The 71786-nt window shown below is 45.7% G+C and overlaps 3 protein-coding genes, 1 long non-coding RNA gene and 1 pseudogene across 5 annotated transcripts; 1 reads left to right on the plus strand and 4 right to left on the minus strand.

Moving 5' to 3' along the window:
* Nucleotides 1–7330: 7330 nt before the first annotated feature.
* On the minus strand, nt 7331–8278 carry LOC140185018 (probable G-protein coupled receptor 139). The gene has a single exon (XM_072238244.1). The coding sequence runs from the start codon at nt 8276–8278 to the stop codon at nt 7331–7333; it is 948 nt and encodes a 315-aa protein (XP_072094345.1).
* An 8260-nt stretch (nt 8279–16538) lies between these two features.
* Nucleotides 16539–21380, minus strand: LOC140185266 (uncharacterized). Its single transcript, XM_072238657.1, has 2 exons — nt 21364–21380; nt 16539–20294 (listed from the first exon to the last, which is right to left on the minus strand). Exon 2 carries the CDS (start codon nt 19747–19749, stop codon nt 18064–18066), a length of 1686 nt encoding a protein of 561 aa, XP_072094758.1. The 5' UTR covers nt 19750–20294; nt 21364–21380; the 3' UTR covers nt 16539–18063.
* An 853-nt stretch (nt 21381–22233) lies between these two features.
* Nucleotides 22234–35193, minus strand: LOC140185258 (uncharacterized). Of its 2 annotated transcripts, none has more exons than XR_011882542.1 (2): nt 35166–35193; nt 22234–22450 (listed from the first exon to the last, which is right to left on the minus strand). XR_011882542.1 is itself a non-coding variant. In XM_072238649.1 (2 exons), the coding sequence occupies exon 2, from the start codon at nt 31564–31566 to the stop codon at nt 29665–29667; it is 1902 nt and encodes a 633-aa protein (XP_072094750.1). In that variant the 5' UTR covers nt 31567–32313; nt 35166–35190; the 3' UTR covers nt 25596–29664. The 2 variants fall into 2 exon arrangements, 1 of the variants encoding a protein (XP_072094750.1); XM_072238649.1 differs by lacking the exon at nt 22234–22450 and adding an exon at nt 25596–32313 and having other exon boundaries at nt 35166–35190.
* A 20882-nt stretch (nt 35194–56075) lies between these two features.
* On the plus strand, nt 56076–69575 carry LOC140185288 (zinc-binding protein A33-like; annotated as a pseudogene).
* LOC140185424 (uncharacterized) lies at nt 57796–67839 on the minus strand. The gene is made up of 3 exons (XR_011882629.1): nt 67802–67839; nt 64669–64762; nt 57796–58148 (listed from the first exon to the last, which is right to left on the minus strand). It is a non-coding gene; the product is annotated as an uncharacterized lncRNA (long non-coding RNA).
* Nucleotides 69576–71786: the final 2211 nt, after the last annotated feature.

Below are 71786 nucleotides of genomic sequence, written 5' to 3' on the forward strand. Positions count from 1 at the left end.
TGGCCCTGCCAAACGAGGGAGACTGAGTTGCGAGTCCACCGCGAAACTCTCCTGTTTGTATGGATGCTGCGTAGTTTGTTCCCCTGCTACAAATCAATACCACGAAATAACAGACAGTGCACCACACACAATTAAACGATTTAGCTTCATAATTCCTAATTTCACTACAGTTTTAGTGAAGCGAAAGCAAAACAAAGAAAACGACCTTTCAATGGGACAGTCTAATTTGCACAAGTTAGAGCTCCCTGGTTCCCCATTGTTGATCCTCCATCGATCTCCACTGCCTTTGTAGGACTCCTGTCTGGCGTCTTCTCTCTTCATCTCCCGCCGATCAAAAGACACAGATCACTCTAGTGTCATGAAACGGCACGAAAAATACCCTCCCGTCCTTGTACGGCTCACATTCCAAAGCACCCGTTATCACTAACTATAACCCAAACACTGCTTCTACAGAAACACCATCACATTAGCAGTGAAACTTTCCCCAGGGCGTTACAGTCTTACCCCATCACATTTAGTCATGTCCTCATGACATTGAGATAATTTGCCAAACTTTCATACAAAGCACAAAGTCCAAAGCAGTGTCATAGCTACGAAAGGCGATGGGTGTGTTACATGCTCAAGGAGATCTGTTTTTTTTTGTGAGAATGATGTAATGGTCTTTTGGAAGTCACCTGATGTGATTTTCCCGCCGTTGTGAGGTCACGTGATGACATGTGCCCCCGTGACTATATAAGGGTCGACTCAGGTGACGCGGTAGGTTTTTGAGTTTGTAGATTTCCGGGTAGAACGTGTTGTGTCTCCGTTTCTGTTGCGTGTTTGTTTTTGTGACGCAGTTTTATTTTTAAAACGGAAGGAGCGTTCTCTTACAAGGTGTTGTATTTGGACTGGGAATTTGTGGCTGGAAGTGCCAATTTACTCAATTCCGACAGTTTTAAAGGGAGAGTGAAGAATTCATCGAAGTGAGGGATCGAGAGAAGTCAGCATCGTTTGGCAGTTTAATAAAGAATCGGCCTTATTGAGTCTTCGTTGGAGAAAACCTGCATCGAGATAACTTTTGCAAAAGCGCAATGAGTTCATGCAAAAAGGTGCTCTCTCTCTAAAAGGAATTTCAGATCAGTCGATGTAAACTGTTTATTTTCGGCATCGGGAATCCTGTGGACAGAACTGGCAGTAAAGGTGCGTCTGTGAAGGAATTCCTTCTCCAGAGAAGTCTCTCCCAATTGAATGTGTAAAACTGTTGGACTTTCGAAGTTATCGTTTTAAGAACTATATCTGACTGTATCGCTTTAAGAACTGTTTTCGCATTTAACGCTTTAAGAACCAGAACCGAGTGGCGAGTTGGTGAACAGCTGCGTACCTGTTAACCTCCGGTTAAAGTTTTCCTTTGTCGTCGTCCCCCCCTTATCGTTTATACGTGTTTAATAAATGTTTGGTTGTTTTTATATAACCCGTCTCGATCAATATTCATTGTTGCCGGTTATGTAACATAATTTTGTGAGCGCTCGTGGGATATGTTCCGATTTTGAGTTTAAGTGCTGGTAATTGCCATTTTCATTTGGTAAAAGGGAATATCCGATTTTTTTTTTGGTTTGATTGGTGTGTGTGTTGTATTCGGCAAAAATGGATATTGACGAGTTTTTGAAGACGCCTTACTCGCGATTTTTAGAGACTGCGAGAAAACCTGTGGTATTGGAGATTACTAAGAAGTTGGATATTAAAGGAATTACGAGAAATTCTACCAAGGCTTTCATACAAAGGAAAATTGCTGAACATTATATTAATTTGGAATATTTTGAGGAGGCGGTGTTAGAGAAGTTTCTAATGAGTAATCTGGAAATGCAGTTGTATCTTGAACAGTTAAAGTTTGAAAGATTTATAGTGAAAATGAGAGAAAGAGAAGATGAAAACCAGAGGAAATTTGAGCTAGAGACGGAGAAAATAAGGTCTGGGAATCAGTCTTCTGGTTCTACGAAACAACTTATTGCTAGTCGTGAGGTTGTTTTGGCTCCTCCATTTAATGAAGCTGATGTGGATGCATATCTCCAACATTTCGAAACAGTTGCTCTGAGTTTAAAGTGGCCGAAGGACCAATGGCCAGTGATGTTACAAAGTGTAATTAAAGGCAAGGCACAACAAGTTTATACAGCTGTAAATGCTGAGTAAGCACTGGATTATGATATTGTTAAAGAGAACATATTAAAACCATACGAGATGGTTCCGGAAGCGTATAGAGAAAGATTTAGAAGTTTAAAGAAATCGGTGGAAAAAAAACTTATGTGGAATTTGCCTATGAGAAATCTGTGTGTTTTGAGAGATGGGTTTTCTCTAAAAATGTGAATGGGGAGTATAATAAATTGAAAGAGCTGATTTTGCAGGAGGAATTTAAAAGAAGCATTCTTGTTGAAGTGAGAACGTACTTAAATGAACGGGACACTGCTACATTGCAGGAGATTGCTAAACTGGCTGATGAGTATGTTTTACTTCACAAGAATAAATTTTCTCCAGGTAATTTTTTTAAAGGGAAAACTAACACAGAGAGTCAAGGTAAATCAGACATTAAATCTAAAGTTAGTGAGAAAAGTAAGGATGAAGGGAGACATGTGAAGGAAAGACATTTTAGTATTATTTATAATTATTGTAAGAAACCTGGACATGTAGTAGCTGACTGCTTCCGATTCAAACGGAAAGAGAAAGAAGTGGCCCCAGATGCTCGTGTGCAGCATATTGGAAAACCTGTAAAACCACAGGGTTTAGAAAATATTAATGAAGATATGTCAGAGTCTGACCAAGTTAAGAAGGGATATGAGGCTTTTATAACAGAAGGATTTGTATCCTTGAAAGAAGGATCCAATGCAGTACCGATAAGGATACTTAGAGATACTGGAGCTTCGCAGTCACTAATATTAGACAGTGTGCTAAGGTTTAGTGATGAGTCTGACACTGCTGAGGTAAATTATATAAGGGGAGTTGGGAGTGCCCTCATGCCAGTACATTTACATATAGTAAATTTACGGTCAGGATTAGTTACAGGGGTTGTTAAAGTAGGACTACAATCCAGTTTACCTGTGAATGATGTTTCTCTTTTGTTAGGGAATGATTTAGCAGGTGGACAAGTTTTTCCTGAAGTGCATTTGACAATAAATTCAAATTCTGAGGAACCACAGAGGGATTCTAACACAGATTCTTCCTGTGCTGTAACAAGAGCTATGGCTAAAAAGACTGATATAAAGGTTGTGGTTGTTACCCATGACAATTCAAATCAAGATTCGAATTTTGAGGTTGTATCAGAAACTTTCTTACCTACCTCATTTGATCAGGATTTTGATGGTAAATCTGATCAGGAAGATATGTCTTTATCTCGGAAGGAGATGATAGCAGAGTAGGGTAGGGATCCTAAGATAGTTAAGTTAAAAGAACAAGTTCTTCCAGATAGTGAAATTGTAAAAGTACCAGTTGGATATTATTTTGAAAAGGGGGTATTAATGAGAAAGTGGAGATCGCCTACAATTCCTGCCAGTGAGGAATGGGAAGTTAATCATCAGGTAGTTGTTCCTAAAATTTACCGAAATGAGGTTTTGATTATGGCTCATAGTATTCCTTTGGGTGGTCATTTAGGGGTAAAGAAAACTATGAACAAAATTTCTAAACATTTTTATTGGCCTAGTTTAAGACAAGATGTGGCAACATGTCAAATTGTTGGTAAACCTAATCAGGTTACTCCAGTGGCTCCACTGCAACCATTTCCTGTATTTGGTGAGTCGTTTTATGAAAGAGAAGTTGCTACTCTGACTGTTGTGATTAATACTGAGTCTGATCTTGATGAAAACTTACTAGAGGATTTACCTGAAACTCATTTTAAACCCAACATTATTTCAGCCAGGTTGCCAAATTCAAAACTTCTGGAAAACATTGATGAAAAGTTAGCTCGTTTACAACCGGAACAGAGAGAGCAGATGAAATAGTTAATTTTTAGATATAGAGATTTATTTCCAGACGTCCCTAGAAGAACCACCGTAGCTACACACGATGTAGATGTGGGAGATGCAAAACCCATAAAACAACATCCGTATCGAATGAACAGGGAAAAATGTGAACTTGTTGAACAGGAAATTAATTACATGTTAGAGAATGATATTATTAGACATTCTAATTCCAATTGGAGATCGTCGTGTGTTATGGTCCCTAAAGCAGACAATAGTATTCGGTTTTGTACGGATTACAGGAAGGTGAATGCTGTGACAAAGACCGATGCACATCCAATCGCCAGGGTAGATGATTGTGTGGATAAAGTTGGACAGGACAAATCCCTTACAAAAATTGATTTGTTAAAAGGTTATTGGTGTGTTCCATTGACGGATAGAGGTAGAGAGATTTCAGCGTTTGTAACCCCATCTGGGTTCTATGAATATAATGTTCTTCCATTTGGGATGAAGAATGCACCAGGTGCTTTTCAGAGGATGATTAATAGTGTGATTCAGGGATTAAAAGATACAGGTGCCTGTATTGATGATCTGGTTACAGGGAATAATACGTGGAAAGCACATATTGCAGCGGTGGAGAAATTATTTGAGAGACTTTCAAAAGCTAACTTAACTGTTAACTTAGCTAAAAGTGAATTTGGTCATTCCGCAGTGACTTACCTTAGTTATGTTGTGGTTCAGGGGAAATTAGCACCTGTTCAAACAAAAGTTCAGGCAATTTTGGAAGTATCCACTCCCACTGGTAGAAAAACCCTCGGAAGATTCTTGGGTATGGTGGGATATTACAGAAAATTTTGTAAGGATTTTGCAAACATTGCACTTCCATTAACTAATCTCTTGAGAAAAAATGAAAAGTTTGGTTGGACAGAGTCTTGTCAGGAGGCATTTGATAAATTGAAAACTATAATATGTAGTCAACCTGTACTAAAATCTCCTGACTTTGAAAAAACATTTTTGTTAGCTGTAGATGTTCGTGATGAAGCTGCAGGAGCAGTGTTGCTTCAAAAAGATGATGATGAAGTTGATCGTCCGGTAGCTTATTTTTCTAAGAAATTTAATGCCCATCAAAGAAATTATTCAACAATAGAAAAAGAATTGTTATCTCTTGTTTTAAACTTTCCAACATTTTGAAGTGTATGTTGGTTCTACGCATAAACCACTCACAGTTTATGCTGATCACAATCCATTAGTGTTTTTAAGTAAGATGGAAAACAAAAATAGAAGATTATTAAATTGGAGTTTAATGTTACAGGAGTACAATATTTTGATCACTCATATGAAGGGTAAAGATAATGTGTTCTCTGACTGTTTGTCTAGATGTTAAATGTACAGTGAAAATTTGTTTTTTTTTGGAGTGATATTTTATCATTTGTAACACTCCTACTGTACATTAGTTTGTAAAGGGCTGAAAGATAAGATTGTATATATTGTGTATATTGTAAATTTTATACCTTTGTATTTGTCTTTGTACAAATTGTAAAATATTTGTTCTTCAAGAGACCATTTTTTTTGGAGATCTGTTTTTTTGTGAGAATGTTGTAATGGTCTTTTGGAGGTCACATGATGTGATTTTCCCGCCGATGTGAGGTCACGTGATGACATGTGCCCCGTGACTATATATGGGTCGACTCAGGTGACGCAGGGGGATTTTGAGTTTGTCGATTTCCAGGTGAACGTGTTGTCCCTCCGTTTCTGTTGCGTGTTTGTTTTTGTGACGCAGTTTCATTTTTAAAACGGAAGGTACGTTCTCTTACAATATATTGCATTCGAACTGGGAATTTGTGGCTGGAAGTGCCAATTTACTCAATTCCGACAGTTTGAAGGGAGAGTGAAGAATTCATCGAAGTGAAGGATCGAGAGAAGTCGGCATCGGTTGGCAGTTTAATAAAGGATCGACCTTATTGAGTCTTCGCTGAAGAGAACCTGCATTGAGATCACTCTTGCAAAAGCGCAAAGAGTTCATGCACAAAGGCTCTCTCTCTCGAAAAGGAATTGAAGGTCCGTCGATTTAAACTGTTTATTTTCGGCATCGGGAATCCTGTGGACAGAACCGGCAGTAAAGGTGCGTCGGTGAAGAAATCGTTCTCCAGAGAAGTTTCCCCCAATTAAATGTGTAAAACTGTTGGACTTTTGAAGTTATCACTTTAAGAACTGTTTCTGACTGTATCGCTTTAAGAACTGGTTCCGCATTTAACGCTTTAAGAACCAGAGCCGAGTGGAGTTGATGAACGGCTGCGCACCTGTTAACCTCTGGTTAAAGTTTTCCTTTGTTTTTTGTTTCTCCTTATCGTTTATCCGTGTTTAATAAATGTTTGGTTGTTTTCATAAAACCTGTCTTGATTAATATTCATTGTTGCCGGTTACGTAACAACTATAAGAGCTGGATTGTTATGATGAGGTTGTATCATCACTGATGAGGCCGAATCTGTAGTATTGTGTTCAGTTTTGGTCACCAAATTACAGGAAGGATATTAATAAGGTTGAAAAAGTGTAGAGAAGGTTTACAAGGATGTTGCCGAGACTTGAAAAACTCAGTTACAGAGAAAAGTTGAATAGGTTAGGACTTTATTCCCTGGAGCATAAAAGAATTAGGGGAGATTTGATAGAGGTATATAAAATTATGATGGGTATAGATAGAGTGAATGCAAGCAGGCTTTTTCCACTGAGGCAAGGGGAGAAAAACACCAGAAGACATGGGTTAAGGGTGAGGGGGAAAAGTTTAAAGGGAACATTAAGGGGGCTTCTTCACACAGAGAGTGGTGGGAGTATGGAATGAGCTGCCAGACGGCGTGGTAAATGCGGGTTCTTTTTTAACATTTAAGAATAAATTGGACAGATACATGGATGGGAGGTGTATGGAGGGATATGGTCCGTGTGCAGGTCAGTGGGACTAGGCAGAAAATGGTTCGGCACAGCCAAGAAGGGCCAAAAGGCCTGTTTCTGTGCTGTAGTTTCTATGGTTTTCTTTTGTACAGGTACTACATTTTTTTTTCTGTATTGAGGTTGTTCCGGGTCAAATTTGACCCGTATCTATTGAAATGGATTTTAGATCTCTGAAACATTAATTAAGGATTAATCACACATTTATTAATGTCAGACAGGCTATTTATACACTACGAATAGATCTGTGGTCCAAAACTTGGGACAGACACTTGTTATGAGGGGATTCATGGGCCCGGTCAAATTTGACCAATACCATACTGTGAAGGTATAGAATATGAACAGGTTGCCTGGGCTAATGTCCCGGAGCTGCCGGTCGATGGGGCAATCTGCCCGGGAATAAGACCTGGGAGATTAGGCGGTTAATGTGAGGAACTGGAGACAACGCGGCCGCCTTTGTCTTGTGCTCAGGACGCGGCTTTGTTAATGAACCGTAGCACCGAGGTGACCGGATATTTCACCACGCTGATCATCTGCTCCCTGAATTTCGACTGAGTCACCGCGTAAATAAATGTGTTCGTGCAGCAGCTGAAATTCCTCAGCAAATAGCCGACAAGATAGAAGATCCATTCCGAATCATTGAAATCGTATCCTTTTCCTGAGATCTGATAATATATGAAATTTACAACCAGTGTCATCCACAGGAGGATGAAGTTGCCGGAGAGGGTGAAGAGTAAAACCACAGACCTCCTCCTGCTCTCCATCTCCGGGTCACTGCGGTTCTCTCCCTTGCTCTGACCCTTCAGCCCCTTACGGACCCGACTGGCCACTAAAATGTGTCTGACTGTCAGAGCGTTGAGCAACAGGATCGCAGCGAAAGGGAGGAACGAAGTTAAAACCGTATCGAACCAATCGTATACTACCCACCCGGGGTCAGTGAAATACTTGTCCATGAGTTTACAGAACCACGGTACATTGTCGATGATCACGCTGGGTTCCTGCGTGAAGTATCGGGGAACATGTCTCTGACAGGACAGTACTCCGGTTAGTGTTAGAACCACAGCCGCAGTTTTCCCGGTGCAATATTTTGTCTTCAGCTTCTGGCGGCAAATGGCGACAAAACGATCAAAAGTGAAAGTGACGGTGAACCAGACAGAACAGTCAGTGGCGGAGAACGTCAGTACTTCGATAACACTGCACACCGGGGTGATGCCCAGAAAACTCCACGGGAAATAATACAATCTGATTCGATACAAAATGACCTCGGTGACAATGGTTAGTAGATCTGCCGCTGCCATGGCCACCAGGTAGCGAGTGGTGCAGGTAGAGAGGCCGCACTTTCCCCGGGACAGGATCACAATCGCCACTAAATTCGCTGGTGAAAGGGAACAGAGTTTGGGAATTACTGAACCCATTCTGCGGGAATTAACACGGGATCGGGTTTCAGCTAATGATCAGGAGTGCTGGAGTCTGTGAATGCTAATGTAACACCAGACACGGCTCACACCCTCTCTGACCTGCTGTCCTCAGAAAACTCAGCATCAGGTGCAGCCAAAAATGAATACAGAAGTGAGGAACACACACAAAATACTGGAGGAACTCGGCATGTCAGGCACCAGACATGGAATTGAACAAACTCCAGTTTCGGGTGGGATCCTTCATCAGGCCGAAGTTGTCCCCCAATTTATGACGGGTCGTAGAGGGAAAGTAGAAATAACTCTGTAATCAGAGGCTGACGGGCTCCATTAATGGATTGATTCTACAGCACAGATGAATTCGATAACACTAGTGAGCAGATGCGTAGCCACTGGTTCTGTGATAAGACCCGATTGTTGACCAATAGACAGTGAAACCCGACTCTGAGAGATTCTAGGGGGAGACGTAAAACACGGGACCAGGTTTTCTCTTTGATCAATAACTCAGAAACAGTGAGCTCTACGATGTAACCCCCCCCCCCCACCCTCTAATCTCACCTTCAGCAGAGCTGCCCGTCGCCAAAACAGGGCCAACTCTAGACAAGCTGTCATTAAAGGCAAGACTAACATTCGAGTCGATACCCTGAGTTTGAGGAGAGACAGAGGTTTAGTTCCGCTTGTTATTAAATGTGAAAATCTGAATGTTGAACTGACAGGATCGATATTTCTGACGGATATTTGTGCAATTATCATCAAGTTAGAAGCTCGTCAAATGATCATAAACAGATTCAAATGGTTAACACACAGAAATACCAAACAGGAATTGCTCTGTCACTCACCAGGAACTCCAATGACGGCAATGAACACGTACAATATTTTCTCCACACTCTCGTACCTAACTAACATTGCAGACATTTACTCTGTCCAGTGTCTGAGCCCCTATGCTGCTAGCGATTTCGCGGAATAAAGTGTTGTGGCACAATATTCCTGGGGTTTTTAATACCATTCAGCTACTCCACAGGGACAGATTTCAACAGATTTAAAAATAAGCATGTTTAAAGTACTTACAAACTGATTACATCAGGCAGGTGCAATCCCCGCGGTGACAGATTGCGATTAATTTAAGCAATCATGTTTAGATCATTTGTGAGAGTTAGTTTGCCCCAAGAAATGTGGCTGAACCTTCCGAAGTGTCTCATCAGTTAAACGTGTTTCCCCTGTAAATATGTACTTCAAAGGAACCATTTGTCATACACACAATATTGCAGTAAATTATGTCATTGTAGCTTATGAAATGTATTGAATCACCCACTATTACTCTTGATATAGATTGTGTTTTAGGAATTCTACCGAGAGGTTCCCCATGAAACTGCCTGTGGGGTTCGTCTGGCACCAAACTCTCACCCTTATACATGGCCAGCAAACTCAGCAGTCTAGTGTGGACGGGAGATTATGTTTTAATCTTATCACCCCGCATATGTCAGAGAACATGGCGGAGGGCTGGAGAGGCGGTTAAGAAAATGTAGTTGTGTGTGTGTGTGTGTGCGTGCGTGTGTGTGTGTGTGTGTGTGTGTGTGTGTGTTTGTTCTGGTGTGTGTGGGGTGCGGTTTGTGTGCGTGTGTGCTTGTATGTCTCTGTGCGTGTGCGTGTGTGTCTGTGTGTGTTTGTCTGTCTTTTTGTCTGTCTATGTGTGTCAGAGTGTTTCTGTGTCTGTGTGTGTGTAGACTCATTGTCTCTGCCTGACCCTGCCTGACTGTACACCTGTCCGTATACTTCGAATTCAGTTTATCCCCCTTCGTTCATTCCCTTCCCATTTGCCTCTGCAAACTGCAGATGCTCTCGAACTCTCATTTCAAACATTTCACAAAATGATTGCCTGAACCATAAAACATTAAGAACAGATTTCAAACTTCAAACTGTATTTACTATTAATGTCTGTACAAATGAAAAAACCCGGAGATTCGTCACAGCTCCAAATCAGCAGACACTCCGGGATGCACACTGGATTATCCCAGAACAAGAATCATGTCGAATAGTTCACAAAACAGCTGCCTCCACCTGGGAAAAGGGCAAGAGCAAATTTCAAAGTCCAAACTCCATTGACTATTGAAGTATCTCTTCATAAAATAACTTTTAGAGTCGTCATACATCTAAACCGTGAGAAACCTGAAATAGATGTGCACCCCCAAATCCATGAGCATGCTCCAAAACCACCGATTCCCCAAAATCCGTGTGCACCCTCAAAGCCGCCATCATTCCCAAATTTCTGCAAACAGTCACAGGAACACCCAAATACGTATGCACCCTGAAATCGGTGAGCACATCCATTTTCAGTGTGCCCCCACATCCGCCGCCACCCTCAAAACCGCATACACCGCAATATTCGCTGACAAACACCCATTTCTGAGCTAAATCCATGTGCTCCCTCATATTCTCCAAATCAGCAGAATCGTCAAATCCGTCTGCACCACCAAACCCGTCTTAGAAACTTACAGGTCAACTTTACAATACACTGACAGTCATAGTCATACATTATCGATCCCGGGGGAAATTGGTTTTCGTTACAGTTGCACCATAAATAATAAATAGTAATAAAACTATAAATAGTTAAATAGTAATATGTAAATTATGCCAGTAAATTATGAAATAAGTCCAGGGCCAGCCTATTGGCTCAAGGTGTCTGACCCTCCAAGGGAGGAGTTGTAAAGTTTGATGGCCACAGGCAGGAATGACTTCCTATGACGCTCTGTGTTGTATCTCGGTGGAATGAGTCTCTGGCTGAATGTACTCCTGTGCCCACCCAGTACATTATGTAGTGGATGGGAGACATTGACCGAGATGGCATGCAACTTGGACAGCATGCTCTTTTCAGCATTCTCTGGTTGCAGCGGAGTTGACTGAGTCTGTTCGAAAGGGGTCGGGGGCCTTGCTGCCTGTTCAGTAGGTCATGGAGAGGATTTGACAGATTGTTCATAATCGATAACAGTTTGTTTAGTGACCTCCACTCCACCACTCACTCGAAAGAGTCAGGCTTCTGGCCAAGGATGGATCCAGCCTTTTTGATCAGATTATTTCGTCTTTTTACATCACCAACACCGATGCTGCTCCCCAACAGAAAACAGCAAAGAAGACTGCACTGGCTACAACAGATTGGTAAAATATCTGCACCAACCTTCCTCACACATTCAAGGATCTCGACTTCCTTAGAAAATAGAGTCTGCTCGTCCCCTTCTTTTAAACAGTCTTTGTGTTGGTTTTCCAGTCGTGTCTTTTGCTGAGGTGAACCCCTAAGTAACTGTACACCTCCGCCACAGTAACCTCTTCCTCCAGAACGTATACAGGACTCGTCACAGACCTCTTCCTCCTAAAATCAATAACCATTTCCCTGGTTTTGGTCTCAGATTGTAATGGTGCTGCAAAATCCCAGACAGCAGGATCATACAGGTCTTCAGTACCCTGGGGCTGATACCGGCAGGGTCAGCAGATGTAGTCTCTCCCCCTGTCTCCTACCCTGACCTACAGTCACTGTCAGACGGGACAGCAGATGTAGTCTCTCCCCCTGTCTCCTACCCTGACCTACAGTCACTGTCAGACGGGTCAGCAGATGTAGTCTCTCCCTCTGTCTCCTACCCTGACCTGCAGTCACTGTCAGACGGGTCAGCAGATGTAGTAGATGAGGTATTCCTCCTCCTACCAGTGTTGAACCTTGCATTTACAGTCTGATACCAGAGATCACCATTAAGACTAAAATCATTTCAGCTGTCTTCCATCCATTGACATTTGCAGAATTTTGACCGTGCGGAAAAGGGAAAGGGTCTGTGTGGGAATATCAAACACAACAGTACATCAGTTCTGCTGTGTCTGTCACTTCACCAGGAATTGAATGTCTTCAGTCCTCGAATGTGGAGCAGGAGATGCTGGAGAAGACAGCACACAGTTGTGACAAGGAAACCCGAATATGTGTACACGTCCGTGATCTGAGCAGATGAACGGCCAGTCAGTTGGTAGTGGTGGGATGTCATTCACGGGCTCTCATTTTGGAAGGGATGCACGAGGACGTTGTACCTGCAGATACACCAGCAAGTTCACACTGGGGAGAGGCCGTTCACCTCCGGGTGTGGGAAAGGATTCATACAAACATCCGATCAGCAGAAATACCGGAGCGGTCACTCGGGGGAGAGCCCATTCACTAGCGGCGAGTGTGGGAAGGGTTCAATCAGTTAATTCAGCGACTGAAGCTCCAGCCATTTCACGCAGGGGGAAGCAGCTGTACACCTGTTCGGAGCGTGGGAAAAGTTTCATTCAGGTAACCCACCTTGAGAGGCTCCAGCGAGTTAACAATCAGTAGAGGCCATACTTCTGTACTGAGTGAGGAAAGAGATTTAATCAGTCATCCCATCTGCTGAAACTCCAGCAACTTCACACCAGGGAGGAAGTTCAGGTCAGCTGTCTGTTAACTGTTTATACACGATGGTGACTAAATCCAGTTGCGAGTTGACGAGAGATAATTGTCAGATTCTGCAGATATTGCAGCAGTTCCTCACACTGAACCCTGGTCACTCAGCATTGCAGGGCTCTGTTAGACCAGAACTCCACACGATATAGGAGCACAATCAGGCCATTTGGCCCATCGAGTGTGCTCTGAGATTTCATCAGCACTCAGTTCCAGTTCATCGCTCAACACCCAATCCAGAATAGCTGATCCCCAGTGTGTTCAACCAGCAGCTGCTCGAAACAGACATCTCGTAGGCATTCTACAAATCTCCCACTCTTGGTAACCAACACTAACCTGATTTTTCTAATTGATATACCCCCATGACTATCGTAACATAGCCCTTTTGACATGCATTTTGTCTCCTGTTGTCATTTATAGACCGCATCCTTACCACGGTTGGAGGTCTGCATATAGATTTTCTCAGGGTCTTGTTACACTTAATGTTTCTTCACTCTACCCACAGAGATTCTACATCTTCCGATCCTGTACCGCCTCTTTTTTGTAATGATTTGATTTCATATTTACCAGCAGAGCCACCCGCCCCTTTGCCTACCTACCTGTCCTTCCGATACAACGTGTCTGCTTGGACGTTAGCTCCGGGTTATAATCTTCTTTCAGCCACGATACGGAGATGTAAACAAATCACACTGTGCTAAAAGTTCACCTCTCTTATTCTGTACACTGTGCATATTCAAACATAACACCCCCAGTCCTGCATTCATCCCCCTTATCGATGTTATCCCACTTTAATGCTGCAACTCATCTCGTTGACTGCAGTTTTGCCCTGACATCAGCCTCTGCTTGCTAGTACTGTCACTGCACACTATCTCTGTTGCCAACCAACTACCTCATCCCCAGCACTCACACTCCGGTTCCCATCCCCCTGACAAGTTATTTTAAACACAAGCTCTAACAAGCCTGCCCACGAGCAAACTGGACCCCGCCAGGTTCAGATACAACCCGTCCTGTTGTACAGATCATTCCATCCCCAGGAGAGATCCCAATGACCCAGAGATCTGATGCAATGCCCCTGCACCAGTTCCTCAGCCACACATTCATCTGCCGCATCATCCTATTCTTACCCAATTTAAAAATGTTGCCTCACCTGGAAGGACTGTTTCTGAGCCAGAATGGAGCTGAGGGAGGAAGTAAATGGGAGCGTGTGGAACTTCCCTCGCTGGCAAGGATATGTTCCAGGAGGGAGATCAGTGGGGGGAGCGGGGTAAGGTAAAGATAGGAAGGTAGGAAGCGGTTTAGACAAGATAACCATGCAAATCGGTCGGGTTATAAAAAATGTCAGCTGGTGTGAGTGTGTTTTGTGAGCCCTGCTACCTGCCACGGTCGGTGTCCTTCTCAGGTCAGCTGTCAGCTATTGCGCCAGTGTGGATGGTGGAGGCTTTACAGGGATGGTAAATGGTGTAGGGGTCAGGCGGGGTTACAAAATGACGATGGGTGTAGGGTAAGAAGGGTTTTCACAGATGGTGAGCACCACGAGGATCGGGGGTGTGCACAGAAATGGGGAGTGACGTAAGGGTTTTCACAGAGGGTGAGGTGTGAAGAATCGGAGGTGTGAACAGAAATGGGGAGTGATGTAAGGGTTTTCACAGAGGGTGAGGTGTGAACAGAAATGGGGAGTGACGTAAGGGTTTTCACAGAGGGTGAGGTGTGAAGGATCGGGGGTGTGAACAGAAATGGGGAGTGATGTAAGGGTTTTCACAGATGGTGAGCACCACAAGGATCGGAGGTGTGAACAGAAATGGGGAGTGACGTAAGGGTTTTCACAGAGGGTGAGGTGTGAAGGATCGGAGGTGTTAACAGAAATGGGGAGTGATGTAAGGGTTTTCACAGAGGGTGAGGTGTGAAGGATCGGGGGTGTGAACAGAAATGGGGAGTGGTGTAAGGGTTTTCACAGAGGGTGAGGTGTGAAGGATCGGAGGTGTGAACAGAAATGGGGAGTGACGTAAGGGTTTTCACAGAGGGTGAGGTGTGAAGGATCGGGGGTGTGCACAGAAATGGGGAGTGACGTAAGGGTTTTCACAGAGGGTGAGGTGTGAAGGATCGGAGGTGTGAACAGAAATGGGGAGTGACGTAAGTGTTTTCACAGAGGGTGAGGTGTGAAGGATCGGGGGTGTTAACAGAAATGGGGAGTGATGTAAGGGTTTTCACAGAGGGTGAGGTGTGAACAGAAATGGGGAGTGACGTAAGGGTTTTCACAGAGGGTGAGGTGTGAAGGATCGGGGGTGTGAACAGAAATGGGGAGTGATGTAAGGGTTTTCACAGATGGTGAGGTGTGAAGGATCGGGGGTGTGAACAGAAATGGGGAGTGATGTAAGGGTTTTCACAGAGGGTGAGGTGCGAAGGATCGGGGGTGTGAACAGAAATGGGGAGTGATGTAAGGGTTTTCACAGAGGGTGAGGTGTGAAGGATCGGGGGTGTTAACAGAAATGGGGAGTGACGTAAGGGTTTTCACAGAGGGCCGCAAGGTTCGGAGGTGTGAACAGAAATGGGGAGTGATGCAAGGGTTTTCACAGAGGGCGAGGTGTAAAGGAATGCTTCTCCACCACTGGGGAAACGTACTTCACTTGTCGGACCAAAATGGCATTTCTTTCTGTAACAAAATGGAACCTGTATTGCATCAGAGTGCTTTGCTAATAATCTTGGTGCAACATGATGCTGATGGTACCTGAGCACTTGATTGCAGAACCTCAGCTGTGTGACTGGAAGAATGCCAAACATTGTTTCAGCAGACAACAGAATGCACCCTGTCCTTCAACTTGTGTCCAAAGGGGTGATGGTATTGTTTCTTTTTGATAAAGCTATTACCAGCATTTGGGCAGTGCTAGTCTTCCCTTGCTGCAAGGAAACATAAAGGCACTTATGACTGATCCACTCTGAGTTAATTGTTATTGGTTACCAGACGCGGTGAAAAGGTGCTTAACGTCATCTGCTACCTGGACACTCACTCTTACCTGCACCCGCACCTTACTCCCCACCGCTTCGCCATCTCAACACTATACAACAATTCAGTAGAAACTGAAATACCCATTCCGTCCATTGAGTCTTCTCCACCATGCGATCACGGCTATTGGATGTTCCCTCTGAACCCCACGCTGCTGCCTTCTAGCGGTCACCTTTGACACCCTTATTAATCAACAATCCACCATTTACTTACGTGAAGTCCATTACGCCACTGGTGTTTGGGGCAGCAATGAGGAGATTGCAGAAGAGGTTCACCAGGATGTTGTGTGGATTGGAATCATGAGCTACTGTGTGAGGAGAGTTTGGACAAACTTGGGCTGTTTTCTCTGGAGAGGAGGAGGCTTAGGGTGACCTGATAGAACTTGATAAGATTACGAAAGATCTCGACAGAGTAGATAGCTGACATTATTAACCTTCTGTGCCACAATGTCTAATACCAGAGATCATGCATTTAGAGAGGAGGGACCCGTGGAATTCATTACCATGGACGGCTCAGAGGCCAAGTCATCCTGTTTAGTTAAAGCATATATTGACCGGTGCTTGATTAGTAAAGGCATCAAAGGTTATGGGGAGAAGGCAGGAGAATGATGTTGTGAAGGAAAATAAAAGACACTGGGATAGCGACGGAAAGAGGAAACTTTAGAGGGAGGCGCGTCAAGCACAGACAGACGGGACAGACTCAGATAGAGGTTCTTGTCTGGCACGGAGGAATGGGGCTGAACACCGGTTCATTTTCCACTCCTGGACCTTCACTGAGACCATTTTTCATCAGTACATGTTTCTCAAACAATACATTTCAATGTACAAGTTCAACATAAATTTATTATCAAACTGTGTTAACCAGCTGCTTTCGAACACTTCACAAAATGTTTGCAAGGTAACTCAATGCCCACCCCCAGCCTGGGGTCAGGAATGGGACCAATTCCAGAGGGAGAGGGCTGGGTGAGTCTGGGACTTTGTGAAGGAGCCCTAACTCCAAACTCCTCATTTCCCTTCCTCTTCTCACTCCCCTCCCTCACACTCCACTGCATGTGTTTGTGAGATAGAGAGAGACCTGCCTGCCCACTCACCCTCCAACAACGATGCCCCCTCTCCCCAACGCACTCACACTCCTGTGCACACTGCAATCCCTGTGGGCTGAATTGATCCAAAAATGTTATGTCCTCCCTCTTGCTCCAACTCCTTAGCCACGTGTTAAACTGTTTCTCCTTCCTACTCCTGGCACATGGCATGGATGGCAGTCCTGAGATCACAGCCCTGGATGAGTTGTCTCTTTACTTAGCACCTCACTAACTGAACTTCCTTTGCAGAACCTTGTTAGTCTACCCCTCTTCCCATCTGAGCCTTAGAACCATACCAAGTGCCAGAGACCCTACAGCTGTGACTTCCCTTTGTGAGGTCATCCCCCCATCCCAACAGCATCTAAGGTGATATATGTGTTGTTCAGGGGGATGGCCACAGGGGTGCACTGCACTCACTGTTTTACCCCTTTCTCCTCCCTGACTGTCACCCAGTTTCTTGTGCTGTCACCTTGGGTGCAACTGCCTCTCTATATGTCCTACCTATCACCCCTTCAGCCTCCCGAATGGTCTGGGGTTCATCCAGTTCCAGCTCCAACTCCTCAATGTGGATCATTCGGAGCTGAAGCCGGATGCCCTTCTCACAGGTGTAGTTACCAGGGACACAGGAGGGTCCCCTGCCTTCCCACATCCTGCCAGAGGAGCTTTCCACTATCCTGCCTGGCATCTCGACTGTTCTCACTGAGCAAATGTAAAGAAGGGGGCAAAAAAAAGTTCCACCTCCAGCATAATTTTGCCTTCTCTGATTGAAGGCTCTCCTCACTGAAACCTCAAAGTCTCCGCTCCAACTTTGTCCACTCTAACATGGGCCACTCCTCTTGCTCCTGCCTAACATTAAGTTATTTTTGATAATAAATCCTGTACACTGATTGGCCACTGCTCAAAGCTTTAATAAATACCGTCCTGAGCCACTGCCATTAATACTCAATTGTCAAACCTGAGTGAATCACATCCTCTCAAGCTTCTGATCTCTCCGATTAACGATGGGTCAAAGCCCGGCAGGGTGACACAAGGATGAATGACTGATTGAAACCCATCCCACATTCAGAGCAGGTGACCACCCTCACCACAGTGTGAACCCGCCACTGTCTCTGCAGTGTGGATGAGTGTGTGAATGCCTTCCCACAGTCTGAGCAGGTCAACGTCCTCTCACTGCTGAAACAGTCTGGTGTGTCGTTAGGTGAGATGTCTGAGTGAATCTCTTCCGACAATCTGAGGAAGGTGAACAGTTTCTACCCACTGTGAACTCGCTGATGTTTTTTCAATTGAGATGACTGAGTGAATGCCTTCCCACAGTCAGAGCAGGTGAACGGCCTCTCCCCAGTGTGAATGAACTGGTGTGTCAGTAATTGAGTGGAACTAGTGAATGCCTTCCCACATTCAGAGCAGGTGAATGGCCTCTCCCCAGTGTGAACTCGTTGATGTTCATTCAGTTGAGATGACCGACTGAATTCCTTCCCACAGTCTGAGCAGTTGAAAGGTTTCTCCCCAGTGTGAATTCGCTGATGTTCCTTCAATTGCGAAGACCGAGTGAATCCTTTCCCACATTCAGAGCAGGTGAACGGTTTCTCCCCAGTGTGAACTCGCTGATGCACTTTGAAGTCAGATGACCGAATGAATTCCTTCCCACAGACTGAGCGGGTGAATGGTTTCTCCCCAGTGTGAACTAATTGGTGTGTCAGTAGGTGAGAAGATCGAGTGAATCTCTTCCCACATTCGGCGCAGGTGAATAGCTTCTCCCCGGTATGAAGTCGTTGATGCACTTTCAGGTCCGATGACCGTGCAAATTCTTTTCCACAATCTGAACAGGTGAATGGTTTCTCTCCAGTGTGAACTCGTTGATGTACTTTTAAGTCAGATGACCGTTTGAATTCTTTCCCACAATCTGAGCAGGTGTATGGCTTCTGCCCAGTGTGAATTCGCTGGTGAATTTTCAAGTCAGATGACCGTGTGAATCCCTTCCCACAAACTGAGCAGATGAATGGTTTCTCCCCAGTGTGAACAAACTGATGTTTCTTTAGTTGAACTGACCGAGTGAATCCCTTCCCACAGTCTGAGCAGGTGAATGGCTTCTCCCCAGTGTGAATTCGATAGTGCTTCACAAGTGTGGATGACTGAGTGAATCTCTTCCCACATTCAGAGCAGCAGAATGGTTTCTCTCCGGTGTGAACTCGCTGATGTACCTTCGGTTGAAATGACCGAGCAAATCCTTTCCTACATTCAGAGCAGATGAACGGCCTATCCCCAGTGTGAACAAACTGATGTTCCTTCAGCTGAGATAACCGAGTGAATCTCTTCCCACATTCAGAGCATGTGAAAGGCCTCTGCCCAGTGTGAACTAACTGGTGTCTCAGTAGGTGAGATGGTCGAGTGAACCCCCTCCCACAGTCTGAGCAAGTGAATGGCCACTCTTCAGTGTGAACTAACTGATGTTCCTTTAGTTGAGCTGAATGAGTGAATCCCTTCCCACAGTCTGAGCAGGTGAACGGCCTCTCACCAGTGTGAACTCTGAAGTGCTTCACAAGGGTGGATGACTGAGTGAATCCCTTCCCACATTCAGAACAGCTGAACGGCCACTCCCCCGTGTGAACTAACTGGTGAGTCAGTAGGTGATTTGACCGAGTGAATCCCTTTCCACATTCAGAACACGTGAATGGTCTGTCCCAGGTGTGAACTAACTGGTGTGTCAGTAGGTGAGATGACTGAGTGAATCCTTTCCCACAGTCTGAGCAGGTGAATGGCCTCTCCCCAGTGTGAACTCGCTGGTGCCTCTGAAGTGTGGATGAGTGAGTGAATCCCTTCCCGCAGTCTGTGCAGGTGAACGGCATCTTCTCAGTGTGAACCCGCTGGTGTTCGTTCAGTGGAGATGACTGAGTGAATCCTTTCCCACATTCAGAGCTGGTAAATGACTTTTCCATGCTGTAAACTTGCTGGTGTCACTGTGGTGTGTTTAAGTGTGTAAATGCCTTCCCACACTCGCAGCAGGTCAATATCTTCTGAGCGCTGAATTTTTGGATATATCTTTCACATCAATGACAGAATGAATTACTTCCCACAGTCAGAACAGGTGGAGCATCTCACTATGGTGTGAAATTGCTCATCTATCTTCAGGCTGGATGACTGAGCAGTTCCCCTCCTACACACAGAACAGGTGAAAGTCAGATATTTGAATCGCTTGTAGAATCAATGCAGTTGAACTGATCTCCAGTGAACAAATGCTGGTGTGTTCTCAGCTCCCGGTTCCAGTGAATAACACTGAGTTACAACAGAAAACTTCATTTCAGACACAAAATACATTTCCAGTTTGGATGAGATACTTCTTCATCTCCAAGGATCGACAACAGATGTGTTGTTGTTGCAAAGACAATATTTGCTCACTCCTTAAATATCCATTCAGAGACAGCAAAACTGACGTGCTGCTGTGTTTGAGATCCCCGTGCACAAGTGTTCTGGCATTTTAAACCTGTAAAAATATTTGCAAAAGATATCAGTGGATGAAGGACAATATTTCAAGTGAGATTTTAGTCTGTCATGAGCTCCAGCATCACAATGTTAGAAAGTTCACCTCAAGTTGGAGCCAAAGGGTTAGTAATGTACTGTAGATTTCTATGTTTATCTATGAACTCCTCATCTTCTAACTGGGCTAGGATCAGGCATCCTAACTGACCAGAAAATTCTCTGATTGTATTCCTGTCTGGATGAGAATGGGCTATTTCTGCCCTCAATTAACCTGTGACTTGGCTCAATTTGTCTCTGTCCTTTGGTATTATTTCAAGTTCTGGTCATGTTCCACAACATTACAAAGAGCCTTTGTTACTACGTGTCTGATCCTGGAGATTTTCTAATTCCTCGGATCCCCTCTCCCGAGCTGATTGACAGAGATGAACCCATCGATGGCAATGCCAATTAATATGAAGGGGAGGGCAGCAGTTTTTCGAGTGTGGCACTTTTGTGATGTGAAAGTCAGAAGTCACTTGTCATCGAAGACAAACATGTTTCGTGTCCTTATTTACCCGGAGAAAACAAAAGCTGACGGAATGTGTCCCCCACCCCCCCCCCACAATTCAGCACTAAATGACATTTTCACTGACCGGAAGGTAGACTATTCATCCGAGATTAACTTGAACTATATTTTTGTTCCGAGTTCTTAATCCTCGGATTGAAATAGCTGGAGCTTGGCAGTAGTTGGGAGATACATCCACCCACAGCATTTCCTCCGCCTGTACCGCGACAAGGCTGGCAATTTCACCCATGGCTGCCTCTTTACCCAGAATGCCGGAGGAACCAGAAACCTGTCTACTCGCTGTGCAATGATCCAGCGATGCGCATGCGCCGCAGGGCTGGCTGCGGCTACAGCGCTCATCAGACGAAAGGTCCCTGGGGCTCGAGTACAGATTGTGGGGCTGAGAAAGAGGGAAAGCATCGGGGCTGCTGCGGAGTGTAGAACCAGTATGGCCGGAGCTCAAAGTAATTGTACTTCAGTCGTGGTTCGAACACCGGTGATTAATTTCCCACCCGGATCATCCTCCTACCTGCGGCCGATCCTCCTGAGCCTCTCGTCTACTGAGCGCATGCGCGATATCCGGGATTAGCTCAGACCTCTACGCATGCGCATTTGATCCCGAGTGGAAACTTCGTGACGGAAGCGTCATTTAAAAACTCACCTGGAAGTGCGCAGACTTTGCGAAAAATAAAACGTAGAACTATAATAATAGAAACATAGAAACCCTACAGCATAATACAGGCCCTTCGCCCACAAAGTTGTGCCGAAAATGTCCCTACATTAGAAATTACGAGGCTTACCTAGAGCCCTCTATTTTTCTAAACTCCATGTTCCTATCCAAAAGTCTCTTAAAAGACCCTGTCGTATCCACCTCTACCACCGTTGCCGGCAGCCCATTCCACGCACTCACCACTCTCTGCGTAAAAAATTACCCCTGACATCTCCTCTGTACCTACTCCCCAGCACCTTAAACCTGAGTCCTGATTAGATAGATATACTTTATTAATCCCGAGGGAAATTTGGTTTCGTTGCAGCTGCACCAACCAAGAATAGAGCGTAAATATAGCAATACAAAAACCATAAACAATCAAACAACAAAATGCAAACTATGCCAGATGGAAAATAAGTCCAGGACCAGTCTATTGGCTCAGGGTGTCTGACCCTCCACGGGAGGAGCTGCACGCTCGATGGCCAAAAGCAGGAACGATCTCCCGCGCCGCCCAGTGTTGTATCACGGTGGAATGTGGCAAAAGTCCAACAGTAAAAAGTTCAATATCCAGTCTGCAAACACGTTCCTCGATCGTAATATGCCCCGGATTGCACCACCTGTTGTTAACCAGATCAGTAAGCTCCCTACTCCTTAATGCTTACCGCTGTCAGAGCACTTCCGGTCAGCCGGAGCAGTATTACCCACGAACTCCTCTTTTCCAAAAGTCTCTGTTGTCTCGACCCGGTCCTCTTTCCTCGACTTTGTGATCCCCCTCTGCATCCTCTGCGTGTTTTCCTCCGGATTTCCGCCGCTCTGCTCGGTAAACCCGCCGGCATTAGCTGGTCCCTGGAATACACAATGCGACCTTGCTTCTGTCCCGCGTGTCGGGGTGTGACCATCTCCAGCGCTTAAAAAAAACAAATAAAACTCTCTCTACCAGCATGTTAGAGAGGGTGCAGCTTCGACGTGTTACCGTGAGAAAAAGAATACAAAAAATAACATAAATTAAAAAGCAAGAAGAAGAAAGTAAGAATAGATCGGAACGGCTGTACCACGCTGCATGCACGACCGGCGCATGCGCACTCTTGTGGCAACCATTTCAGCCCTGGGAAAAGCCTCTGACTATCCACATGATCAATGCCTCCAATCATCTTATATACCTCTATCAGGTCACCTCTCATCTTCCGTCGCTCCAAGGTGAAAAGGCCGAATTCACTCAACCTATTCTCATTAGGTATGCTCTCCAATCCAGGCAAATCTTTGTAAATCTCCTCTGCACCCTTTCTATGGCTTCTGCATCCTTCCTGTTGGGAGGCGACCAGAACTGAGCACAGTACTCCAAATGGGGTCTGACCAGGGTCCTATATAGCTGCAACATTACCTCTCGGATCCTAAATTCAATCCCACAATTGATGAAGGCCAATACACTGTACGCCTTCTTAACCAGAGAGTCAACCTGCACAGCTGCTTTGGGCGTCCTATGGACTCGGATCCCAAGATCCCTCTCATCCTCCACACTGCCAAGAGTCTTACCATTAATACTATATTCTGCCATCATATTTGACCTATCAAAATCAACCACTTCACACGTATCTGGGTTGAACTCCATCTGCCATTTCTCAGCCCAGTTTTGCATCCTATCAATGTCCCGCTGTAACCTCTGACAGCCCTCCACACTATCCACAACACCTCCAACCTTTGTGTCATCAACAGACTTTCTAACCCATCCCTCCACATCCTCATTAGGTCATTTATAAAAATCACGAAGAGTAAGGGTCTCAGAACAGATCCCTGAGGCACACCACTCGTGACCAAGCTCCATGCAGATTATGACCCGTCTACAGCCACTTTTTGCCTTCTGTGGGCAAGCCAGTTCTGGATCCACAAAGCAATGTCCCCTTGGATCCATTATCTCCTTACTTTCTCAATAAGCCTTGCATGGGGTACCTTATCAAATGCCTTGCTGAAATCCATATACACGACATCTACTGCTCTTCCTTCATCAATGCGATCAGTCACATCCTCAAAAAATTCAATCAGGCTCGTAAGGCACGACCTGCCCTTGACAAAACCATGCTGACTATTCCTAATAATATTATACCTCTCCAAATGTTCATAAATCCTGCCTCTTAGGATCTTCTCCATCAACTTACCAACCACTAAGGTAAGACTCACTGGTCTGTAATTTCCTGGGCTATCTCTACTCCCTTTCTTGAATAAAGGAACAACATCTGCAACCCTCCAATCCTCCTGAACCTCTCCCGTCCCCATTGATGATGCAAAGATCATCGCCAGAGGCTCAGCAATCTCCTCCCTCGCCTCCCACAGTAGCCTGGGGTACATCTCATCCGGTCCCGGCGACTTATCCAACTTGATGCTTTCCAAAAGCTCCAGCACATCCTCTTTCTTAATATCTACATGCTCAAGCTTTTCAGTCTGCTGAAAGTCATCAATACAGTCACCAAGATCCTTTTCCATAGTGAATACTGAAGTAAAATATTCATTAAGTACCTCTGCTATTTCCTCTGGTTCTATACACACTTTCCCACTGTCACACATGATAGGTCCTAATCTTTAACATCTTATCCTCTTGCTCTTCACATACTTGGGGTACCTTGGGGTTTTCCATAATCCTGCCCGCCAAGGCCTTCTCATGGTCCCTTCTGGCTCTCCTAATTTCCTTCTTAAACTCCTTCCTATTAGCCTTATAATCTTCTCGATCTCTAACATTACCTAGCTCTCTGAACCTTTTGTAAGCTTTTTTCTTTCTTCTTGACTAGATTTATTACAGCCTCTGTACACCACGGTTCCTGTACCCTATCATAACTTCTTGTCTCATTGGAACGTTCCCATGCAGAATCCCACACAAATATCCCCTGAACATTTGCCACATTTCTTCCATACTTTTCCCTAAGAACATCAGTTTCCAATTTCCTGCCTAATAGCCTCATAATTCTCCTTACTCCAATTAAACGCTTTCTAACTTCTCTGTTCCTATCTCTCTCCAATGCTATTCTAAAGGAGATAGAATTATCATCAGTGTTAACTAGGGGGCCGTGCACAATCCTGATCTGATGGAGACAGACGTGAAGGAGCACGGAGGAACACCCGGAGAAACTTCTGAAATGCCCGCTTCACAGCCGCTGCTACTGTGTGATCGAGAATCTCCGGAGGGAAAGGCCCCACATCCTCGGCTTTGCCTATTGCCTGTTGCTGGGGCCGGGGTCAAAGCGCTCGGCAGAGATGGTGCTCGGTGTCGGAGAGCTGGTCGGAGGCTCGGAATTTTCGTACGGACTCGGAGTCAGACTGTGGTCAGATGCTTCCAGGATGCTGCATCGGCAAGTTTGCGGCACTGGAGGTTCACCGTCCGCGTGAGATGATGGGACTTTGAGATTTTTTACCGTGCCCATGGTCTGTTCTTATCAAATTACGATATTGTTTTGCACTGTTGTAACTATATGTTACAATTATATGTTTTTTGTCAGTTTTTCAGTCGGTTTGTCATGTGTTTCTGTGATATCATTCTGGAAAAACATTGTATCACTTCTTAATGCATGCATTACTAAATGACAATGAAAGAGGACTGCATGTCCCCATAATCGAAATCTAAAATCACTATCTGCAAAATGCTCTCCCACTGAGATCTGACAGCTGACCAGGTTCTTTTGCCAATACCAAATCAAGTACAGCCTCTCCTCTTGTAGGCTTATCTACAAATTGAGTTAAGAAACCTTCCTGCTCAGACCTAACACCCCATCTAAACCCCTTGCTCTAGGGAGATGCCAATCGATATTTGGGAAATTAAAATCTCCCATCATGACAACTCTGTTATTATTACACCTTGCTAGGATCTGTTTCCCTATCTGCCCCTCGATATCCCTGTTACTATTGGGCGGCTTATAAAAAATACCCAGTGAAGTTATTGACCCTTTCGTGTTGCTAACCTCCCCCCACAGACACTGTACCAATAATGTACCAGTTCAGACCTTCACTGAGACCATTTCTCATAAGTACATGTTTTACACACAAAACATTGAAAAGTTCAACGTAAATTTATTATCAAAATGTGTTAACCAGATGCTATCAAACAATTCATTTTCTTGTTGGTAAGGCAAATCAATGCCCACCCCCAGCCTGGGGTAGGGCATGGGACCAATTCCAGAGGGGGACGGTTGGGTGAGTCTGAGACTTTGTGAATGAGCCCTAACACCATCTTCCTCATTCCCCTTATCCCTCCTCAGTCCCCTCCCTCACACTCCACTGCATATGTTTGTGTGTGTGTGTGTGAGAGAGAGAGAGAGAGAGAGAGAGAGAGAGAGAGAGAGAGAGAGAGAGAGAGAGAGAGAGAGAGAGACCTGTCTGCCCACTTCACCCTCCAGCAACGATGTCCCCTCTTCCGCCAACGCACTCAAACTCCTGTACATACAGTAATCCTTGCGGGCTCAAATGATCCAATAACATTATGCCCTCCCTCCTGCACCAAATCCTTAGACACATGTTAAATTGTAAAATCTTCCTATTCTTGGCATGTGGCACAGATGACAGACCTTTGGTCACAGCCCTGGACGAGCTGCCCTTTAACTTAGCACCTCACTCCCTGAACTCCCTTTGCAGAACCTTGTTACTCTACCAGCCCATATCATTGGTACCCACATAGATCACGACCTTCACTGTTCACCCTCCTGAGCAAAGCTGAGTGCTCGGCCGGAGATAACCCAGACCTGGAGCACACAGGAAGCTACATACCATCCTGGAATCTCATTCTTACCCACGGAACATTCAGTAAGTTCCCTTAGCTAATGATTCACCAATGACCACAGCTCACCTCTTCTCCACCCTTCCCTTCTCAGTTTCAGGGCCAGACTAAGTGTCAGAGACCCTCCTGCTGTGACCTTCCTTTGCCAGGTCATCCCACTGTCTCTAACTGTGACCAAAGTGATATATGTGTTGTTCAGCGGGATGGACACAGGGGTACACTGCACTTGCTGTTCCCCCACCCCCCTTTCTGCTTTGCGACTGTCACTCAGTTTCCTGTGGCGTACAGCCAGGTTACAACTACCTCTCTATATGTCCGACCTATCATCCCTCCAGCCTCCCGAGTGATCTGGAGTTCATCCAGTTCCAGCTCCCACTCCTTAATGTGGATTGTTCGGAGCTGAAGCTGGATGCCCTTCTCACAGGTGTAGTTATCAGGGACACAGGAGGGTCTCCTGCCTTCCCACATCCCGCAAGAGGAGCTTTCCACTATCCTGCCTGGCACCTTGACTGTTCTCACTGAGCAAATGTGAGGAAGGGGGCAAAAAAACTTCCACCTCCAGTATAATGTTGCCTTCTCTGTGCGAAGGCTGTCCTGACTGAACCCTCAAAGAGGTAAAGCCTCAAAGTCTCCACTCCAACTCTGCCCAGTCCAGCATCGGCCACTCCATTTGCTGCTGCCTAACGTTGGCATCTTCTTGTTAATCAATCCTGACTGTTGACTGGCCCCTGGTGAAAGCTCAAAAATAACCTGCCCTGAAACCACTGCCTTTAATGCTCAATTGTCGAACTTGAGTGAATTGTGTCCTCTCAAACTTCGATTAACAATGGGTCAAAGCCCGGCAGGGTGACACAAGGATGAGTGACTGATTGAAACCCATCCCACATTCAGATCAGGTGACCACCCTCACCACAGTGTGAACCCGCCACTGTCTCTGCAGTGTGGATGAGTGTGTGAATGCCTTCCCACAGTCTGAGCAGGTCAACGTCCTCTCACTGCTGAAAACAGTCTGGTGTGTAGTCAGGCGAGTTGAAAGTGTGAATTAATTCCCAGTTGGAACAGGTGAACGGCTTCTACCCAGTGTGAACTCGCTGATGTTCATTCAGTTGAGATGACTGAGTGAATTCCTTCCCGCAGTCTGAGCAGTTGTACAGTTTCTCCCCTGTGTATACGTGCAGAGTTCATTCAATACCGGATGACGGGCGAGACCTCTGTCAGAAAGGGGAATCCTTGGTCGCTCCAATAGTGTTGTAAGTAATCCTGGAGTAACAAACATCAGCCTCATCGGTCCAAAATGCATTTTCATGTCCCAGCATCTTCTCAGTTAAGTTTAATTTCCATTCCTCAGACCTTCCGGCAAGTTCAGGGGTTCCTGTCCTCCAAAACGCAGCAAGACAGGTTTGGAGAGGGTGCACCACACAGAGCTGTATTTGAGTGCTCGCAGCATAAGAAATAAAGTGGATGGTCTTGAAATTCAGCTAGATTAGCAATATGACGTTGTGGCCAAACCTGAAACTTGGCTAAAGGATGGCTGCCACTGGGTAAAATAGAGTTGAGAATAGATATACGACCAATAGAAAATGACACGGGAGATATTGTGATGGGAGATAGGGATGGCAGAGGAACTGAATGCGTATTTTGCATGATTCTTCACGGTGGAAGACATCTGCAGTACTGAATATCGGACATTCAAGAGTGTCAGGAGAGTGAAGCACATGCAGTGAAAGTTACAGCTGAGAAGGTGCTCAGGAAGGTTAAAGGTCTGAGGGTGGATAAATCTCCTGGATCTGAGGGTGGATAAATCTCCTGGACCTGATGGAATGCACCTTCAGGTTCTGAAGGAAATAGCTGGAGAGATTTTGTAGGCATTACTAAAGATCTTTCAAGAATCGATAGATTCTGGCATAGTATCTGATGACTGGAAAATTACAAATGTTACTCCGCTATTTAAGAAGGGTGGGGGCAGCAGAAAAGAAACTACAGACCTGAAAGCCTGACTTCAGTGGTTGGGAAGTTGCTGGAATCGATTGTTATGGATGAGATTACGGAGTACCGGGAGGCACATGACAAGATAGGCCAAAGCCTGCGTGGTTTCCTGAAAGGAAAATCCTGCCTTACTAACCTACTGCAATTCTTTGAGGAAATTACAAGTTGGGTAGACAAAGGGGATGTAGTAGATGTGGTATACTTGGATTTTCAGGGGCCTTTGAAAGGTGCTGCACATGTGGCTGCTTAGCAAGATAAATCCCATGGAGTTAGAGGGAATTTACTACCATGGTTGGAGCATTGGCTGATCAACAGAAAACAGAGTGGGAATAAAGGGATCCTATTCTGGCTGGCTGCCGGTTACCACTGGAGTTCCACTGTGGTCGATGTTGAGACCACTGCTTTTTACGATGTATGTCAATGACTCGGACTGTTGGATTAATGGATTTGTGGAAAAATTTGCCGATGATACAAAGGTAGGTGGACGAGCAGGTAGTGCTGAGGAAACAGAGTGCTGGCAGAGAGATTTAGATAGTTTCAGGGAATGGACCAAATACAATGTTGGAAAGTGTATGGTCATGCATATTGGTGAAAGAAATAAACAGGCAGACAATTACTTAGATTGGGAGAGAATTGAAAATGCAGAGCTGGAAAGAAACTTGGAAGTCCTTGTGCAGGATACCCTAAAGGTTAACCTCCAGGCTGAGTCGGTGGTGAAGAAGGTGAATGCAATGGTGGCATTCATTTCTCGAGGTACAGAATATAAGAGCAGGGATGTGATGTTGAGGCTCTATAAGGCACTCGTGAGACCACACTTGGAGTATTGTGAGCAGTTTTGGGTTCCTTATTTTAGAATGGATATACTGACATTGCAGGGGGTTCAGAGAAGATTCATAAGAATGATTCCAGGAATGAAAGAGTTACCATACGAGAAGCATCTGTCTTCTCTTGGGCTGTATTCCCCGGAGTTCAGGAGAACAGTGGTCAGAAGGGGAATCTCATTGAAACATTCTGAATGTTAAAAGCTCTGAACAGATTAGATATGGGAAAGTTATTCTCCATGGGAGGGGAGTCTATGACAAGAGGGCACAACTTCAGGATTGGAGGACATCCATTTAGAACGGAGATGAGGAGAACTTACTTTTCTCAGACGGTGGTATATTTGTGGAATTTGTTGCCACAATCAACTGTGGAGGCCAAGTCATTTGGCGCATATAAGGCAGAGAGAGATAGGTTCTTGATTAGCCAGGGCATCAAAGGGTATGGGGAGAAGGCAGGGGAGTGGGGATGACTGGAAAGAATTGGATCAGCCCATGACTGAATGGTGGAGCAGCCTTGAAAGGCCGAATGGCCTACTTCTGCTCCTATATCTTATAGTCTTAATTGAGTTGTCTAAGTGAATCCTTTCCCACATTCAGAACAGGTGAGTGGCACCCCCCAGTGTGAATTCGCTGATGTATTTTAAACTCAGACGACCGAGTGAATTCCTTCCCACAATCTGAGCAGGTGAGGAGTTTCTCCCTCGTGTGAATTCGGTAGTGGCTCACAAGTTTGGATGACAGAGTGAATCCCTTCCCACATTCAGAGCAGCTGAATGGTCTCTCCCCAGTGTGTTCTCGCTGATGTACCTTCAGTTGAAATGACCGAGCAAAACCCTTCCCACATTCAGAGCATCTGAATGGCCTCTCCTGAGTGTGAACAAACTGATGTTTCTTGAGTTGAGATGACTCAATGAATCCCTTCCCACATTCAGAACACGTGAATGGCCTCTCCCCAGTGTGAACTCGCTGATGTACCTTCAGTCGAGATGACCCAGTGAATCTTTTCCCACATTCAGAGCAGCTGAATGGTTTCTCCCCAGTGTGAACTCGCTGATGTAGCTTCAGTTGACATGACCGAGTGAATCCCTTACCACATTCAGAGCAGCTGAAAGGTTTCTCCCCAGTGTGGAATCGCTGATGCACCTTCAGTTGAGATGACCGAGTGAATCCCTTCCCACAAACTGAGCAAGTGAATGGCCATTCCCCAGTGTGGAGTCGCTGATGTTCCTTCAGTTGAGCTGAATGGGTGAATCCCATCCCACATTCAGAGCAGATGAATGGTTTCTCCCCAGTGTGATCTAACTGGTGTGTCAGTAGTTGAGAATGCCGAATGAATCCTTTCCCACAGTCTGAGCAGGTGAACGGCCTCTCCGCAGTGTGAACAAACTGATGTTCTTTCAGCTGACTTGAATAGGTGAATCCCTTCCCACATTGTGAGCAGATGAATGGTTTCTCCCCAGTGTGAATTCGCTGGTGTTTCAAGAGCTGAGATGAAGAAATGAATCCTTTCCCACATTCAGAGCAGCTGAACGGCCTCTCCCCAGTGTGAACTCGCTGATGTATCTTCAGTTGAGATGACTGAGAAAATACCTTTCTACATTCAGAGCAAGTGAATGGCTTCTCCCCAGTGTGGACTTGCTGATGTTCCTTCAGTTGACATTGCCAAGTGAATCCCTTCCCACATTCAGAGCATGTGAATGGTTTCTCCCCAGTGTGATCTAACTGGTGTGTCAGCAGATGAGAATGCCAAATGAATCCTTTCCCACAATCTGAGCAGGTGAACGGTCTCTCCGCAGTGTGAACAAACTGATGTTCTTTCAGATGAGCTGAATCGGTGAATCCCTTCCCACATTCAGAGCAGATGAATGGTTTCACCCCAGTGTGAATTTGCTGGTGTTTCAAGAGCTGAGATGAATGAATGAATCCTTTCCCACATTCAGAGCAGCTGAATGGCTTCTCCCCAGTGTGAACTCGCTGATGTACCTTCAGTTCAGATGACCGAGCAAATCCCTTCCCACATTCAGAGCAAGTGAACGGCTTTTCCCCAGTGTGAACTCGCTGGTGTCTCTGTCGATTGGACGAGTGAGTGAATCCCTTCCCACAGTCTGAGCAGGTGAATAGCCTCTCCTTAGTGTGAACTCGCCGATGACTCTGTAGTGCAGAAAAGCGAATGAATCCCTTCCCACAGTCTGAGCAGATGAATGGCCTCTCCCCAGTGTGAAGTCGCTGGTGTGTCTGGAGTTGAGAACGCTGATTGAATCCCTTCCCACAGACTGAGCAGGTGAATGGTCTCTCCCCAGTGTGAACTAACTGATGTTGTAGCAGGTCGTTTGACTGAATGAATCCCTTCCCACAGTCTGAGCAGGTGAATGGCCTCTTCCCAGTGTGAACTCGCTGGTGCCTATGTAGTGTGGACGATTGAGTGAATCCCTTCCCACAGTCTGAGCAGGTGAACGGCATCTTTTCTGTGTGAACGAGCTGGTGTTCATTCAGTTGAGATGATTGAGTGAATCCTTCCCCACATTCAGAGCAGGCGAATGGCTTCTCCTCGGTGTGAACTCGCTGGTGTCACTGTGTTGTGGTTGAGTGTGTGAATGCCTTCCCACCGTCCGAGCAGGTCAATGTCCTCTCACTGGTGAATTTTCTGATATACCTTTAGCATCAATAACAGAATGGCTTCCCGCTTGCAGAACAGGTGGAGCATCTCACTATGGTGTGAACTTGCTGACGTATCTTCAGACTGGATGACTGAGTGGTTCCCCTCCCTCACACAGAGCGGGTGAATGGCCTCTCTCCACTGTGAACTCACTGGCGTGTCTGCGGGTAGCCTGTGAGTGAATCTCTTTCCACACTGAGAGAAGGAGAATGATATCTACTGCGAACAATTCTCTGGCAATTCAGAAAGTCAGATGTTTGAATGCCTTGTACGATTGATGCAGTTGAAGAACTGATCTCCAGTGAACATATGCTGGAGTGTTCTCAGCTCCCGGTTCCAGTGAATTTCACAGAGTAAAAACAGAAAACTTCATCTCAGAGACAGAATACATTACCAGGTGGGATGAGATATTTCTTCACCTCCAAGAATCAACACCAGATGTGCTGGTGTTGCAAAGAATAAATTTGGTCGCTCCTTAAATATCCAGACAGCAAAACTGATTTGTTGTTGTGTTTGAGATTTCCGTACACAAGTGTTCTGCCATTTCAAACCTGTGAAAATATTTGCAAAAGACATCAATGGGTGAAGGACAATATTTCAGGAGAGATTTCAGTCTGCGGTGAGAACATAAGAAATAGGAGCAGGAGTTGGCCATCTGGCCCTTTGAGCCTGATCTGCCATTGAATAAGATCATGGCTGATCTGGCCATGGACTCATCTCCACTGACCTGCCTTTTCCCCATAACCCTTAATTCCCCAACTACGCAAAAATCTATCCAATCTTGTCTTAAATATATTTACTGAGGTAGCCTCCACTCCTTCATTAGGCAGAGAAATCTGCAGATTCACCACTCTCTGGGAAAAGCAGTTCCTCCTCATCTCCATCCCAACTTCCCCCAAATCTTGAGGCAATGTCCTCTAGTTCTAGTCTCATCTACCAGTGGGAACAACTTTCCTGCCTCTGTCTTATCTATTCCTTCCATAATTTTACATGTTTCTATATGATATCCTGGCATCACAATTTTACCAACTTCAACACAAGTTGGGGGTACTCAACCCCAGGATACTGTGGGAAGTGAGGGAGGAAATTGCTGCGCCTCTGGCGATGATCTTTGCACATCAATAGGGAGAGGAAAAGTACCAGAGGATTAGAAGACATTCTTCCCTTTTCAAAAAAGGGAGTAGAGACAAGCCAGGAAATTACAGACCAGTGGTTCTTACTTCAGTGGAGGGCAAGTTGTTGGAGAAGCTCCTGAGAGGCAGGATTTATGAGCATTTGTAGAAGCATAATCTGACGTGGGATAGTCAGCATGGCTCTGTCTAGGGCAGATCATGCCTTACAAACCTGACTGAATTCTTTGAGGATGTAACAAAACACACTGATGAAGGTAGAGCATTGGATGTAGTGTACATGGCTTTCAGTAAGACTTTTGATAAGATTCCTCATGCGAGGCTCATTCAGAAAGTAATGAGGCAAGGATCCAAGTAGACCTTGCTTTGTGGATCCAGAATTGGCTTGCCCACAGAAGCCAAAGGTGACTGTAGATGGTTTGTATCCTGCATGGAGGATGGTGACCAGTGGTGTTCTGCAGGAATGTATTCTGAGACTCCTTCTCTTTGTGATGTTTATAAATGATCTTGATGAGGAAGGAGAAGGGTGCTGATGACACAAAAGTTGAGGGTGTTGTGAAGAGTCTGGACAGTTCTCCAGAGGTCACAGCAGGATGCAGATAGGATGCAGAACTGGCAGATGGAGTTCAACCCAGATAAGGGTGCTGTGGTTTATTTTGGTACATCACATTTGAAGACAGAATACAATATTATGTTGGGACTATTGACAATGTGGTGGATCAGTGACATCTTGTGGTCCATGTCAGTTTTACACTCAAAGCTGCAGTGCTGATTGACATTGTTGTGAAGAAGGCCTTCATCAACCATGGAACTGAGTTCAAGATCGGTAAGGTAATGTTACAGCTATATAAGACTTTCTTAAAGCCCACACAGTACAGTTACCTCATTACAGGACGGATGTGGATACTATGGAAAGACTGCAGAGGAGATTTACAAGGATGTTACATGGAATGGAGAACATGTCTTATGAGAATAGGTTGAGTGAACTTTGGAGCGACGGAAGATGAGAGGTGACCTGACAGATGTGTATAAGATGATAAAAGGCATTGATCGTGTGGATAGCCAGAGACATTTTTCCTAAGGCTGAATTGGCAAACACGAGGGGCATAGTTTTAAGGTGTTGGAAGTAGGGTCAAAGGGGATGTCAGAGGTAGGTTTTTCACACAGAGAGTAGTAGGTGCATGGGATGCACTGCCAGCGATGATGGTAGAGGCAGATACCATAGAGTCTTTTGAGAGATATGTACATGGAGCTCAGAAAATCAGAGTGCAACGTGGTTGGGAAATCCAAAGCAGTTTCTAGAATAGGTTACATGGATGACACAACATTGTGGGCCGAAGGGCCTGTAATATATTGTAGATTTCTATTTCTATACGCAATCATCTTCTAACAAGGCACAGATCAGACATTCTGACTGACCATCAAATTCTCTGACTGTATTCCTGTCTGTGTGAGAATGGGCTATTTCTGACTTCAGTCAACCTAAAACTTGGCTCAATATGTCTCGGTCATTTGGTATTATTTCAAGTTCTGGTCATGCTCCACAACACTACAAAGAGCACTTGTTTCCACATGTATGATCTTGGAGATTTACTAATTATTTGGATCGCCTCCCACCAGCTGATTGACAGTGAGGAACCCATCGATGGCAATGCCAATTAATATAAAGTGGAGGGCAGTGGCTATTCTCATTGGACTGCGGCACTTTTGTGATATAAAAGCCACAAGTCACTTGTCATCGAGGCAAAGGTGTTTCATATCGTTATTTACTCGGAGAGAACTAAATCTGACGGAAGGTTTTATTTCCATACAGCTCTAATTGACATTCTCACTGACTGGAAGGTAAACTCTTCAACCGAGATTAACTGGGAACTATATTTTTGTTCCGAGTTACTAATCCTCGGATTTACATAGCTGAAACACGGCAGTGTTTGGGAGATACATTCGCTCCCATTTCCTTCGACTGTACGGGAACAACGCTTGGTAGTATCATCCATGGCTGCCTCTTTACCCAGAAGGCCCCACGATCGAGAAACCTAACTGTCAGCCACCGAACAATAAAGCGATGCGCATGCGCTACAGAAACGGCGGCGGCCCAGCGCTCATCAGCCGAAAGCCTGGCGGCACTGGGTACGGATCGTGGGGCTGAGAAAGAGGGAACGGACCGGGTCTGTGCTGGGGTGCAGGACCAGTGCGCCAGGAGCTCACAGTAATAGCCAGTCAATCACGTTTCAGACGCCGCTGATTAATTCCCCACCGGAGACCCCTCCTACCTGCGGCCGGTCTTTGTGAGCCTCTCGACCACGGAGCGCATGCGCGATATTTGGGCTTACCTCATACCTCTGCGCATGCGCGTGTGAGCAAACGGAAGAAAATCTGCAGATGCCGAAATCCAGAACAACAGACGGAAAATGCTGGAGGAAAGTCAAGGAGGCAGACAGCAACTATGCAGAGAAGTGAACAGTCGGCCTTTCAGACCCAGACCCTTCTTCAGCACTGGAAAGGAAGGGAGGGAGTCAGAATGTGGGGCAGGTGAGGTGATAGGGTAAACCGGGAGAGGGGGAGGAGTGAAGTAAAGAGCTGGGAAGTTGATTGTTGAGAGATAAAGGGCTGGAGAATAATAATAATAATAAATACTCTATTGATTCCGAGTGGGAAATTCATTCATTTCTGCAGCAACATCTAAAAGCACAGCAAGCAGCGGGCTGACTTTACTGAAAATAAAGTACAGAATAATAATATACACAATAACACTGTATCAGTGCGCAATAACAATGTTTGAAACAACAATGCAGGGACTATTGAACTATGATGTGTGTTCACCTGTCGCAGAAGATTTTTGTTACGATCCTTGTGAGGGCGGAGCTGAGTGAGTTTGTTCAAAAGGGGTCGGGGGCTTTGCTGCCTATTCAGTAGGTCATGGAGAGGATGTTCCGGTTGTCCATAATCGATAACAGTTTGATCAGTGACATCCACTCCAACATTCACTCGAAAGAGTCGGGGTTGTGGCCAAGGATGGATCCAACCTTTCTGATGAGTTTATTTAGTCTTTCCCAACGTAAAGCAGCGAAGAAGACTGCACTCACTACAACAGACTGGTAAAAGATCTGCGAAATCCTGCCTCACGTGTTCAAGGATCTGGGCTTCATTAGAAAATAGAGTCTGCTCATCCCCTTCTTTTAAACAGCCTTGGTGTTGGTTTTCCAGTCATGTCTCTAGCCGAGGCGAACACCCAGGTCGTTGTCCTCCTCCGCCATCGCAACTTCTTCTCCCAGAATGTACCCAGGACTCATCACAGTCCTCTTCCTCCTAAAATCTATCACCATTTCCCTGGTTTTGACCACGTTCAGGAGCAGTTGATTCTTCCCTCACTATTCCACAATCCTGTTAAACCAGCCCTCTGTACCCCGAGTCCTGCCCATCTCTGATGCACCCAACTACGGCAGAGCCATCAGAGAACATCTTTAAGTGGCCAGACTCAGAGTTGCACTGAAAGTCTGAGGTGTTCAGTGTGAACAGAAACGGAGACGGGACAGTCCCTTGTGGTGCTCCAGTGCCACTCACCACAGAACCACCCAGCGGTACAAACTGGGGTCTATCAGTCAGGAAGGCAGTAATCCAGGAGATAGTGAATTTGTCTACGCCCATCCTTGCTCAGACAACGTGGCTGGATTGTATTGAAGGCATTAAAGAAATCAAAAACAGTGACTCTCACAATCCCACCAGCATCATCCCGGTGGGAGTGAGCTCGCTGCAACAGGGAGATGATGGTATCATCTGCTCCCTCATGAGGTTGGTAGGGAAAATGTAGAGGGTCCGAGGAAGTCTGGACCAGCCTCTGCATCACCTTCATCATATGAGATGTGAGGGCAATTGGTCTGTAGTGATTGTCCTCATTAAGTTCAGATAATTACCATACTGGGTAAGGGACCAAGGCAGGAATTATTCCACATCTTTTCCTGACTCGGTCTCAGATTGTCAGGGTGCACCAAAATACCAGACAGCAGGCTCATACAGGCTTTCAGTACCCTGGGGATGATACTGTCGGTGTCAGCAAATGTAGTCTCTCCAGCTGTCTCCTACCCTGACCTACATTCACTGTCCGTCTCCCTGATGGCCTCATCTACACGGGGTACACCGAGATACAGCTCCTTAGAGACCGTGTTAGGGATCTGGAGCTGCGGCTCGATGACCTACAGCTGATTGGAGAGAGTGAACAGGGGATGGAGCGGAGCTACAGGGAGTCAGTCACCCCGAGGCTGCAGGAGTTAGATAAGAGGGTGACGGTCAGGAGAGCGAAGGAGAGAGCTCAGGTAGTGGAGGTGTCCCCTGTGGCCTTACCCCTCCGTAATATTTTTCTCGTTATGAATACGATTGAGGGGATGACCTGACAGGACGAACATGGCGATCGGGTCTCTGGCACTGAGCCTGGTTCCGTGGTGCAGAAGAGAAAGAGGAAGATGTGAAATGCGGTTGTCAATAGGAGATCCCATAGTGAGGGGAACAGACAGGAGGTTCTGGCAGCCTCATAGAGATACCCGCATGGTGTGTTCCATCCCAGGTGCCAGGGTACAGGATGTCTCGGATCGAGTGCAGAGTATTCTGAAGGGAGAGGGTGAACAGCCAGAAGTCTTGGTACCAATGGCACGGGTAGAAAAAGCGAAGAGGTCCTGAAGAGAGAATTCAGGGAGTTAGGTAGGAAGCTCAAATGCAGGACCTCTGGTGTAGTAATCTCAGGATTGCTGCCTGTGCCGCCTGCTAGCGAGCGCAAGAATAGGTCTCGGCCTACGCCGATGACGTACTCCTCATGATGACAGACCCCTGTGACCTGCGGAGGATGCGCGAGTGCCAAGATGTTTTCTCGGCGGCATCCTCCACTAGGATCAACTGGGCGAAATGTTCCGGACTCTTAGTAGGCCAGTGGCAGGTGGACTCCCTGCCGGAGGAGATGAGAGTTTTTGAGTGGAGCACCAGACGTCTTCTCTATCTGGGAGTCTACCTGAGTCCTTCTGGGGAGACCTGGCTGGCGAACTGGCAGGACCTGGAGACAAAGGTCATGGCCCGGCTAGGGCGCTGGTCAGGCCTTCTCAGGGTGCTTTCCTATCGAGGCAGGGTGGTGGTCATAAACCAGCTGATGGCCTCCATGTTGTGGTACCGGATGGTCACCTTGGCCCCCCCCCCTGCCCCTTTTGTCGCAAGAATGCAGAGGAAGCTAGTGGACTTCTTCTGGGGAAACAGGAAGCACTGGGTCTCTGCAGCGGTTCTGAGTCTCCCAGAAGGAGAGGGCGGACAGTCGCTGGTGTGTGTACGCACACGACTGGCGGCTCTCCGCCTCAGGACGCTGCAGAGATTCCTGTACGCCGAGCACCCTCCCAGGTGGCACGTGTTGGCGACTTTCTTCCTCCGGAGGGGCTGCTGTCTTGCCGAAGATATGCAGCTACCACCGGCGGGCGTCAGCCGTGCTGCTTTGCAGAGGCTGCCCGGCTTCTATCAGGACCTACTGAGAGTCTGGAACATGGTTGCCTCAGGCCGGGAATCCCCTCCTCTGGCAGAGGGCGGGGTCCTGGCCGACCCTTGCCCTGTCTCAACGGATGTCAGTGCGGCTCAGGTGTGTGGAACGACTCGGGCTGAGCTGCTCGTCTGGCCCAGGCCCCGCAGCCTTACCCGAGAGACGAATCCACACAACTTGAGCCGTCTTTCATCAACACCCACAATCCCATTCAGGTATGCAGGCAGGAGGTACCTTTCTGGGCTGCTGCTCCACACCCTCCACTTCCTAGCATTTGTCCACCGTCCCGACACGCCATGGCGGTCGGTCTTTCCACCTGGAGGTGAGGGGGGTCCCCAGTGGAAGTCCCTCTACAAGGGAGTCCTTCCCATGCACCTTGGGGATCTCGGCTGGAGGGTGCTGCATAAAGCGGTGCCCTGCAATAAGTTCTTTAGTTTGTACACGGATCTCCCAGCCGCGTGTCACTTCTGCGGGCTGGAGGAGACCGTGTACCATATGTACGTGGAGTGTGTGAGGCTGCAGCCCCTTTTCGCGTATTTGCGTGGGCTGCTTCTCGCCTTCTGGTTGCATTTCAGTCCCACCCTATTCATATATGGTCATCCAGTAAGGAGGGGGGCACAGAGGGATGAGGATGTCCTTGTCAACTTGCTCCTGGGGCTGGCGAAAATTGCCATCCGTGGCTCCTGGAAAAGGGTGGCAGGAGGTTCTCCCCGGGCGGACTGCCTGGCTATGTTTAGGGGGTATGTTCGAGCCCGGGTGAACATTGAAAAGGAATACGCACAGTCCACGGCGACCGTCGAGATGTTCCGGGACCGTTGGGCTCCGCGGGGTGTAAATGCCATCATTGATGAGGATGGCAATATACTGGTTTAACATGTATTGTCTGTTTGTAGTGTAGTAAATGTGTTATTCACTGGGTTTGTAAATATTGTATAGCACCGACATTTGTAATAAAGAATTTTGAAATTAAAAAAAAAAAAAAAAGAATAGGATGATCAGGCGTATTAATGTGTGGCTGAGAGACTGGTGTAGGGGGCAGGGCTTCAGATTCCTGGATCATTGGGGCCTCTTCTGGGGGAGATCCGACCTGTACAAAAAGAACGGGTTACACCTGAACCCAAAGAGGTCCAATGTCCATGTGGGCAACCTTTAATAGGCTGTTAGAGAAGGTTCAAACTAATGTTGTAGGGGTGTGGGAACAGAGCGATAGGGGAAAACAGAAATAAATCAAAGATAGCGTGCAACAGAGATAATCGAAAGAATGGGCAGGAGATGAGGCATAACCACAGGGTAGATGAGTTGAAGGGCAATAATGACATGGTGCAGTTAAAACAGAAAGCAACAAATACTGGACTGAAAGTGTAATATTTGTCTAGCCCCCGGCAAGCCTCAGGGTCGCTCAGCTCGCTGTCGTCCAGGGAAACAGCCCTCGGCCGCCAAACTGGGTAATTAGTTTGTGTGGATACTGTGTGATGTACCCCACCCCACCCAAATAACAGACAATACACCAGATACAATTAAATGAATTACAGTTTATAGATATTATTGGAATTATATAATTAATAGAGAATAAAATATAAAAGGAAAATAAAAGGCGCCACACGTATCAAAGTGCTATCTCTTCGTGCACAAACAGTTGGAGCTCAGGACCCTCCTTCTTCACCCCGTGATCCCCTCGGACCACCTCGACCTGCCGCCTGGGATCAACAACGGTGGTCGACCAGACGCTCCACACGAGTCCGTCTCCATCTCCTCTCCTCTCCTCGCCGAACACCACGGATGTCGGACTCCTGATCGGGGTCCGACACCGTTAGCCGACTCACAGCACCTTGTCCATCCTCGCTCTCTCTCTCGCGCCTTCTGCCCAAAAACCCGCGCATCACAATAACTTACAGACACACAGAAAGAATAACATCTATCCCAATTGGTTCGTAACATCCTCTTATCAATAACATTATCCAACCAAACTGCTAGCGGGTGGACTTTCGCAGCAGATAATATAACAAAGAAGCCACTTCAATTATAACATAAAAAAGAATCATTGTTATTAGCCTACTCAGTAACATAAAAGAAGAAACCCCTTACATATGAAAGCACGGAGCATAAAAATAAAATGGACGATCTTGAAATTCAGCTACAAATTGGCAAATATGTGGCCATCTCTGAAACCTTCAGATTAGGTGAACAGCCTTTCCCCAGTGTGATCTGACTGGTGTGTCAGTAGGTGGGATGATTGAATGAATGCCTCCCGACAGATAGAACAGGTGTATGGCCTCTCTCCAGTGCAAACTCGCTGATGTTTCCTTTGACTGGATGAGGGTCTGAATCCCTTCCCTCAGTCTGAACAGGTGAACAGCTTCTCCCCAGTGCAAACTCACTGATGTTTCCTCAGACTGAATAAGTGTCTGAACCCCTTCCCACGGTCTGAGCAGCTGAACTGGGTTTCTCTCCAGTGTGAAATCGCTGATGTTCTTTCAGACAAAATGAAAGAACAATGTCCACCCAGGAAAAAATTGGGGCAGTCAAACTCAGTGATAAGCAAGGCATGAGTTAAGGTTTGAGCAAAAAAAAACTCATTGCAAAGGGCAAAATAACCTTTCTTAGCAACGAGGTGACATCTATTCTGAAATGTTAATTGTGTTCCCAGTGTTTAAGTATACCTTGGTTTTATCGGAGACTATTACAAAGAGAAGGATGCAATCCAGGGGACATGGTAATGTAGCAGTTAACTTCACACTTCACAGCCCCAGCAATCGGAAGACTGGGGTTCAATTCCTGCCGCTGTTCTCCCCGTGAGGACCTGCGTTTCCTCTGGATACTCCGGTTTCCTCCCACATTCCGAAAGACAAACGGGTCCGGGTTAGTAAGTTGTGGGCATGTTATGTTGGCACTGGAAACATGGCAACACTTGTTCGGTGCCCACAGCACATCTTCGGGCTGTGTTGGTCATTGACACAAACAGCGCGATTCATTGTCATTCAATACTCCGATGTACTTGTGACAAATAAAGCTCATCTTTCTTTCATCTTCCCCGTGTACTGCATTTTTATCCTTTTATTAGAAGTAGTTCAGAGTAGGTTTACTGGGATATTGAATGGAACAGACAGATTGTCTTATGGGGAATGCCGGACAATCTAGTTTTGTTTCTCTTGGATTCAGAAGAGCAAGAGGAGATGGCAGAGTAAATGTGGAAATGACATTACATTCCATCACCCCAGTTACTGTATGAGGACTGTTCATTTCAAACAGATTAGACAATAATTTTTTTTCTCTCTCAGAGGGTTATTAGTCCTTGGGACTTTTTTCCTTCAAGGATCTTCGAAGCAGTCTTTGAGTAAATTTAAGCCAAAATTAGATCCTCCACAAGCAAGAAAGCCATGGAGAATGGAAAATTGAGGTCACATCTGGATCACCATTAATGTTAATAACTGGCAGAGAAGATCCAAGTATCTCATTCCTGCTTCTCATTTGTATTTGTGCTTGCATGTTGTCAGGCAGTGGGGAACTAAGCAGGAACCAAAGTCAATTGCTGTTTATTAAACTGAAAACAATGCAGTCAGATAAAAATGCATCTCGTCACAAAGTAATTAAAAGTTAGCAAATAGATCTGAAAACATCAAGTCAAAGCTATAAATTATAAAAGAAGTTCAATCTTTGAAGCCTTTAAAAACTATGACCATGTAATTTTATTGGGATAAAAAGAGACAAAGTGTAGTGAGGCTCCTGGCGAGGAGAGGCTGATGACAGGGCAACATTGCAGTCAACAGGAGGAGTTGCCACTGTAAAAGGTGGACAGAATAGAAAAAGGTGACTACAGGACTGAAGGTGTTATATTTGAATATGTGCAGTACACAGAGGAAGGCCGATGAACTTGTAGCACAGTTACAGATTGGCAGGTATCACTGAATCATGGCTGAAAGCAGATTATAGCTGGTTCTGTCCAAGGACACTCATTGCATTGAAAGGACAGGCAGCAAGCCAGAGAGGGTGGTATGGCTCTGCTGGTAAACAAGGAAATTCAATCAGTAGAAAGAGGTGACAATGGCTCGGAAGGTGTTGAATCATTGTGGAGAGAGCTGAGGCTTTGCAAGGGTAAAAATACCCTAATGGGGGGTATGTACAGACCACCAAACAGTAGTACGGACGTGGTCTACAAATTCCAGTGCGAGTAGAAAATGCATCATGCCAAAAGGGCAAAGTTACAACAGTCATGGCGGATTTCAATATGCAGGCAGACTGGGGAAATTAGGTTGCTGCCAGTTTCAAATAGGGGGAATTTCTAGAATGCCCTCGAGATGGTTCATTGTGGCTGAGCCCACGAGAGGTATTCTGCAATGAATCCTGGAATTGATTAGAGAGCTTAAGGTAAAAAAAAAATCCTTAGGGTAAAATGTGATTGAATTCACCCTGAAATTTGAGGAGGAGAAGGTAAAATCAGATGTATCAGTATTACAGTGGTGTAAGAGGAATTACAGAGGCATGAGAGAGGAGTTGGCCTGAACTGATTGGAAAAGAACACTGGCAGGGAGGACGGCAGAGCAGCAATGGCTGGAACCTCTGGAAGCAATTGGGAAGGCACAGGACATATACACACCAAAGAAGAAGTATTCTAAAGGCTAGCTGACACACCCATGTCTGTCAAGAGAATTCAAAGCCAATATAAAAGCCAAAGAGAGGGTATACAATAGAGGGTAATTAGTGAGTTGGGAAGTTGTTGAACACCAGCTGACGAAGGAAACTAAAAAAATCATTGAAGAGGTAAAGATGGAATATGAAAGTAAACTAGCCAATAATATTCAAGAGGATACCAAAGATTCATAAAGTGCAAAAGAGAACTGAGAGGGGATACCAGCCCGCTGGAGAATAATGCTGGAGAGTTAGTAATTGGGAACAAGGAAATGGCTAATGAACTGAAAAAGTATTTTGCATCAGCCTTCACCGTGGAAGACACTAACAGAATGGTGGAAGTTGCTGGTGTCAAGGATCATGAAGTGTGTAAAATAACCATCAGCAGGGAGAAGGTTCTTGGAAAACTGAGGGTAGATGTAACCTGGACCAGATGGTGTACGCACCAGGATTCTGAAAGAGGTGGCTGAAGACTGTGGAGACATTTGTAATGATCTTTCAAGAATCGCTAGATTCTGGAATAGTTCCTGAAGACTTGAAAATTGCAAATGTCACTCCACTCTTCAAGAAGGGATAAAGGCAAAAGAAAGGAAATTTAATAGGCCATTTAATCTGACCTCGGTCGTTGGGAAGACATTGGAGTCAATTGCTGAGGATGTGGTGTCAGGGTACTTGTAGACAAATGATAAAATATGACATAGTAAACATGGTTTCCTCAAGATAAAATCTTGTCTGCCAAATCTGCTGGAATGCATTGAAGAAATAATAAGCACAATAGACAAAGGAGAATCGGTTAATGTGTTGACAAGGTGCAACACACAAGGCTGCTTAACAAGGTACGAGACCATGGTATTACAGAAAGATTCTAGCATGGAAAGAGCAGAGGCTGACTGGTGGAAGGCAGAGTGGGAATACAGGGAGCCTTTTCTGGTCAGCTGCCGGAGACTAGTGGTGTTCCACGGGGGTCTCTGTTGGGCCAATTCTTTTCACGTTACATGTCAATGATTTGGATGATAGAATTGACGGCTTTGCAGCAAAGTTTGCAGACGATATGAAGACAGGTGGTGGGGCAGGAAGTTCTGAGAAAACAGAAGGGCTACAGAAGGACTTAAGACAGATCAGGAGAATGAGCAGTGAAGTGGCAGATGGCATACAGTGTTGGCAAGTGTATGGTCATGCACTGTGGTTTCAGAAATAAAAGGGTTGACTAAAAGGGAAAGAGACAGAAGGAGAGACCGGTAGTGATAGGGGATTCGACAGTGAGGGGAACAGGCAGGAGATTCTGTGGATGTGAGCAGGACACCCCGATGGTAAATTGCCTCCCAGGTGCCAGGGTCAGGGACGTCTCAGATCACATCCACAACACTGTGGAGAGGGAGGGGGAGCAGCCAGATGTCTGGACACATATTGGTACCAATGACATAGGAAGGAAAAGCAATGAGGTCCTGAAAAGAGAATTTAGGGAGCTGGTAGATTGCTGAGAAACAGGAACTCCCGGGTAGTAATTTCTGGATTGCTGCCTGTGCCACGTGCCAGTGATGGCAGAAACACGATGATTTGACAGATAAATTGTCAAATTTGACAGATGATTCGAAGAAGGAGTCTGAGAGTCTGAGTGGGAGTGCCGAGAAAGACATTTTTGAAATTTTCGTTATTTTTTTTCTCCAACGGCGTTCTGAGAGGCGGGACTGCGCAGGCGTGTGACGTCGGGCAGTGCAGCGCGGCAGATTTAAAAGGAACAGAGCCTCATAGAGCGGGCAGCGGAGTTTGCGGGCTGCGGAGTGAGCCGGGAGCAGAGTGAAGACTTAAGGGCTTCGGCTCAACGGGTTTAGGCGGAAACAGGCGAGGCGAGGGAGGTTTGGCATTCATTTTCTGTTGTTATTTGAGGAGAGGGGCAGTATGAGTGTGAGGGCAGTTTGCTGTTCTCGGTGCCGGATGTGGGAGGCCCTGGAGTCTACAAGCCTCCCGGACGTCTACATCTGCACCAAGTGCATCGAGATGCAGCTCCTTAGGGACCGCGTTACGGAACTGGAGCTGCAGCTCGATGACCTTCGTCTGGTCAGGGAGAGTGAGGAGGTGATAGAGAGGAGCTGCAGGCAGGTGGTCACGCCAGGGCCACAGGAGGCAGACAAGTGGGTCATGGTTAGGAGGGGGAAGGGGAAAGGTCAGGTAATAGGGAGTACCCCGGTGGCTGTGCCCCTTAACAACAGGTACTCCTGTTTGAGTACTGTTGGGGGGGACAGCTTACCCGGGGGGGACAGCTTACCCCGGGGGAAGCGACAGTGGCCGTGCCTCTGGCACAGAGGCCGGCCCTGTAGCTCAGAAGGGTAGGGCAAGGAAGAGGAGGGCAGTTGTGATAGGGGACTCGATAGTAAGGGGGTCAGATAGGCGATTCTGTGGACGCAGTCCAGAGACCCGGATGGTAGTTTGCCTCCCTGGTGCCAGGGTCCGGGATATTTCTGATCGTGTCCAAGATATCCTGAAGTGGGAGGGTGAGGAGCCAGAGGTCGTGGTACATATAGGTACCAATGACATAGGTAGGAAAAGGGATGAGGTCCTGAAAGGAGAATATAGGGAGCTAGGAAGGGAGTTGAGAAAAAGGACCGCAAAGGTAGTAATCTCGGGATTACTGCCTGTGCCACGCGACAGTGAGAGTAGGAATGCGAGGAGGTGGAGGATAAATGCGTGGCTGAGGGACTGGAGCAGGGGGCAGGGATTCAAGTTTTTGGATCACTGGGACCTCTTTTGGCGCAGGCGTGACCTGTACAAAAAGGACGGGTTGCACTTGAATCCTAGGGGGACCAATATCCTGGCAGGGAGATTAGCGGGGGCTGCTGAGGTGACTTTAAACTAGAATGGTTGGGGGGGTGGGAATCAAATTAAAGAGGCTAGGCGTGAGGAGGTTAGTTCACTACAGGGGGATGGGAACCAGTGCAGAGTGGCAGAGGGGTGTAAAGTGAGGGTAGAAACAAAAAGTACTATGGAGAAAAGTAAAAGTGGCAGGCCGACAAATCCAGGGCAAGCATTAAAAAGGGCCACTTTTCAGCATAATTGTATAAGGGCTAAGAGAGTTGTAAAAGAGCGCCTGAAGGCTTTGTGTGTCAATGCAAGGAGCATTCGTAATAAGGTGGATGAATTGAAAGTGCAGATTGTTATTAATGATTATGATATAGTTGGGATCACAGAGACATGGCTCCAGGGTGACCAGGGATGGGAGCTCAACGTTCAGGGATATTCAATATTCAGGAGGGATAGACATGAAGGAAGGGGAGGTGGGGTGGCGTTGCTGGTTAAAGAAGAGATTAACGCAATAGAAAGGAAGGACATAAGCTGGGAAGATGTGGAATCGATATGGGTAGAGCTGCGTAACACTAAGGGGCAGAAGACGCTGGTGGGAGTTGTGTACAGGCCACCTAACAGTAGTAGTGAGGTCGGAGATGGTATTAAACAAGAAATTAGAAATGTGTGCAATAAAGGAACAGCAGTTATAATGGGTGACTTCAATCTACACGTAGATTGGGTGAACCAAATTGGTAAAGGTGCTGAGGAAGAGGATTTCTTGGAATGTATGCGGGATGGTTTTTTGAACCAACATGTCGAGGAACCGACTAGAGAGCAGGCTATTCTGGACTAGGTTTTGAGCAATGAGGAAGGGTTAATTAGCAATCTTGTCGTGAGAGGCCCCTTGGGTAAGAGTGACCATAATATGGTGGAATTCTTCATTAAGATGGAGAGTGACATAGTTAATTCAGAAACAAAGGTTCTGAACTTAAAGAGGGGTAACTTTGAAGGTATGAGACGTGAATTAGCTAAGATAGACTGGCAAATGACACTTAAAGGATTGACGGTGGATATGCAATGGCAAGCATTTAAAGGTTGCATGGATGAACTACAACAAATGTTCATCCCAGTTTGGCAAAAGAATAAATCAAGGAAGGTAGTGCACCCGTGGCTGACAAGAGAAATTAGCGATAGTATCAATTCCAAAGAAGCAGCATACAAATTAGCCAGAGAAAGTGGCTCACCTGAGGACTGGGAGAAATTCAGAGTTCAGCAGAGGAGGACAAAGGGCTTAATTAGGAAGGGGAAAAAAGATTATGAGAGAAAACTGGCAGGCAACATAAAAATGGACTGTAAAAGCTTTTATAGATATGCAAAAAGGAAAAGACTGGTAAAGACAAATGTAGGTCCCCTGCAGGCAGAAACAGGTGAGTTGATTATGGGAAGCAAGGACATGGCAGACCAATTGAATAACTACTTTGGTTCTGTCTTCACTAAGGAGGACATAAATAATCTTCCAGAAATAGTAGGGGACAGAGGGTCCAGTGAGATGGAGGAACTGAGCGAAATACATGTTAGTAGGGAAGTGGTGTTAGGTAAATTGAAGGGATTGAAGGCAGATAAATCCCCAGGGACAGATGGTCGGCATCCCAGGGTGCTTAAGGAAGTAGCCCAAGAAATAGTGGATGCATTAGTGATAATTTTTCAAAACTCGTTAGATTCTGGACGAGTTCCTGAGGATTGGAGGGTGGCTAATGTAACCCCACTTTTTAAAAAAGGAGAGAGAGAGAAACTAGGGATTTATAGACCGGTTAGCCTAACATCGGTGGTGGGGAAACTGCTGGAGTCAGTTATCAAAGATGTGATAACAGCACATTTGGAAAGTGGTGAAATGATTGGACAAAGTCAGCATGGATTTGTGAAAGGAAAATCATGTCTGACGAATCTCATAGAATTTTTTGAGGATGTAACTAGTAGAGTGGGTAGGGGAGAACCAGTGGATGTGGTATATTTGGATTTTCAGAAGGCTTTTGACAAGGTCCCACACAGGAGATTAGTGTGCAAACTTAAAGCACACGGTATTGGGGGTAAGGTATTGGTGTGGGTGGAGACTTGGTTAGCAGACAGGAAGCAAAGAGTGGGAATAAACGGGACCTTTTCAGAATGGCAGGCGGTGACTAGCGGGGTACCGCAAGGCTCAGTGCTGGGACCCCAGTTGTTTACAATATATATTAATGACTTGGGTGAGGGAATTAAATGCAGCATCTCCAAGTTTGCGGATGACACAAAGCTGGGTGGCAGTGTTAGCTGTGAGGAGGATGCTAAGAGGATGCAGGGTGACTTGGACAGGTTGGGTGAGTGGGCAAATTCATGGCAGATGCAATTTAATGTGGATAAATGTGAAGTTATCCACTTTGGTGGCAAAAATAGGAAAACAGATTATTATCTGAATGGTGGCCGATTAGGAAAAGGGGAGGTGCAATGAGACCTGGGTGTCATTATACACCAGACATTGAAAGTGGGCATGCAGGTACAGCAGGCGGTGAAAAAGGTGAATGGTATGCTGGCATTTATAGCGAGAGGATTCGAGTACAGGAGCAGGGAGGTACTACTGCAGTTGTACAAGGCCTTGGTGAGACCGCACCTGGAGTATTGTGTGCAGTTTTGGTCCCCTAATCTGAGGAAAGACATCCTTGCCATAGAGGGAGTACAGAGAAGGTTCACCAGATTGATTCCTGGGATAGCAGGACTTTCATATGAAGAAAGAATGGATGAACTGGGCTTGTACTCGTTGGAATTTAGAAGATTGAGGGGGGATCTGATTGAAATGTATAAGATCCTAAAGGGATTGGACAGGCTGGATGCAGGAAGATTGTTCCCAATGTTGGGGAAGTCCAGAACGAGGGGTCACAGTTTGAGGATAGAGGGGAAGCCTTTTAGGACCGAGATTAGGAAAAACTTCTTCACACAGAGAGTGGTGAATCCGTGGAATTCTCTGCCACAGGAAACAGTTGAGGCCAGTTCATTGGCTATATTTAAGAGGGAGTTAGATATGGCCCTTGTGGCTACGGGGGTCAGGGGGTATGGAGGGAAGGCTGGGGCGGGGTTCTGAGTTGGATGATCAGCCATGATCATAATAAATGGCGGTGCAGGCTCGAAGGGCCGAATGGCCTACTCCTGCACCTATTTTCTATGTTTCTATGTTTGTATAAATGCATGGCTGAGAAGCTGGTGCAGATGACAGGGCTGCAGGTTCTTCGATAACTGGGATCTCTTCTGAGGGTATGACATGTTCAAAAGTGACCGGTTGCACCTGCAGCCGAGGGGGACCAATATTATCACGGGCAGGTTTGTCAGAGCTGTTGCGGAGGGTGTAAACTAACTTGGCAGGGCGAGGTGGGAACCAGAGTGAAAAGACTCAGATTAAGATGGGTGGTAAACAAGTGAAAACAGCGTGCAGTCAGACTGTCAGGAAGGACAGGCAGGTGTTGGGACTTAGATGCAGCCAACAAAGCATTAGGGATGCAAAATCAGAAAGGATACAGTACTCAAGGTGTTGTATCTAAATGCACGTAATATAAGAAATAAGGTGGATGATCTTGTTGTTGCAATATTACAGATTGCCACGCATGATGTTGTGGCCATCACTGAGTGGTGGCTGAAGGACGGTTATAGTTGGGAGCAGAATGTCCCAGTTTACACGTTATATTGGAAGGTTGGCAGAGGAGGTGATGTGGCTCTACCGGTAAAGAATGACAACAAATCAGTGGAAAGATGTGACAAAGAGTCAGAAGATGTTGAATCATTGTGGGTTGATTTAAAAAACTGCAAGGGTAACTGGACATTGATGGCAGTTATATACAGGTCTCCCAACAAAGCAAAAATTAGTGGGAAAATAGATGATTGGAACAGTTTTAAAAACCTACCGAGAGCAATTAAAAAATCATTAGAAGGGAAAAGATGAAATCTTAAACAAACTAGCAAATGATAACAAAGTGGATAGTAACAGTTTTCTCAAGTATGTTAAAAATAAAAGAGAAATGACAGTGGATATAGGACCGCGAGAAAGTGAGGCAGGAGAAATAATAACAGGGGACAAGGAGATGGCTGATGAACTAAATGAGTATTTTGCATCAGTTTTCACTGTGGAAGACACTAGATGTTGTAATGTGTGAAGGAAGAGAAGTGGGTGCAGTTACTGTTTCAAGAGAAAGGTGCTCAAAAAGCTGAAAGACCTGAAGGTACGCAAGTCCCCCAGACCAGGGGAACTACAGGACCCAAGGGTTCTGAAAGAGGTAGCATCAGAGATTGTTGTGGAATTAGAAATGATCTTTCAAAAATCAATGGACTCTGGCATGGTGCCAGAGGACTGGAAAATTGCAAATGTTACTCCACTCTTTAAGACAGGAGGAAGGCAGCAGAAAGGAAATTATAGACCAGTTAGCCTGGCCTCAGTGGTTGGGAAGATTTTAGAGTCAATGGTTAAGGATGAGCTGACGGAGAACTTGGTGACACAGGACAAGATAGTACAAAGTCAGAGTGGTTTCCTCGAGGGAAAATCTTATCTGACGAAACTGTTGGAATTCTTTGAGGAGATTACAAGTAGGATAGATAAAGGGGATGCAGTGGATGTTGTGTATTGGGACTTTCAGAAGGTCTTTGACAAGGTGCCACACATGAGACTGCTTACCAAGTTAAGAGCTTATGGTATAACAGTAAAGTTACTAATATGGTTGGAACATTGGCTGATTGGTAGGAGGCAGCAAGCGGGAATAAAAAACATCATTTTCTGGTTGGTTGCCAGTGACTAGTGGTGTTCTGCAGGGGTCGGTGTTGGGACCACTTCTTTTTATTCTGTATATTAATAATTTAGATGATGGAACAGATGGCTTTGTTTCCAAGTTTGCTGATGACCCGAAGATTGGTGGAGGGGCTGGTAATGTTGAGGAATCAGGTAGGATGCAGAATGACTTAGGCAGATTAGGAGAATGGGCAAGAACGTGGCAAATTAAATACAATGTTGTAAAATACCTGGTCAGGCACTTTGGTGGTAGAAATAAACGTGTGGAATATTTTCTAAATGGGGAGAAAATCCAGGAATCTGAGATGTACATGGACTTGGGAGTCCTTGTACAGAACACCCTGAAGGTTAACTTGCAGGTTGAGTTGGTTCGGTGTTGAGAAAGGCAAATGCCATGTTAGCATTCATTTCAAGGGGTCTAGAATACAAGAGCAGGGATGTGATGCTGAGGATTTATAAAGCACTGGTGAGGCCTCACCTTGAGTATTGAGGCCTCCCAAGTCCATGTTTTGGCCCCCTCATCTGAGAAGGGATATGCTAGCATTGGAAAGGGTTCAGAGGAGGTTCACAAGGATGATTTCAGGAATGAAAGGTTTATCATACGAGGAATGTTTGATGGCTCTGCGTCTGTACTTGCTGGAATTCAGAAGGATGAGGGGGGTGGATCTCATTCAAACCTTCTGAATGTTGAAAGGCCTAGACAGAGTAGATATAGAAAGGATGTTTCCCATGCTGGGAGAGTCCAGGACAAGAGGGCACAACCTCAGAATAGAGAGGCGCCCTTTCAAAACAGAGATGCAGAGAAATTTCTTCAGCCAAAGGGTGGTGAATTTGTGGAATTTGTTGCCACATGAAGCTGTGGTGCCAGGTCGTTGGGTGTATTTAATGCAGAGATTTACAGCTTCTTGTTTGGACATGACAGCAAAGGTTACGGGGAGAAGGCCGGGATCTGGGGGTTGAGAAGGAGATTTTAAAATAAAGGATCAGCCATGATTGAATGCTGGAGCAGACTCGATGGGCCAGATGGCCTAATCCTGCTCTTATGTCTTATAGTTCTTATAGTCTTATGGACTATTTTCTAAATGGAGAGAAAATTCAAAAACTGAGATGCAAAGGGATTTGGGAGTCCCTGTGCAGGACTCCCTGAATGTTAATTTGCAGGGGTCTGTGGTGAGGAAGGCATATGTGATGTCACCATTCATTTGAAGAGGACAAGACTATAAGTGCAAAGATGTAATGCTGAGTCTTTATAAAGCACTGGTGAGGCCTCACTTGGAGTACTGAGAGCAGTTTTGTGTCCCTTATCTTGGAAAGGGAGAGCTGAAAGTGGAAAGGGTTCAAATGCTGTTCATGAAAATGATTCCAGGATTAAATGGCTTGTTATATGAAAATCGTTCGATGGCTCTGGGCCTGAATTCACTGGAATTCAGAAGACTGAAGGGTACCCTAAATGAAACCTATTGAATACTGAAGGACCGTGATGGAGTGAATGTGGAGAAGGTGTTTCCTCCGGTGGGTTGTCTAAGACCAGAGGACACAGCCTCAAAATAGAGGGGTGTCCTTTGGGAACAGAGATGAGAAGGAATTTCTGTAGCAGAGAGAACTGAGTCTGTGGAAATCCTTGCCCCAGGCAGCTTGGGAGGCCAAGTCATTATGCATATTGAAGACAGAGGTTGATTGATTTTTGATTGGTCAGGGCATAACGGGATACAGGGTGGAGGGTGCGGCAGAAGATACTGTAGCTGCAGACAAGAAAATTGGATCAGCCGTGATGAAATGGTTAAACAGGCATTATAGGGAAAATGGTCTCATGGTCTAATACAAGAATAAAAAGCGCCTCTGAAGTTATGTGGGGTCCTGTTGAGGGCCAACATGGAACACTGTGCACAGGTCTGGTCTCCTTCCCAGAGACGGTCTATGGGATAAATGGAATGAAGAATTTTCCCAGATTGATTTCAGGGTTGTGGTTGTGACCTCAGGGAGATTACACTGACTGGGCCTGTCTCAAAACTAGAGAAATAAGAGGTAGTCTGACTGAGACAGACACAGTTTCACAGGGTTTTGACAGGGTGCGGAGTAATTTCCTCACCCAGATTGTGGGAATATTTGGAATTTTCTTCACAAGGTTTTTAAATTCAAAAGGCCAAATTTAGGAGCTCTGCGATGCTGGGGACGTTGCAGGAAAGTGGCGCTGAGGTCAAAGATCGGGTGTATTCTGAGGAAAGGGTAGGACAGGCACAACGGGCCGAATGGCCACGCCTGCTCCTGTTTCTTATTTTCGAAAGCACGAGTTTACCTTTGTGCCTTGTTCTCCCTTGGCCTTCAGCCGTTCGGATTGCACAGGGGAGCGGTGAGAGCTCCGGAGATCAATCGGCAGCCGCTGCGGGGCAGCTCCCGTCTCCCAGCAGCAGGGGACGAGTCCAGACAATAGGCCCCGTTCCTCGGCGGGGAAAGGCCGGGCGCCCTCCGTGTAGCTGAAACATCTCACGGAATCTCCGCCAGTCACTTCAGCTCTGCCTTCGAAAGGATTCAGGACCCGCCGGTGTTGCAGCCGAAACCCGAGGCGCAGCTCCCAGTCTCCGGCCTCACTCAGTCCCGGTTCCGGACTCCGGCCCGCTTCCAGCGCTCAGCGTCCCGCCCATTGACACCCCTCAGCCAATGAGAGCATCTTTCTCCTAGAAGCGATCGCTGATTGGCTGAGAGTTTGTCTGAGGACGGGCTGCTGCCGGGAGACGGAGATGTCAGTCACAGTTTGTTCTCAGAATCAAAGCAAGTTCTCCGAGGCTCAAAGTTCAAAGTAAATTTTATCATCAGAGTTTAGATAAATCACCACATACAATCCTGAGAAGCATTTTCCTGCGGACTTACTTAGAAAAAGTAGAGAATAGTAACCATAACAGAAGCAGACAGTGAAAGATCAACCAGAGTGCTGAATGTAACAAACGGTACAAATGCAAATATGGAGAAATAGCGATAAATAACAAGAGATGAAATAACCGCAGCGGCTGCCGATGGATCTCTGGAACTGTCACCGCTCCCCTGTGCAATCCGACAGGCTGAAAGCCAAGGGAGAACAAGGCGCAAAGGTAAATACGTGCTTCAGAGAATGAGAAACAGGAGCAGGCGTGGCGATTCGGTCCATTGCGCTGTTCTGCCCCTCGCTCAGAACATGGCTGATCTTTGACCTCAGCGCCACTGTCCTTCAACGTTCCGAACATCGCTGAGCCCCTAAATACACCATTTGAATTTAGAAACCCTGTGGAGAAAGTTCCAAATATTCACCGCGCTCTGGAAGGGGAAATTTCTCCTCATCTCAGTCATTCCGAGGTGACCACGGATTTTGAGCCTGTGATCCCTGATTCCACTGCCTAGCCAGGAGAAACGTTATTCCTGCCCCTACCCTGTAAATACCCTGTGAGACTGTGTCTGTCGCAGTCAGGAAGCTACTCCATGTGAACCTTGTGATAATGAAGTTGGTTACAGTTCTTTCAGACCAGCAGCTTTGAGCACAAGGACATCAGGCAGTGGTCAGTACGGAATGTCCTGCAGTTACTGCGGGAGAAGGACTGGATGGACACAGTGGAATGGTTCCCTGAGCAGACAGTCCAGACCATCTGGCAGAATGTCTCATCACCAGATCTCACCAACAGGCACCAAGACCTTAGCTGTCCGGCGGCGAGAGGGGCCTCCCAGTCTGATCCTTGCTGCATGCCCGGAGATCACTCCCACAGCGCGCTGCCCCGAGATTACTGCAGTGGAGACGAGACGGTCACTCGGCTCTTTGCGGACTGTGGGCTGGTGAAGATGTGTGGAGAAAGATGCAAGGGCCTGTGCCACAGCAGCTGCGTTACAGAAGGATCACTGATCTTCGGGCTGTTCCCTGGACGCACAGGAAAACGGACAGCAAGTGCTGCTGGAAGATCATCAACTCGGTGAAAGAAGCCAGGAAATTGTTGGTCTGTCATCATATCGAGATGTCCGGAGAGCAGGGGTTTCCACCCTGGGGTCCAAGGTTAATGGAATTGGTCTTTGGCATAAAAGAGTTGGGGAATCCCTGTCGTGGAGGAATGCTGCCGACTGGCACATTCCAGGCTGCAGGGACACCATTGAAACTATAGAGATCCTCTAGTACTGGACCGGGAGGGGCCGGGTCGGCTGAGGAAGCCTCCCAGTTAGTGTAGGAGTGAAACATCCCCGGGGGGGGGGGGGGTGGCACATGCGCGACAACAGTCCTATCGGTTTTACCGAATGTAAAACACTAAACACGGCATAGACGACAAATGTAAATTCTTTGGGGAAAGGCACTGCACGTTTTATCATGCTGAATATTTTATATAAAGCTTACTTTGATACAAAGAAGTATCAGCATCTGATCTGTGTCCAGAGTGAGGGAGACTGGGCTTCTGTTGGAGACGGGACTGACATGGGTTCAGTCACGAAGTTTTTCACACGAAGGGCTGTTGAAATCAGGACCTCGCCGAAAACAAATATCATTTTCCACCCTGTGACGTAGAATGTCCAGTGCTGTGCTTTTTCCTGCAGCCACAGGTCGGTCATCACCACTGCATAGCACAATATTCTCTCCACATCCCCACTCACCTGACATGAACTAATTTAATAGTTATCGTCACTGTTCACAAATCCACCGTTTTACGCTCCACTCTGACTCTCTTTAGACCTGGAGAAAGCTTTAGAAAAAACGAGCTGCTGGAGGAACTCAACGGGTCACGCAGCATCTGTGGAGGGAAATGGACAATCGATATTTCGGGTTGAGAAAGTCCAGGTGAAGGATCTCGACCCGGAAAGTTGATTGCACATTTCTCTCCATAGATCCTGCCTGACCCGCTCAGTTCCTCCAGCATCATGTTTCTCACCAGAGATTCCAGCATCTGCAGTCTCTCATGTCTTTAGAACTCCCCCCGAGCCCTGCCTCAGACTGAACCAGGCTCTTCTCTCCGGCTTAATTTCTGTTCATCTTTTTCAGCCCATCACGCCCACTGGGGCACAGGCCGCCAGCAGCAGCCCTTTTAATTTAGAAAACTTGAGGAGAATACTCCAAATATTCACTGCACTGTGGGTGGGGAAATTTCTCCTCATCCTTAATCCGAGGATGATCACACGACTTCAATCGTCTTCCATGTGAAGGTCCTCCGGATCGCAGCGATGGGGCCTTTGGAGATTCAGTTGACATTTTTGTCGCACGAGGTTTTTACGAGATGGGGTTGCTGTCCGTATAGCCAACCCTTCTCCGCTCGTAGCCGGGCTTAGACAGTCCATGGCCGCGTTTTCTTATCTGTTGCCTGTTTAATGTGTTTTTGATCCCACACTAAACATAGAAATGGCCAGAATTTCCACTGAACACATCCAGCAAAACCATGTTCACCCCCCGCGTCTGCAGCGCGTGTAGTGGACAATCGCGGTACTGCAGGGGATCGGCAGCTCCCCGAAAGCGGAAGCGTTCTGAATCAGGAAGTGCTGGGAGTTAACATGGCTTCGAAAGCACCGGCCGAGAGTTTAACCGAGGAGGTAATTTGTCCTGTATGTCTGGATTTCTTCACTGATCCGGTTATCCTGGAGTGTGGACACAACTTCTGTCGCTCTTGTATAACACGGTGTTGGGAAAGGGAGGAGAGAAACTCCTGTCCGGAATGTAGAGAGGAGATTGCTGACCGCACCCTCAGGGTCAATCGGGCCTTAGCAAATCTGGCTGAAAAAGTTCGAAATCTAAACCTGAATCCGAAAGGGAAGGAAAGTAAACTTCACTGCGAGGAACATGAGGAAGAACTGAAGCTGTTTTGTGAAACGGACAAGTCGCTGATCTGTGTGATCTGTGCAGTGGCGGAGGAACACAGAGAGCACCGCTTCAAACCGATTAAAGAAGCTGTTAAAATCTATATGGTAAAAACTAACGTTAATGTAATACTTAACACATTTCCTTTCTCCTATATGCCATCACACGAGCCTCCACAACCAACACATCATTCTCTGCAACTTCCGCCGTCTCCAACGAGATTCCTGCATCTATCCATCCCACAGCCCATCCCACACCCCACAACTCTCCGCTCTCTGTAGGAATCGCTCCCCGGACCGTATCGCCCTTATCCACTCGCTCCTCCCCACTGATCTCCCTCCTGGCACTGACACCTGGAAGCGGGACAAGTGCTACACCTGACTCCTAACCTCCTCACTCGTCACCATTCAGGGCCCCAAACAGCCCAGCTCCTCCCGTTTCTTCCATGGCCGATTTTCATCTCGTATCAGAATCCTTCTTCAGCTCTTTGCTTCTTCCACCTGTCCCCTCTCAGCTTCTCACTTCATCACCCTCCCCCACGTTCCCCCTCACGTTGTCTCACCCGTCACCTGTCAGCTGGTTCTCATCCCCAACCGTTTTATTCTGGCTTCTGCCCCATTCCTTCCCAGTCCTAATGAAGGGTCTCATCCCGAAACGTCGAGTGTTTATTTCCCCTGCATAGATGCTGCCTGACTCACTGAGTTCCTCCAGCATTTTGTGTGTGATGATCGGGTTTGATCACCTGTTTCTTATGATCCATCTTTGTTTCGATTTCCTTCTCTCTCTGACTTCCAGGATCAGCTTAAATCTTCATTAGACTCTCTCACAAAAATGAAATCAGACTTCCAGGAAAAGGAGCAGCAACAGAAAGAGAAGATTTCCGGAGTTCGGGTGAGGCTTCCTGAGCGGAATTTCTGATATTACTGTATAGTTTTGCTCCCTTTAATGCAGAATAGCCGAGTATCGCAGCTCCAGTGACCTGGGTTCGATCCTGACCTCTGGTGCTGTCTGTGTGGAGTTTGCATGTTCTCCCTGTGACTACGACAGTTTCAGACACATTCCACGGACATGCTGCATGAATAGTTAAATACAATTAACCCTGTGAAGGTGGGGGAGGGTGTATGTGAATCAGGTGGGAGTTAATGGGTCAATGGGGAGAATAGGTTTCAGGAAAACGTAAGTGAATGGGGTTGATGGGAATGTTTCAGAGCTAGCATGACATTAATGGACCGAATGGTCTCCTTAATGTCATAAAGAAACACACATAACAATACAGTAAATTCATCTTCACCTTTCATTCGACAGGAACAGTCACACAGCCTTCAGTCCCACGTCACATCCCAGTTTGCTGAACTGCACCAGATTATCACTGAGAAAGAGCAGAGCGTACTCAGGGATCTCAAGGAAGAAGAGAAGAGGATTCTCAATCCAATGGAGAAAAATCTTCGTGAGATTCAAGAGCATATAAGGTTAATTCAGGAGGAAATCACTGGGTTAAAGGAACAGATGGATCAAAAAGACAGTGTGATATTTCTGAAGGTGAGGGATTTTATTTCAGTTTGTTTCTGTCAAAGGGCACTAAATGAACAGTGGTATATTTGAAATAAACACAGCACAGCGGCCAATTCTAACAAGCCAATTGCTGCCGTTGGCGACGTCACACACATTGTTATGATTGTATGACGAGTCCTCCAGTCACTCCAATAACAACCTTCCAAAATGTCAAAAATATGTATTCAGTCCTTCATCTGCAAGATACAATCATGAAGCGATGAAACATCAGCGTAATTAATCATAAATTAATCAGCCACGGAGCGGTCAACAAACGATACGATATTGGTCCGTCCTCAGCTCAAAACTGCCCAGAACAAAGCACAAATACGTAACTTATGCCCTTCACTATTACCAGGCCCCCACACACGTGACTAGTTACTATAACAATTACGTAACACAGAAAACAATACAGACAGGGCTATCAAAGACAGAAGACAGATGTGTTGCTCCTACACACAGCATTAATAAATGGCAGTAAACTGTTTTTTCACTGGACAATTGATGCATCTATTCAGGGTTGTTGTTGTCCCAAAACTGGACTTCCACGACTTCTGTACATCCAGGACAGAATGCAAACTTCTCTGAAATAATTTATTCTGATCATAACACAGAGCTGCTGATTGTGTCCTTACTTATCATGATAAATATCCTCTAAATCTCCCATTAGCACCCAGTTCCAGTCACAGGCTGTGAGTGTGTTTGGTGCGGTGGGTGTGAGGGTCTCTCTGTCAATCCGTGAAAACACAGAATGTGACCCACACATCAGACTTATCCTCTATATCCGGTTTTCATCAGGTTAGGGAAACATTCAATGTTTCTTTAATATTTAACATAAGTTTCACATTAGAGACGTAGAAATATAAACATTGAAAACCTACAGCACAATACAGGCCCTTCAGTCCAACATGTCCTTACTTTAGGAATTACCTAGGGTTTACCCATAGCCCTCTATCTTTCTGAGCTCCATGTGCCTATCCAAGAGTCTCTTAAAAGACCCCATCGTATTGGCATCCAGTACCGTTGTCGGCAGCCCATTCCACACATTCAGCACTCTCTACGTAAAAATATTACCCCTGACATCTCCTCTGTACATACTTCCAAGCACCTTAAAACTGTGTCCTCTCGTGCTAGCCATTTCAGCCCTGGGAAAAAGCCTCTGACTCCGATCAAGGCCTCTCATCATCTTATACAGCTCTATCAGGTCACCTCTCATTCTCCGTCGCTCCAAGGAGAAAAGGCCGAGTTCACTCAACCTATTCTCATAAGGCATGCTCCCCAATCCAGGCAACATCTTTGTAAATCTCCTCTGCACCCCTTCTATGGTTTCCACATCCTTCCAGTCGTGAGGCGACCAGAACTGAGCACAGCACTCCAAGTGGGGTCTGAACAGGCTCTTACATAGCTGTGAGATTACCTCTCGGCTCCTAAACTCAGTCCCGCGGTTGATGAAGGCCAATGCACCGAATCCCTTCTTAACCACAGAGTCAACTTGTGTAGCAGATTTGAGTGTCCTATGGACTTGGACCCCAGGATCCCTCTGATCCTCCACACTGCCAAGAGTTTTACCATTAATACCAAAGTCTGCCATCATATTTCACCATTATCTGGTTTGAACTCCAAACTGCCACTTCTCAGCCCAGATTTGCATCCTATCACTGTCACGCTGTAAACTCTGACAGACCTCCACACTATCCACAACACCCCCAAGCTTTGTGTCATCAGCAAATTTACTAACCCAACCCTCCATTTCCTCATCTAGGTCATTTATAAAAATCACAAAGAGAAGGGGTCCCAGAACAGATTTCTGAGGCACACCACTGGTCACCGACCTCCATGCAGAATATGACGTGTCCACAACCACTCTTTGCCTTCTGTGGGCAAGCCAATTCTGGTTGCACAAATCAATGTCCGCTGGGATCCCTTGCTGAAATCCATTTACACTACATCTACTGTTCTACCTTCATCAATATGTTTTGTCACATCCTCAAAAAATTCAATCAGGGTCGTAAGGCACGAACTGCCTTTGACAAATCCTGCCTCTCAGGATCTTCTCCATCAAATTACCAACCACTGAAGTTGACTCACTGGTCTATAATTTTCTGGGCTATCTCTACTACCTTTCTTGAATAAGGGAACAGCATCTGTAATCCTCCAATCCTCCGGAACATCTGCCGTCCCCATTGATGATGCAAAGATCATCGCCAGAGGCTCAGTAATCTTCTCCCTCACCCGCCCACAGTGGCCGGGGGTACATCTCATCCGGTCTCTGTCATAAACAGGCCATTCGGTCCGTCATCCTCTACCAATTTCCCTGCTTCAGAATTCTCTTCTCACACCCAGCAACAGTGCCCTGAACTCCATGGTCCCTCACGTGTTTATCCAGTTTTTTTTTAGATTATGAAGACACGTAGTCCTCTTTCATTTTCATTTAGTAATGCATGCATTAAGAAATGATACAATACAGTTTTCCCATTACATTCAATCTCTGCTGTTCCGCTTCAACCACTCCTGTGGTAGCGAGTTCCTCTTCACTAAATTTCTTATGGGATTTATTAAAATCCATCTGAACTTCATCTTCCACAATTCTTCCCATAAATAGAGGTACATCCCTCACCCCTGCACACAATTAAATCCATCATTGATCTTAAATTCCTACATCTTATCACCCTAATGTCTATCCAAATGAAAATACACAACCTGTCCTGTCTTCCTTGTAAGTTTCATCCTCTCAGTAATGGTCTGACATTCAGGAACTTTCCCTGTAATTTAACCGGTGGTTCTGTATTGGTTGTGTTTGTGAGTTACCGTAGGAGTGGGAATTTTCAACACCTTGTCATGACTTGGATGAAATTCATGATGTGGACAGTAAGTCCAAGTCTAATCAGATTTATGTTTGATTTATTTCAGGAGGAAGCTCGTCGGAACAGGAGGTAGGACATACTCTTTATTGAAAATCGGTATAGTTCAAACTAGCAGTTTATAACAAGTAGTTTAATATTTACAGGATTAATGACGATGTCCAGGAATTGTCAGTGACAGATGAGGCCCAACCGTTTGAAAAATTCCATCACCCCTATTTGTTAAACACAGTGCTGAGAGAAACACTTGATGCCGTTAATCGAGGTAAAGCTTACAAAGATTCATTTCTCCTTGTTTAATTAAGTTCCAATTTGAAGTGAGAATTGTCTGTAATTTGGTTGTGGGGTGGGGGGGGGGGGTTGGGAACGAATGAAGCGATAGGACTGATGGTAAAAATGCAAAGATATCATGCAGTCAGACTGTCAGATAGGGCGGACAGGTACAAGGACAAAATTGCAGCCAGCAGGGTGAGTATCAGTGCATCAGGGATGCAGAATTGAAAGGGTTGCAGATACACTATGCAAAGTGTTATATCTCAATGCATGGAGTGTGAGAAATAAGGTGAATGATCTTGTTGCACTATTACAGATTGTCAGGTATGGTGTTGTAGCCATCACTGAATCGTGGCTGAAGGATGGTTGTAGTTGGGAGCTGAATGTCCAAGGTTACCCAATGTATCGGTGGTATAGGAAGGGAGGGTGATGGGGTGGCATGGCTCTCCTGGTAAATTGGTAGAAAGATGTGACATAGGATTGGAAGATATTGAATCCTTGTGGATTGAGTGAAGGAACAGCAAAAGTAAAAATGACACTGATGACAGTCACATACAGGATCCCAACAGTAGCTGGATGTGGACCACCGATTACAACTGGAAATAGAAAAGGCTGATGAAAAGGACAATGTTATAATAGTCATGGGAGATTTCAACTTGCAGGACAATTGGGAAAATCAGGTTGGTAATGGATCTCAAGGGAGTGAATTTGTTGAATGCTGTGTGATGTTTTATCGAGCAGTTTGTCGTTGAGCCTACTCGGGGAACAGCTCTACTGGGTTGGGTGTTATGTATTGAACCGGAGGTGATTAGGTAAAAGAACCCTTAGGAGAGAATGCTCACAAGATGACTGAGTTCAACCTGAAATTTGATCAGCTGAAAGTAATGTTTGACGTTGTAGTAATCAGAGGATAAAAGAAATACAGTGGTCTGAGAAAGGAGTTGGCCAAAGTATATTTGTCAGAAATGGTGTCAGTTTCTGGGAAAATGAGGAAGGTGAAGGATAGACGTATTCCAAAAATAAATAAATACTCAAATGGCAAAATGGCTGACAAGTGAAGACAAGCTAATGTAAATGCAAAAGAGTGGGCACACAACAAAGTAAAAATTAATAGGAGACAGAGAATTGGGAAGCTTTTAAATACCTACAGAGAGGAACTGAAAGAATGATTGAGAGGAGAAAAATGAAATATTAAATTGAATTGAACTGACTGTTACTTGCATCCTTCATATACACGAGCAGTAAAATTCTTTACGTTATGTCTCCGTCTCAATGTGCCATTTACAGTGTCCGTGCTGGGTTGAGCGTCGAGCTAGCAACTCGGCCTCATAAGAATAAGAAAGCTGGCTTAAAAAACGCCATCATGACAGCATCCCGATGACTCCACTCGGAGTTAAGGGCTTTCTCCTTCTTCTCTTCCTGATAAACTACATGTAGAACATGCTTGTCAATATAACGTAGAAATACAGTTACCTCAGCATGAGTTAAGCAGGCTGATGGCCTGGTGGAAGAAATTGTCCCTGGACTCTGTTGGGGTTTTTACGCTACGGTACATTCCCCAGACGGTAGCAACCAGCACAGTTTGTGGTTGGGGTGACTCGGGTCTCCAATGATCCTTCGGGCCCTTTTTACACACCTGTCTTTGTAAAACAAGTGAGCAAACAATATCATATTGTTTTTCAAGTATTGTAAAAAATAAAATAGAGATGAGAGTGGCTATAGGACCACTAGAAAATAAGGTCGAAGATATAATAACGGGGAACAAAGAGATGGCAGATGAACTAAATGAGTATTTTGCATCAGTCTTCACTGTGCAAGACAGTAGCACTGTGCCAGATGTTGAAGAGTGCGAGGGAAGAGAAGTGAGTGCAGTTACTGTTACAGGGGAGAAGGTGCTCAAAAAGGTTCATAAGTCACTCAGAGCAGATGAACTGCACCCTAGTGTTCTGAAAGAGGTAACGGTATACATTGTGGAGGCATTTGAAATGATCTTTCAAAAATCATTGGGCTCTGGTATGGTGCTAGAGGACTGGAAAACTGTAAATGTCACTCAACTCTATAAGTAAGGAGGAACGCAACAGAAAGGAAATTATAGACCAGTTAGCCTCACCTCTGTGGTTGGGAAGACATTAGTGTCAATTGTTAAGTATGAGGTTATGGAATACTAGGTGACACTGGACAAGATAGGAAAAGTCAGCATGGCTTCCTTTAGGGAATATTTTGCCTGGCAAACCTGTTGGAATTCTTTGAGGAGATTACACGTAGGGTAGATAAAGGGGTTGTAGTGCATGTTGTATATTTGGACTTTCAGAAGGCCTTTGACAAGGTTGAACACATGAGGCTGCTTACCAAGTTAAGAGCCCACGGTATTACAGAAATGTTATTGGTATGGTCAGAGCATTGGCTGGTTGGTAGGATATACAATGCTGGAAAATTCATGGTCATGTACTTTGGTAGTAGACATAATATGCAGATTATTTTAAATGGGGAGAAAATCCAAAAATCTGAGATGGAAATGGACCTGGGGGTTCTTCTGCAGAACACCCTGAAGGTTAACTTGCAGGTAGAGTCATTTGTGGGAAAGGTAAATCCATTGTTTCAGTTCATGGGGTTTAGAATACAAGAGCAGGGATGTGATGCTGAGGGTTTATAAGGCACTGGTGAGGCCTCACCCTGAGTATTGTGAACAGTTTTGGGCTCCTCATCTAAGAAAAGATGTGCTGGTATAGTTGAGTGTTCAGCAAAGGTTCACAAGGATGGTTCCGGGAATGAAAGGGTTATCATATGAGGAATATTTGATAGCTCAGTGCCTGTACTCACTGGAATTTAGAAAGATGAGGGGGGAATCTCATTTTAACCTTTTGAATGTTGAAAGGCCAAGACAGAGAAGATGTGGAAAGGATGTTTCCCATGGTGGGGGAGTCTAGGACAAGAGGGCACAGCCTCACGATAAAGGCGTGTCTATTTAGAAACAGAGTTTGAACACAGTATCAAACGTTGTGGGGAGATGGCCGGGGAGTGGGGTTGAGGAGGAGAGAAACAGGATCAGCCATGATTGAATGGTGGAGCAGACTCGATGGGCCAAATGGCCTAATTCTGCTCCTATATCTTATGGTCTTATGGTTATCAAACCACTACATTGAAGCATTGTGAGAATGAGCCCAGACACACCAACCAGCATTGACATTTTTCAAGATTTCATTTCGGGAGAAGCACACACAGCATAACCGGCCTGGCAAAACTCCCCCACACACATACACAAGAGGAATTGGCAGATTGTAGTCAGAGTCTCAGCAATGTACGTTGTTATTTCCCTCAGTAACCTGGAAACTATTCTCTTCAGACACGGTAATTTACTTATTTAAACAACTCACACATGTCACACATTGTCAGCAACACCAGACATGTGATGACACACAGTGACATACAAATATTTCAATGTGCACACTCTCCCTCAATGTGTACACACAAACACACTGATATTTAGCACAATCAACACATTCACACATAATATCAGAGTGTGACACACGGTCAAAGAGACAGGCACAAATTCCCATTTAGGAATGAAATCTGTGCTCCTTACCCAGTCTTTCTGAGGCATTGAGCTGCCCTCTGATGTGACGTCACATCAACAGTTCACAGACAGACTCCGGGGTGAGATTGCTCAGGATGATGGTCTAGGAGGGGTTTGACAGATGTTTAACCAACGGCCCACTTCATCCATCTGCAAGACTAAGATGTCTTCCTGAGCATGTCCCGTTTGTGTGTGTTTGCCCATATCCCTCTAACCATTTCCTATCTATGTACCTGTCCAAGTTTTTTTCACGCAGAGAGTGGTGAGTGCGCGGAATGGGCTGCCGGCAGTGGTGGTGCAGCCGGAAACGACAGGGTCTTTTGAGAGACTCCTGAATGGCTACATGGAGCTTAGGAAAATAGAGGGCCATGGGTAAAGCCTAGGTAGTTCTAAGGTAGGGACATGTTCAGCACAGCGTTGTGGGCCGAAGGGCCTGTATTGTGCTGTAAGTTTTCTATGTTTCTATTTTTCCTCATATTCGGGGAAACGGAAATGCAGAGAATACCCCCAGTGTGGTCTGTAATCGACATCAAAGACCTTGCTTAAGTTCCTGTGGACAGTGTCGAATAGGCTGATGAATACAGGACTGAGGGTGTTATATTTGAATGCTCCAGCATACGGAATAAGGTTGATGATGTTGTAGCACAGGTAGAGATTGGCAGGTATAACGTTGTTGGCGTCACTGAGTTGTGGCTGAAAGGAGATGCTGGTTGAAGCCCAACATCCAAGGATACACCTTGTGTTCAAAGGACAGGCAGGTAGGCAGAGGGGCTGGGGAGGCTCTGTTGTAAAAAATGAAATGAAATCCTTAGAGAGAGGTGACATAGGATTGGAAGATGTTGAGTCATTGTGGGTGGAGTTAAACAACTGCAAGGGTAAAAAGACCCTGATGGTAATTATATACAGACCTCTAGATAGTAGCCAGGGTCGAAATGGGATACAAATCACACCAGGAGATGGAAAAAGGGCACAGTGAAGGTCGGAATGGGGGGATTCAACAGCATGTAGATTGGGAAAATCATGTTGTGCTGCATTCCAGGAGAGGAAATTTGTAGAATGCCCCCAAGATGGCTTTTTAGAACAGATTGTGGTTGAGCCCGATGGGAGAAAGGCAATTCTGGAGTGGGATTTTTATAATGAACCAGATATGATTTGGGAGCTTAAGGTAAAAGAATTGTTAGGAAGCAGTGATCATAAAATGATAGAATTCACGCCAGAGTTTGACAGGGAGATAAAGTCAGATGTATCATGAGATGGAAAGGGAGATGAGTCAGAGAGGAGTAAAGTTAGTTGCAGAGGCTTGAGGGAGTTGCTGGGCAAAGTGGATTGGAAGGGGACACAAGCAGTGATAATTGCAGAACAACAAAGACTGGAGTTGACAGTTTGGGATGAAACCCTGCATCAGAACCCGTGTTGTTTAAGGGTCCCTGCAAATACTTCCCCTGTCCTAATGAGGGGCTGCGGGTGATGGGGTTGTGGGAAAGGGGACAAATGGATCCTCATCTGCATCTTTGTCCCCCTCCAGCTACTCGTTACGTCTACGCACACAGTTCACCCACAGGCTTTGCATCCCTCCCTCACCTGGCTCTGGTTCAATCTGCCATTCATCTCTCCCCTACTGGTTCCTGTTATCACTCCCTTTACTGTCTCGAACCTTCACACTCCCCACTCGCAAATGAATGTTAACATTGAATGAAGGGCCTGTTCCTGTGCTGTACTGTTCTATGTTCTCTGATCCCTGTTCAGAAGAATGAGAGGAGATCCCAGGGAAACACAACATTCTTTCAGGAGTCAACTGGCAGCAAGGATGCAGCCAGGATGTTTCCCTGTCTGAGGAGTCAAGGGTCAGGGGTCACTGTCTGTTTGGAATTCTCAGCACCCGTCGGGGGAAGGGGTTTGGGGGTTCTTATCTATTCAGTTCACAGAGCCATCGCCGTACAGCATTGAAATGTGCCCTTCGACCCATCACCTCTGTGCTGACCTATTTACCCATCTACATTCATCCCATCGGCCAGCATTAGGTCAGTCTCCTTCTGTGCCTTGCCTGTTGAGCTGTCTGTCCAAGTGTCTCTTAAACACAGAGGACTGGAGGCCTGTGATTTGCAGAGGTCGGTGCTGGGGCCGCGGTTGTTTGTCAATCATATTAATGATTTGGATGATAATGTAGGTGACATAGTTAGTAGGTTTATGGGTGACACTAAAATTCATGGTACAGTGGACAGGGAAGAGGGTTAAAGCAACAGTCACAACATACTGGAGGAACTCAGCAGGTCGGGCAGCATCCGTGGAAAAGATCGGTTGCCATTTCGGGCCGAAACCTTTCGTCAGGATGTAGAGGGAAGCGGCAGAGGCCTGATAAAGAAGGTGGGGGGCGGGTGGGAAGGAGAAGGCTGGTAGGTTCCAGGTGAATAATCAGTAACGGGAAAGATAAAGTGGAAGGGGAAGAGGGTTATCTCTGTTTACAGCGGACCCTTGATCAACTGTAGAGATGGGTACAGAGAGAATGTTTTAAAATAGATCTTGGCAGGTACGTGGATAAGAAAGGTGAAAGGAATAATGGACAAATGGAACTTGCTCATTAAAGCAAGCTGGTCGGCACGAACAAGTTGGGCCGAAGAAACTCTGTGACCTCCTGATAATCCAGTCACCCACCCCCTGCCCATCTTAATCCATCCCTATCCCGCTCTAGTTTCTGCTGTTTATCTCCCCAATGTATTTCCATTCTTGAGGGAAGATGTCCACCTGAAATGTAGTCTGTCCATCTCTCTCCACACCTCCTGCCTGACCCGCTCGGTTCCTCCAGCATTTTGTGTCTGTTCGATCGGGAAATCTCTGCTCTCCGTCCAGCGGAAACCCTTGGGGAGACATTAGTTGTCCATCCGCTTTCGTTGGGTCAAACCTCGGGAAAGGTCCGTGTCGGCCATCCGACCGCGCCTGAGGCCGAGCGGCCTTTCCACCGGTCCCCGGGGCCGCGCTGACCGAGTCTCCCCCCGATCCCCGGGGCAGCGCTGTCCGAGTCTCCCCCCGATCTCCGGGGACTCTCTAATTCTCTGCTCATCCCCCCAGTCTCTGTCACCCTGGATGTGGAAACGGCGCATCCGCGGCTTGAGGTCTCTGAGGATCGGAAGAGTGTGAGACTCACCGGGACCCAGAGGAATCTCCCTAACACCGGGAAGAGATTCACAATCTGGGAATGTGTGCTGGGATCGGAGGGATTCACATCGGGGAGACATTACTGGGAGGTGGAGGTGACGGGGAATCGGGGCTGGTGTCTGGGAGTCGCCGCAGAGTCTGTGGAGAGGAAGAGACGGGTCAGACTGAGTCCGGAGACCGGATTCTGGGTCATCGCGCGGGTTGATGACGTATTACATCGGGATTGTGACGTGTTCCTCTCCACCGAGTCCCGAGTCCCGTCTCCCTGCCGGTCCCATCCCCGGGAGGGTGGGAGTTTATCTCAGTTACCAGTCCGGGACAGTTTCATTTTACAACGCGGAGACCAAGTCCCATCTCCACACCTTCACTGGGAATAAATTCACGGGGAAACTTTATCCTCTCTTCATGACTGGGGATGGAAACCAGTGGCTGAAAATCTGCTCCGGTTCCGCTCCGGGTCTGTAAACGGGTCGGGTCCCGGGACCGGCGTCAGGAGTAAAGTCCCTGTAAATATAAATGTGCGGAGAGTGAAATAAACACGAGATGAGAATTATCGATCCGTTAATTTTAACTCGTTCACCGCATCCGACAACAGAACAGAAACACCGCGGATTCAGCAGCAGCCGCGGGCGGCGGGTCCTGAGCTCCCCCGGGTCCTAAAGTCCACCTGCACTGTGACAGGTTAAACGGGACAAGTGGGGCGGTGCTGACAGGAAAAGACAGTGAAGATTGATACAAAGTGTTCATTAAGTTCATCTGTCATTTCTTTGTCCCCCATCACTACCTCACCAGCATCATTTTCCAATCCAATATCAACTCTCATCTCCCTTTCACTCTTCATGTAACTGAAAATGAACTTTTAGTATACTGCTTTATGTTATTGGCTAGTTTGCTTCATATTTCATCTTTAACATTCTTATGGCTTTTTTTTTTGTTGCCTTTTGCTGGATTTTAAGAGCATCCCAATAATCCAACATCCCACTCACCTTTGCTCCCTTATATGCCATTTCCTTAGGTAACACGCAGTCCTTAACTTCCCTTGTCAGCCATGGATTCCCACCGCTGCCATCTGAGAAATTCTTCTGTCGGACATGTCTGTCCTGCGCCTTGTAATCTATTCCCAGATACGTCAGCCACCTCTGTTCAGCCATCGTCCCCACAGTATCCTCCTCCAATTCACCTGGGCAAATTCCTCTCTCATGCCTCTGTAATTCTCTTTATTCCATTGTGAGACTGATACATGTGACTTCGGCTTCTCCCTATGAAAATGCAGTATGAATTCAATTATATTACGATCACTGTCTCTGACGGGTTCCTTTACTTTCAGCTCCTGGAGATGATCAGGGTTATTACACAACACCCAATCTTAGATGGTCTTTCCCACAAGTAGGCCCAAACACAAGCTGCTTTACAAAGCCGTCTCATAGGCATTCAACAAATGCCCTATCGTCACCTAACAACAACCTGATTTTCCCAACCCTTTGCATATTGATGTCCCTGATATAATTGTGACGCTACCGTTATTATCGGCCTTTGCCGGTTCAATACTGTGATTTAATTTAAAGCCAGTCCCTTAACTTAATAAAGTTTTTATCTGAAAACAACCAACCCCACCAAAGATTGTACTGAAGACTGCATTTGATTTTTTTCAGCCATATCTGCTTCACACTGAAATAGTATGTGTTTACCAGTTTCATAATGACAAAATGTACACGACACAGAATGACGTTTTCCGGTTAGATACAAGGCATAATTAAACATCGTGTGGGCATTTCTAAGTCGTGTCAATATCATTTCTTCCATTCTTATTTTTAGCCCTTCTTCCATAAACCCGACTGGTTTATGTATTCTGTGAAGGTGCCTGTCCTGTATCCTACAAGTCTTGCCATAAGTCCCTAACTCTTAACACTACTAACCCCTAAGCTAAGATTTGCTAAATGGAAAGTCTATATCCACAGTTGAACTTTTAACAGGTTGTGTTGCTAAACAGTCAACCGAATCATTTCCCTCACCAGTGCGACGTGCAGGGCATAAGGTGCAGACATATAAACCAAATTTGTATATGAAATACTGCTTGACGAGGTCCCAACAGTCAATCTGACCTACTGCTAGAATGACCTGTTTTAAGGCTCATCAAACCCTTTTCTTGCTTTTTAAATCTTTTTATTAATTATTATTGAAAATCAACAAGAGAAAAATACATCAAAATAATCAAGATAACATATCTGAGTTGGATGATCAGCCATGATCATAATAAATGACGGTGCAGGCTCGAAGGGCCGAATGGCCTACTCCTGCACCTATTTTCTATGTTTCTATAGCCATATATAGTGTAAGAGTTAAATTATCAACCAGGCGAAACAGAAAAACAATAATAGTCAAAAAACAAAGTATTAAAGCTTTTTTTATGGAAAAAGGCAAGAAGGAATAAAAAGGAACCCCAACTAACTAAAACAGAGAATATCCCTAATAACTAAAAAACAAAGGGGAAAAAAAACCCATTTGGAGCACAAACCCGGAGCTATGCGCCATACAAGCTTCCATAAAAAAAAGACATCAAACCACCAACCAAATTCATATAACCAAGCATCAGAAAAGGACCATCTTAATTAACTCAAGTCAAATGATAATAACGGGCAAAAGAGCCACACCTTTTCTCAAAGTCAAATTTAGGATCAAAAGTTCCACTTCTAATTTTTTCCAAACTAAGACATAAAATCACCTGAAAGAACCATTGTATCAAAGTGGGAGCAGAGGCATCATTCCATTTTAATAAAATAGCCCTTCTAGCCAATAATGTGACAAATGCAATTACATACTGGTCAGAAATAGAAATACCGTGAATATGTTGAGGAATTATACCAAACAAAACTGTCAATTTATTGGGTTGTAAATTGATTCTTAAAGCTTTAGAGATTATAGAAAAAATGGATTTCCAAAATTGTTTCAATACAGAACACGACCAAAACATATGTGTCAATGTAGCTATCTCAGTTTTGCATCTATCACACTGATTATTTACATTAGGAAAAATTTTGGACAATCTCTCCTTCGTCAAATAATAACGATGTACAATTTTAAATTGAATTTGATAATGACTGGCACAAAATTCACAACCAATCCTCTGATATCAAGGTCATATTAAGCTCTCTTTCCCAATCTTGCTTGATGTTAAGGAAAGGATAATTGTCCTGTTGTAATAGTAAATTATAAATTTTCCCAATAAAGCCTTTCACTAAAGGGTTAATTTTTAAAATAAGGTCAGAATCTTGTATATATGGAAAATTACTTAAATATTCTTGTAAAAAATGTCTGACCTGAAGATATTGCAAAAACCATCAAACCCGAAAAGGATTCTGAACAAATTACAAGTTTGTAAGTAACAATTTCCTCCACCCACTGTAATGATGACAAAGAATTCTGCTTCCTATACTCATAAATGGCTGGTAAGTGATTTCTTTATCATTACCTGCAATTCAGACACACAGAAAAAAGAAAACAGCCACATTAACATTCCCAGTTAAATTATGTTTCAATCCATCTGTAAAAATGGTTACTGTATGATAGTAACCGTCATTAATAAACTCATGAACCAACAGACTCTCAGGCAGAACAGAATCCACTTGTGTAACCTAAAATTAACTACAGTCATTGAAAAAAAAACACAAAATGGGGTTAAGGAGAAAGCTACAGTGGGACATATTGTATCATCCAATAGTCATAGTCATACTTTATTGATCCGGGGGGAAACTGGTTTTCGTTACAGTTGCACCATAAATAATAAATATTAATAAAACCATAAATAGTTAAATAGTAATATGTAAATTATGCCAGTAAATTATGAAGTAAGTCCAGGACCAGCCTATTGGCTCAGGGTGTCTGACCCTCCAGGGGAGGAGTTGTAAAGTTTGATGGCCACAGGCAGGAATGACTTCCTATGACGCTCTGTGTTGCATCTCGGTGGAATGAGTCTC

Source organism: Mobula birostris, chromosome 20, assembly GCF_030028105.1.
Source record: "Mobula birostris isolate sMobBir1 chromosome 20, sMobBir1.hap1, whole genome shotgun sequence".
NCBI classification, from domain to species: domain Eukaryota; kingdom Metazoa; phylum Chordata; class Chondrichthyes; order Myliobatiformes; family Myliobatidae; genus Mobula; species Mobula birostris.

Coding starts and splice junctions, on each gene's coding strand:
- LOC140185266 (XM_072238657.1), bottom strand. CDS start 19,749: ATGGAAAAGTCATTTACCAGCTCTGAATGTGGGAAAGGATTCACTCAG.
- LOC140185018 (XM_072238244.1), bottom strand. CDS start 8,278: ATGGGTTCAGTAATTCCCAAACTCTGTTCCCTTTCACCAGCGAATTTA.
- LOC140185258 (XM_072238649.1), bottom strand. CDS start 31,566: ATGCCGTTCACCTGCTCAGACTGTGGGAAGGGATTCACTCAATCGTCC.